Consider the following 66861-nt stretch of genomic DNA (forward strand, 5'->3'; position numbering starts at 1 on the left):
GTTTCTAAGTATTTACTGTTAAATTTGTTAGGAAATGTAGATAATATGTCTCCAGCAATATATTCAGTTGTTCCCCATAAAAGCCTGGACTTCAATATGATTACCGTGAAGGCCACACATATCAGCGTGTGTGACCATTAGGTCTGAAGTACCCGGCTTATCAGGATTTGCAGAATTAGAAGATAATGTCCGTAAAGGCCACACATATCAGCGTGTGTGACCATTAGGTCTGAAGTACCCGGCTTATCAGGATTTGCAGAATTAGAAGATAATGTGACTGAGAGGCTTTAACTTTTAATTGCTTGTGCAACTACATGTATAACCTTGATAACATATGCCACCAGATCAGGATCAGCAAACTAAATATAACCGCTATGAACCTTGATAACATATGCCACCAGCTCTCTTTATTTTCTATAAGGAAATTTGTGTTCGAACTATTCATTTCTTTGATGACTTGGTGATGATTTTGTACAATTGTGTGCAGTATACATATCTCCTTAATTTCAGTACTTCTGTATGCATACCTCTGTACTAATTTAAGGCTTTGCTTCTTGAGACTTATGTCTTTCTTCCATTTCCAAAAGATAATCTTGCAAAAAAGAAATACTCATCAATTTAAATATAAATGCAGAGTTTTTTTTTTTGGCTTCTGGTAATGAGAAATTTATCAGTGTTAGTGCATGTTGTGAAGCTATTAATCACTTCCGATTGTATACACACTGAAACCTTTTAATTTAAAGTCTGTTTTAAGCCCACAGAGAGGCTCCTCAGTCCTCATCCTCAGGCCAGAGGTGATCTAAATTTCCTCCCTTTGTACAATTTTCTCCATCTTTGCAGTATCAATGTCGCTAACTTGCATTAAAAAACAAACAAGAAGTTTGTTTATTTGGTCATCGTTGAATTTGTTAATTCCTGCCCCCCTCTTTCCAGAGTCCTACAGATTATTAGTCTATCAGATCTCTTGCACTCTTGAACACTTGAACTAGTTGGACAGGTTGTTTCAATACTAACTATATACCACCTTCTGTAGTACTATATGACAAGCACTAGTTAAATTTCCTAACTTTTGTGGTCGCAAAATAAAATCTCTGATGACTTTGATAATCAAAGCTCTTTCCCACAACAAAATTTCTAGACTACTTTTGTACCCATCTGCGAGGAATCACAAGGTGGGGTCGTGGCTAATCTCAAGTGAGTTTTGAACTTCTGATCTATTGAATTGTTAAACTGTTGAATCTCTTGAAAATGACCAACTCAATCTTCATTGTCATAAATCTCCCCTGCCTTATAAATATGAATGTCGTTATCTCTAAATCAGTGAACTCTTGCACTCTTGAACACTTGAACTTGGGGACAACTTGTTTCAATACTAACTATACACGTAATACCTTTCTGTAGTACTAAATTATACGCACTAGTCAAATGCTTATTCTGTCAACTTTAATAATCAAAGCCAGACATATCTCTTCCCACAACAAAATTTCTAGACTACTTTCGTAACCATCTGTGTAGGAATCACAGGGTGGGACCATGACCAATCTAAGTGAATTTTGAACTGCTGAATTGTTGAACTGTTTGGATTTTGTAAGAATCACCAACTCAATCCTCATAGTCATAGTCATGTACAAGAGCATGTTTGTCATTGTCCCGGCTTAAAGCTATTTCCAAACTTTAAACTGAAAAATGTCTGTTTGTGTAATAAGTCAGAAGCCGGCTTAAAGTCAGAAATAAGTGAGAAGCTGACTTAAAGTCAGAAGTTAGTTTGAAATACTTTTTTCAGTGACTTAATTTTTTTGAACTAATTTTTTATAAAAGCTACCCACAAGTCATAACTTACTCATCAAACACTTTTATTACTATTATTATATTTTTAATAACCCATAAGCCGTTAATAATTCAAAATTACTCAAACAGACATTGAGCCCGTTTGGCTTAACGTGACTTATGTGATAAGTTGAGAGTTCAAAATTATCTATTTAGGTAATTTTGACTTATTAATGACTTCTGGGTTATTAAAAATATAATAAAAAAATGATTTGTGAGTAATTTATGACTTAGGGTCATTTTTATCAAAAAAAAGTTCCAAAAAATTAAGCCACTGGAAAAAGTATCTCCAACTAACTTCTGGGTTTAAGTCAGTTTCAGGCTTATTTCTGATTTTGAGCCGACTTCTGACTTATTAATCAAACAGACATTTTTCAGCTTAAAATTGAAAACAGCTTTAAGCCGGGACAAACAGGCTCATTTTAAACTTCCAGCTTATCAAATATGTCATGTTAAGAATAAGTCACGTTAAGTCATAAGTCATAAACTTAGTCAATAGATTAGTTATTTAATGTTTAAGCTATAATTTTTTGAAATATAATAAAAAACACAACTCCAGTAGAATCTTAACATCCTCAAAAATTAACAATTCCTCATTGGATTCCCACCGTTTTTACATTCTTTCACATCCTATTTACCTTACTAATAAATTTAAAATTTAATATTTTAATAAAAATAGGGAACACCAAATAGGGATCTATTGGAGTTGCACATCACTATAATGTAATAACTTACAAAAAATTGAATTGTTTATAATAAATTGAGGGAACCCACGGGTATACTTAGGGATGAGCATAAACCGAATCGAGAACCGAAACCGAACCGAAAACCGCAAAAACCGCACGAAACCGCACCGAATAAAACCGCACCAAATAAAAACCGAACCGAATAAAAACCGCACCGATACTTTGGTTTTGGTTTTGGTTTTGAAATTTTTAAAACCGAATACAAACCGAACCGAACCGCAATAATATTTATATTTATTTAATTATTTATTTTATATATTTAAATATAATATATAAATTATATGTATAATATAATATATAATTAGCTATGTGAGTTTTGGTAAACTGATCTGTTCTTTTGATATAGTTATGTACTTTTTTATGCTTAAGTGGGTAATATTTGCATATCTAATATAGTTGCATTTAGTTTTATCAATACAGTTGCAGAATTCAAACAATTATGCAAAAGAACAGGTATGTCTAATGACCAAGCATTTGCCATTTTATGTATAAGACACTGAGCAGAGACCAGAGAGCTAGACCAGTGCATCCTAAAGTTTGCTTGTTGTAGTTAGTGTCACAGGAATTTGTAAATAACCATGTCATAAAATCTTCTTGTGATGCATGCTACTTTCTAACACAAACTAATATCTCTTGGTACAATATAAAAAGTTCACGATTTGAGAACCGAACCGCACCATATAAAACCGAAACCGCATATATTTAAAACCGAACCGCACCACTGATACTTGGTTTGGTTTCGGTTTTAAATTTTAGAAACCGCACTTATGTGGTTCCGGTTGCGGTTTTAGGTGCAAACCGCACCAAACCGCACCACGCACATCCCTAGGTATACTAATGGAGATGCTCTGAACTCCCCAGCCTTACAAATACGGATCCTCATTCATTCTTTAACTCAGTTCCTCTTCATTTCATTTCCGGTGAAAAGAAGTTATTTAAAGTTAATGAGATAAAAATCTATTTAAAATTCTCAATGTCATGAGAATGATTGAATGGTCTTGCAATTCTATCAATTAAAAACGTACTTCAAGAAAATATTAATTCCGATAATATCATCAACAATTTGTATCCTGAAATACTTTTAGAACTCATTTCTAATGAATTGCTAGATTGTTATTAAATCATAACTTATAAATTGTTTGTACTTTTTTTAATATTTGTGAGTAAATATTTGATGATTTTAAATATTTTCAAAAAAAAAATAAGATTTTCAATTTATTTTTTAGCCTAAGATCCCGAAAAGTTCAGGATCGGGCCTGATTCGTGCCCACCTCTTTCCAGAGTCCTACAGATTACTGGTGTATCAGATCTCTTGCACTCTTGAACACTTGAACTGGGTGGACAACTTGTTTCAATACTTACTATGCAACACCTTTCTGTACTACTATATGATACTCCCTCCGTCCCACCAGGTTCTTTACGTTACTTTTTGGCACGCATTTTAAGGCTCGTATAAAGTATACTTACATTATATATATATTTTTAAAAAAAATATTGAAAAAAAGTTTGATGTCTAAACTTTTATTCAGAAAAAAAATAATTTTAAAAAATATTATTGACCTATCATTTATAAGAGCCTCAAAATGCGTGCAAACAGTGAACGTAAACTACCTGCTGGGACGGAGGGAGTAAGAACTTGTCAAATGCTTCCTTATTTTTTTTTTTTAACTTTTGTAATAATTAAAGCCAGACATCTCTTCTTCGAGTAATGTTTCCCCACCTATGTAGGAATCACTAGGTGGGACCATGACCAATGTAAGTGAATCTTGAACTTCTGAACTGCTGGATTTTTTAAGAATGACCAACTCAATCTTCATTGTCATGTACAAATCTCCCCTGCTCTATAAATATGAGAGCATTCTCGTTCATTCGTTAACTCAGCTCCTCTTCATTTCATTTCCATACTTCTCTGATGCCTTCATTTTTGCCCCAATTCATATTGAGCTATTATACTCTAGTTCACAATGCATTCATCATCAGACCACCCCTGCAACCTCGAGTGTATGATGATACTCATTCTATACTTGCTAGAATTGGCGTAGCTGTTTCCGTCCTCATAGCTGCCTTGCAGCTCAAGTACCAATCAACCCGCGGCTCCCCATTTCAAGATCACCCGAAAACCATGGCTATCGCTATAGCAAGTTTTCTTGCTTCCTGCTTGGCATGCAAAATCTTCAACTCATGCACTAGTCTTTCATCAACTTTTAGAGCATTACTGCACCACTTTGTTCGACTAATGGGCTTAATTTCACTAGCATCTTTAAGTTCCGTTATATTCTCGACTTCCACAAGCTCAATCATGCCATCCCTAGTTGTTTATACGATGTTCTCCTTGAGTTATTTGACCATGTTGATGCTTCAGGGGATCCTAGGCCAAAATTTACCCAGAAACAGAGATTGTATTCCGGTCTACATTGTACCATCGACACATTACTCCTAGTACCTGCAATGTTGCACATGATTCACAGTTACGTAAGTTGCCATAAATTTGAAAGCAACAGATTTCATGTGTTCTTGTTGTACTGTACTCTAATTTCTGGCTACAAGTTTTGAATCCCCTGTTCTGGCTACAAGTTTTGAATCCCCTGTTTTACTCTGTTTTATTCAAATAAATGATATTTGAGATTATCTAAAAATGATAAATTGTGTATAAATTTTGACAATTAAATATATTATTTATGAATATATCAAAAAATTATGACTTTTACTTCCGAAATTCAACTAAAATGTGGACTCCATAAAACCTAACTCTGATTATGTTCGGCCAACGAGTCTCCTACGCTAAACAAATTAAAATCTGTAATATATTTGATTTATTCAGACTTGTTTTTATCTAATTCAAATATTCTCGGAATCAAACTTTCAAAGCACGGATCATATAACAGGGTCATGTTACTCCAAAAACTTTAACCCAAAAAATATCATGTTTATTTATTATATTTTGAAATTAATTTTAAACACATCATGATTTAAAAAACATATAGTTAGATTTAGATGATGAAAATCTATCTAAATTTTAAGGGTTTCTATTTTAAGGATGTCCACAATCAAATGAACTGATTCCCTCGATCCCATTTTACTACAGTATCCATCATAATTACAGGAATTCTTTTACGAGTGTGTATAAATGAACACGTAGTTAATAAAAATCCGATCTCTAAAGAAAGATCGTTAAAAATGATTATTAGTAGGAAAAAGTTTGGTATCCGAAATATTTTTCTAATATTTCCTCAAATTTCATGTGTCATCTTTCTATCAGAAAGATATGGAACCGTCAATATAATCATCCTAAAAATATATATTTATCGCTATATATATGATCACCCTATCTATGTTGCTTTAGATATTTCCAAATTATTTTGATAAATACTAGAGACAATTATAAAGTACTCGAAGTGGTTTCGTAGTAAAAAAAACAAACGGTTAATTTTTAATAAATGATTAAGTAAAGAGATATGAATAGAAATGTGGGTAAAATGATATATATTTGGTTTATAATAGCTTAAATGAGTCTTCGCTGATATGTGTGGGTCAAGTGAGATATTTTGATATAACCGGTGGCCAGTTTGATATAAAACCCATTTGTTTATTCTTTTGTCTTCCTGGAAAGTTTCAAGTTATTCCTCTGAAGTTGACAGTTGACAAAGGCCTTGCCCCTCCATAAACTCGTGAACTCTTGAACCGTTGAAAGCGTTTTGCATCGGTGAGGAGTGTTCATGCCAATTTGGTCAGTATTTTTTTTTTTTTTATCAAACTGGATCCGGTTGGTGTAATATTATATTATAAATTTGTTATTCATATATTTTTAATTTGTTGAAATTAAAATTGTTTTGTGTTCATTTGATTATTTAATTAATAAATAATAATATATAGTTAACTAATAATTAACTCGATCTATTTTTAAAATGAAACTTATAGTTTACTTCAAAAGAATATAAAAAAAAAGCTTATAGTAATTGGAACTTAAGTTTTTGTTTAATCAGCCAAAATTTTCATATTTTCTTTAAGATGAGCAAAATAATGTGGATAAATATTGTGGACAGTTATTGATGTTATTTTTAGATCCTTCCTTTCATTTTCATTTACTCGATTATTAGAAATTGATTTACTCTTAACAGCTATCTTAGAGAAGAAAAGCTGTTTTGAAAGTCTTCCGGCCCTCACTTTTTCGTTTTCCAAATCTTCATCTCTTTCAGATTAGATTTTGTTGAATACTTCGTTATGAAAGTTGTTAGTGTCTATCTTTTTGGGACGTTAGTGCTTTTATGTCTTGGTAAGTGCTTCGACTATATTTGCGAGAATCATTTATATAATATTTTAAGAGATCTATAAGACTCGCATCAAATTTGAGACCGTGACGTATATCAGAAATTTAATTGCAATGAAACTATGTACATTAGATTGCTTGATATGTCATTATAATACTTTTTAGATTAAAAAATTTGAATATTCTATATGCTAAGCGTTATGAAAATAAAATCACTATTTGTTTAGCTCGTTCTTTGTTTTATGATTATAGTTAACGTTTGTCCTAATTGAATTCCAATATTTATTTTGTTAAGCATTTTGTCTCAATAAAATCATTTACATGAAAAAAAAAACAATGAATTTTGCACTTGCGACCTGTTAAACTGTTAAACTGTTGGGTTGTCCAACTGCTGAACAGGTGAACTTCAAGAAAAAAGTACCAGGAAGCCTCGTTTTTTTTCTGTCGGGGCCTATAATTAAAGATGGAGCATGTGCATTCAAAGTCATCGGAGAGGCTTTAAGTAGTAAACAAACAAAAGCATCAAGTTTTGGATGTGTTAGTTCTAATGTTTTCCGGAAAAAGTCTCAAGGTTATTTGCTTGACTATGATGAATATGAAGCTAAGAGATGACAGATGACTTGTTGTCCATCGCTAAACTTGTGAACTCTTGAACTGTTGAATTTTTAGGAAGGAACACTTATTAACTTTTCATATTGGTGGGTGCCTTTCTAGAAAATCATGTCAATAATAATCACTTGTTTGAGATCCAAGTTATTATTGGAAAGACTAATTATAATCTGAGTTTTGCAGGAAAATGTTTATAAAAGAAAAAACTCAGGTTATTATCCGTGATCCATCAAACACAGCCTACAACTCTGCAAGCAATTCCTTTCTGTGATGCATGTTATGTGAGCGTTGTTGCATCACAGACTCGTCTTAGTGGACTTGAAAGCAATATTAAGAGGAAGTATCATTACATTAACAATGAATTTTGAACTGCTGAACTGTTGGACTGTGAACCGGTGAACTTTGTTAGAATATGATCCTATAATTAAGCCCTCCTCCCGACATCTTGAGGTTTTAGGAGAATCAATCACTTAACATGATATCACAACGAAGAAAATGTTAGAATATAATCCTCCTCCCAACACCTCTAGGTTTTAAAAGAATTGATCACTTTAAATGATATCAACACCGGAGGGAGGAATGATATCATCCTCGTAATCTCTCCTCCCAACACCTTAAAATTTTGAGAGAATTGGTCACTTAACAAACTTCATGATGTGCTAAAAATATGATTTTAAATCGCAAGCGCACGATCTCGTTTTAATATATTTAGATTCGAACCACAAGGACTAAAATTATTTTCGCGAAAACCTTAATTTCTAATTTAGGCGAATTAGACCAATTTGATTTTGAGATATTTTATTAATCTAACTTGATAACTAAAATCTGAAATCTAAATATCAACTAATATTAAAGTCTAACTGCAATAATTCATTTTTTAAAATAACAAAAAGAAAATAAAATAAACAAAGAAAACGAAAAAGAAAACAAAAGAAAAAGAAGAACTAAGCAGCAGTGGAGTGAAGTAACAGGAAAGAAGACGGTCGGCGTAAAAATTTGATTCCAGTATGAACGCAGATAAAAATGGAAAAGAAAAAGAAAAAGAAAAAGAAAATAATAAAAACAAGAAAAGAAATTGAGAAAAAAAGGTGTACAGGCGTGCGTGTGACTAAAAACTAAACAGAACTCGTACGCGTAATATTAAAAATATCATCTTCGTAGCGCAGCTCATCGGAAACAATGGAGATCTCCGGAATAGCTTAAATCTCGTCGGAAAATTGATTTGACCGGAAAATTAAACCATTCCAAATATGACAAATAAAAGCCCATTAACCTCTAAACCAAATTTAACACTAAATTCTACACTAAATAGCCCCTAAACTACCCATTTTTTTATCAAAACAAGATCCAAATCAAGCCAAAACAACTCCAAAATACACCAAACTTTAAATCTAGCCTATATAAAATATAACTAACCAAAACCCACTAACCTCAATTCAAAATCATAAATTAAAATTTACACCAAAAAGCCCCAAAATCAAGAACAAAGAGAAACACCAAAGCATACCAAACTAACTCCAAATCACACAAAACTTCAAAACTAGCTTATCTACCAAGTCTCTAACAAAACCCCATCAAACTACAAGCTAAAATCAAAATCTAGAATACTAAACCATTGAACCCACTAATAATATTGAGAATTAAAAGGGCTCAATCTAAATACTAAAAAATGCAAGCTTAAAACATATAATTAGGCTCCTTTTAATCCACAAGTAATTTTGAGTCTCATGTGGTTAGAGAAAGATTTCATAGCCTAGAAGTAAAAGTAAAGAGCAAGATTTAAGAACAAAAATGAATACTTGTATTGATATAATAAAAGTGTTTACAAATTTAGAGTGCTACCACTAGATCTACTACATAAAAGAGAGGCTACTAAAAATATGAACTCCTAGGTAGGTTAAAACATGATGGGGAGATGAGTATTTACAGGGGGAAATTAGGGTAGAGGGGGGTGTAGGTGTCCCATCTAGATGCTTCCTTGAGAATATTCCCCTATGATCCTTTTCTTCACATCTTTTTCTCCCTTTTGTTTTATTCTTTTATTTCTTCAAGCTTTTGCAATTTTCCTAAAAAAAAGACAAATAAACAAATAAATAAGTGAGAACAAACAATAATTAGGCATTTAAAATATACAAAAATATGCACTTATCACTTCAACAACAAGAAGCCTCATTTTTATTTGCCGGGGCCTATAAATAAGGAAGGAGCATGTGCATATGATATGTGTATATCACAGAGTCGCTCTCTCTTACTCCAACTCATCATAGTTACATTCGCACCACTGGTCGCGCTTCAACTTTTGGAACACTTCTGCACCACTTGGTCCGAATGACGGGCTTCATTTCGCTAGCATCTTTGACGTTGGTCATATTCTCCCCATCTACAGTTAAACCTCTTTAAAGTAATAATATTGGGACTAACGAAAAAAATTACTTTATCGAGTTTATTACTTTATTGAGAGTAAAAATACACTATTTACATTACGCTGGGACTAGAAAAAAAATTATTTTAATGAGGATATTATTTTATCGATTATTAATTAATCGAGGTTCAACTGTACAAGCTCAACAACTACGTTGTCGCTCATTGTCTATTTGATTTTCCCCTTGTTCTTTATTGCGAAACTGATGCTGCATTTCATGCAAAACACAGATTTAAATGGAAACAGAGATGGTCTCCCGGTGTACCTTAGAGGTTCTGCAAACGGCTTATAGTAATCTTGTATCAAATCCGTTAACACAAAAGCATGGGAGCCAGGGAACGTTATCATTAGATGTTGTTGCAAGTGTTTTCACTTATGTGCTTCACAGAGTTTGTTCATTATCGTATTTATCATCTTCTTTGCTTGTAGTCATATTTCAAAGTATTGAATCCCCTGTTTTCATTTGATTATTGTATCTCCGTACAGCATAAAGATTAGCCATATCCAAAGTCTCTGTTCAATTTAAATATTTCGTCCAAATTTTTGGCTGTCCTATCTTTTCCGAATAAAATAGAGAACTCTTTAAATGATACTCCCTCAGTCTTATTTTAGTTGTTACATTTCTATTTTTGTTGGTCAAATTGACTAACTTTTGACCAAAGATTATAAATCGCTCCTATAAGTCGCTCTTTCATTATTTTAAAATACTAAACATTACATCTTAAAGTAGATTAAAAGTTATTTCCGGTGATATGTTTTTTTTATTTTTTCAATTGATTAAATACTAATAAACTTCGGTCAACTTTGGTCAATTTAACCGGCACAAATCCAAAGGTGACGACTAAAATGGAATGGAGGGAGTAATATAACGATATTTTGTCATTTAGCTGCTCCAAGATGAATCTGGGCAATCAAAATTCAGTTTAAATTTATATGTTACTACATTCGGACAATTTTGTAAGATAATCCCAGCTCTAGGAATCTATAACATATCAAAAAAATAAGACTAATCCATCAACAACAATAAAATAACTCTGTATATTAATTACTTTATCAGTTTATCTTCGAATTTATTGCCTTAAATTCATCGACATCTATGGACTTTGTGTGATGCAAATAGGAGTCACATGTTTAAGAACAAGATCACAATTCACACCATATGCAAAAGTAAATGTCGTCCGCGGTGAACAAGAGTTGTGGTTCGCGTGGGCAGAAATTCGTGTTTGATAGTTAATAGCAGGGAAAAAAAAAAGATTATGCATATTTAGGTGTAATAAAAGTATCTACAAAATTACCCATATAGGTGGTGTTTGTTTAGAGCTTAAAAATCTGACTTCTGATTTATAAGTTATAAGCACTTAGTCGTACTATTTGTGTAAAAAGTCAAGAAGCACTTAGCTAGGAATACTTAGTTTTTGTTTGAGGACTTCTACTTCTTTCCCAAACACTTTAATCACTTATAAATCTTAACTTGCTTCTAACTTATACTCCACTTTTTTATTTTAAGCAAGAAACACTTATTTTAACCTCACACAAACGTCCCGTAATCATATGTTAGGTATAATATCTATGTCTATTATTATGAAAGATAACATGTAAAATATGGAGATGAAGGTAATAATTTTAGCGGTTGAGCTCTTGTACTGTTGAACCTTTGAACTTTTGAAATCTGGCCGACTAATTTGACCGTTGAATAAGAAAATGACGGTGATTTGATTAATACAGTATCTAGCTGTGGCTTGTGTCTTTGTATCATAATTCGTCAAAAGTCTCACTTTAGTGTCTTTTATTATCGCTGGGACGTGTGAATACGAAGTTCATGACAAGCAATAATCAACTCTTTTATACTCCCTCCATCCCAAATTAGATAATCTCGTGGACTTCGCGCACGCACTTTAAAGTTCATTGACCGTATAGTTACATTATTTATTTTTAAAATTTTATTTTTACAAATAAAAATTTAAATATGAAATTTTCGTTTACAAAAGAAAATTTTAAAAAATAAATTATGGAACTAGATGGTCAATGCATCTTAAGTTACGTGCCCAAAGTCAACTAACTCATCTAAATTGGGATGGAGCCATGGAGGGAGTAATTAAGGGGGAAAAAATTACTAATTTAAGGTAGAAACTGGATTGGTAGTCGAAGTGTTAACTAACTTGATACTTATAATTAATAATATTATTATTAAAATATTAAGATTGGATTTATAGTATGATTTGTAAAGTAAAACGGTTTAAGACTAATCGGACACGGGAACAGAAGGTTGACAAAATGAGTGCATAAGAGACGACACGGAGAAGAAAAAGAAGTGGAGGTAAATTGAGCAGAATGGGGGAAGAAATAGAGATTCGTAGAGATGTGGAGCTTGTCAATTCTCAGGGTTTGCGGCACTCTCTGGTTCTCTTCTGGAAGGCAAGCTGGAAGGAAGATCACTATGAGCTTACGATTGATGCCAACAGATCTCGTATGATTGGTTGTGATGAAGAAGATACAACAACACTATTACCTTACCAGACTCGCTTTGCCAAATCTGTTATTTCACTGTATGACGGTGAAGAAGAATACCCTAAGGGAGTAATTGAGCGCGTATACGAGAACGGGAGGCCAGAGATTAGTCCTGACATCAAATATTACTCTGAAGAAGAATACCCACACCGAGAGTTTGCTCTTTCTTGCGGCATTCGTGCTTCTTTCTGTTTCCCTCTCAATTTCGAACATGGGGTTATGGAAATAGTTTCCACTCGCAACCAGGACGTTGGAACACTCGAGACATTTTGTAAATCTTTAGAGGTCTCTCATTGAATCCATTTCCTCTCTTTTCATTCTCAACTTAATTTTGTTTATAACTTGCCCACTCAATTGTTTCTTTGCAGCATTTGAGCGGCTTCAGATATAACTTCAGAGACCACGAAGTAAGACTTGTACATGATATTCTTTTTTTTCCTTACAAAACATATTATTTGATTTTCTTATATATTCATATTTTTCTATCAGTTGTTGCAGGATTGTAGAAACTCGGTATTGGAGGTGGTGTTGGAGGCGGTGTGTCAAAGATTCGATTTACCTCTTACTCAATACTGGTACGATGATGACGATGACTACAACTTGCTACGCCAATTCGGTGATGGCAATTCTGAAGTCTTAGCATCTTGGTTTCAGTTCAAAGATGTTTATTTGCACATGCGCTTTCATTGCCTACTTGGCTACTCAAATGAATCAGCCAGAGCCTTTTTCTGCAACAATATATCAGCTTTAAGCATTACTGATTACCCCTTGGCACATTATGCACGAAATTGTGGGTCAATTGCTTGTTTTACAATCAACTTGTTTAGTTTACTAGAAAAAGAAGAGATAAAAGAAGAAGAAGAAGAAGGAGAAGAAAAAGAAATAGAAGGAGAAGAAAAAGAAATAGAAGAAAAGGAAATAGAAGAAGAAATAGAAGAAGAAATAGAAGCATATGCACTCCAATTCTTTCTGCCTTCTCAGGAAATGGACAATGAGTACCCTCAAAACTTGTTGAATCCCATATGGACTATAGTTAAGGAATCTCTTGCAAATTTTAAGCTTGATGCAAGAGAAAGAGAAAATCTAGAAAAAGTGCTATCAGTCAAGGTTATCAACTCTTCTTCTACCCAAACTGAACCCGCTTCATTTGAACTTGGTCAACCCCAAAGCTCTCTTCCTCACTGTGATGGCTCAGAGCTTACTCCCACTTTAAAAATGTTTGAGAAAGGTCCTGCTCAAAATAGCAATTCAAATTCTTATGAAGAGGCTGCGGTAGTGGAAACGTCAATATTAAATGAAGCTTCCCAGCCCAGGAGATCTGAAGAATACTTCAAAACAAAAGGGAAGACCATGGCTCCTGAGAGAGGTAAGCATAACCATCTGTTTTAAGGGATACAATAGAAACTTGGATTATGTACTTCTCAAACAAATAAATATATGTGCATAATGTAAATTTCTTTTGCACTCGACTAAAATGGAAGCTAAGTTATGTTCCATGGCTTTACAGTAGATACTCATGTCGAAGTGTCACCTGATGAAGACGTTGAACCTGTGACCCCTGCATCAAAACGATTGAAGAAATCTAAAATACCTTGTACTCTAGAGAATATCAGTAAGCATTTTGGAAGACCAATAAAAGATGCAGCAGAGAGCTTCGGTTGTAAGTTTTATTTTACCTTGTTCTTAAACGAATATCTTCCGGCTTCTTATATTTATAAAAGATTTAATAACAGTTTAAATTTTATTGCACTGGTATGACTTAGTATCTTATTGAAGTTATCATTGTTTTAGTGAGTGTATCGACATTCAAGCGCAGATGTAGAGATGTTGGTATTGAATGGTGGGAGTCTAGAACGAATCACAAGACAGATGGTAAATCGGGGGTAAAAAACTGTTCATTAGACACGTCTAGTTTGCCAAATAGACGTGTTGTTATTCATTCAAGCCAAGACTTAAATATGATGTCCGTAAAGATCACGCATGAAGCTAATACCATAAGGTTTGAACTACCTAGTTCATTTGAAGAGTTGGAGAATATTGTGATTAAGAAGCTGCACTTGGATAGAAAAAGTTTCAGTCTCAAGTATCAAGACGACGAGGATGACTGGGTTGACATGACTTGCGATGAGGACGTACGGGAATGTGTGAAAGTTTGGGGATCATTTAAGAAACCAACAATCAAAATGAAGCTTGGTCCCCCTATTAACAGCTATCCAGGTTGAAGAAAGAATGTGCTACTCGTTTGTTTTTCTTTGCTACTCTGTTGTTTGTTTTTCTTTTTAGGCAAAAACATTTTAGTACTAATCAACTATGATCAATTGATGGGTGAAATATATAATTATTTCGTAATCGGTATTATAACTAATAATATGCAAAGAATTATAAGCGATAATGATATGTAATGAATACACTCTTTCCGAAGCCTCAAAATCTTGAAAACCAGTTTAGAATGCAAGAAAATGAATTCATGTAATGACAAGATTATGAAACGATCATATTTCGCGAGGCTCAGGTCATTAGAGTCGCTCTTCATGGATGCCTCTAGTGAAAGATACACACATAGCTTAGTTCATAGAAGCCAACACACGAGAAGACTTATTAAAAGAAGCAGATATTGCTATTCATACAAAAGCAAAAACTCGAATAAGTATGAAGCTATAGATTGTGATGTAGAATGCCTATCGTAAAATCAACTAATGGGCGTTAAAAAGAAATTTCTGCTACAACTATACTTGGTACAAACTAAGGAATTGATGTATTATACCAAAAAGACGCTAAGGTGTAAATGTGTAGGTGTGGTGTGTATGGTTCCTTCCAATTCAAAATATGGGAAGAATGTGTACAAAAGACTACTGATTATCTGTATGAAACTACAGAAGTTGGCATTACGTTGGCTGTGTGCTCCCTTTTTCTGGAGGAACACAATCTGTCAATTCACGTCCACTGGTTTCAAATGGGAAAAGCAACACACATACCCCGGAAAGAAATATAACAGCTTCAAATAGAAGTATGGCTGAAGTTTGATGACAGCCATGTATCAATCCTACCGCCACAAGAGGGCACAACATTCCTCCAATTCTTCCTACCGAGCTAGCCACACCAACCCCTGTTGTTCTAACTGCCGTAGGATATATCTATCATATATAAAAACATAAACAAAAATTATCAGTTATCAATGAAGTTTTGGTGATTAAGATTGGGCTTGCATATCTTATGAGAACTAGTACAATTTTGTCATGACTTACCTCTGGAGCATATATATAGACCACTGTAAAGGTTGCCGTGATGCATATACGAGCTCCAAAGAGAAGACCTGTTGTAATGCCTTGCGGTTGATTGAATACCAATGGTAGCAGAAAGGTGCAACAGAGAAAGAACATTGCCGACATTGAGAACTTACGACCCATTCTGTCGACTGTAGCTGCTGCTACAAGAAGGCCCGGGAACTCTTGAAGCAAAAAGCAAATCATGGGTAAATGGTCAGCCAACAAAGTAAAATAGTTCATGCAAGTCTGTAAAGAAAACAAATGCTTTTAATCAAAAGAATATAATACCTGCAAAACTAGTGATAAATACATCTCTGTAGTTAACATCCTGCGAATCATTTGATTTTAACTGAGTTTGTTTACAAGTGCTATGTTCACTATGTAACTCTGTTGTCAGCAAGACTAGTCCATAATACGAGAATGCATTACCAAAAAAGACAACCCATAAGAGCAAGGTCGACCTAAGTAACTCAGGTGAAAGGAGAGTAAGTACAGATGATTCAGTTTTTTTTTCCATTTTACTGCTTTCATCGTTCGATGCACTTTCCATAGTTTTTGGTGTGAGCAGGTGCTTGTCTTCTGCTTCAGAAGAGGTTTCTTGTAGCTCGATTTGTTGGTCCAAAACAAGTATACCCGGAGGAAGCTTTGTCTGGTTAAGTTTGGCTATTTTCTTCAAAATAACAAGTGCTTCGTCTCTTCTTCCTTGTAAGCATAAATATCTTGGTGATTCTGGAGTCAGTACATAAAACACAAGAAGCAATGATGTAGGAAGAGAAGACAGTGCAAGAAGCCATCTCCACCCTAAAGATGGCATTACAAACTGCAAAAGAAATAATGAGAATTACCGAAAATTATCTCACTTGTGATGGATTAAACTCTTTCGGGCAAATTATGTACACTTAAAATATAGAAGGAAAAATTCATCAATACCAGACAATGTTATACGGAGCTTGTGACCCCATGACAATAGCAAATTTACATCAACGATATACCATGCAAAAAAAAAAAATCAGGCCCCTGAGTCACTTATTATTGGAAAGAAAAAGAGGTACATGTGTACTTCTTTCTGGAATAAATGTCATTTCTACAGATCAGAAATACTAAACACCCTCTAAATACTTGATTCTTAAAATTAGAATGTACATAAGAAATTTTTTCTCGAATTAAGTCATTATTTCGGCTAGATAAGTCTAGCCAAATAGGGGTGAATTCATACGAAGAGCATCAAAAGAAAAGCCAGAGTGTGGAACATATGTTGTCAATATGATCAGATACTGTCATACTAATGTTACCAGAAGAGAATAACACATTGGCTCAACACAAGGGACATATAACATAATTTCTTTCTGACATGAATTTGAAACAAAAAGTCAGAAACAACAAACATCAATTAAGGTCAGAATCTCTAGAAAGGGAGATTATATTTAACAACAAACCAAAAAAAAAAAAAAACATAGAAACGCTTTTTGTCAAAAGAGGGAATAAGTTGGCAATGCAGCTAGGCACCTATGGAGAGAGCTCTTCTTCCAGTGAACTAGGTACTTAAGGGGTTGGAAAAAAGTCCTAAATATCTAGCATTCTAATAATATCAGTTAACAAACAGCATTTGATATTGGTATTACTCATTCACTTGTCTTGCACATTATATAAGAATAATGCATAAAAATGTAGACGACAACTTGAGAGCATGCTATTATGACGTACCCATGCAAGTGATGCCTCAAGAATTGTACCCAATGTCCAGAATGTTGAAAATACAACCATCCAAGTGCCTCTAGTTGAAGAAGGGATAAACTCTAAAAACCAAGATGATAGTACAGGACCACCTCCCAAACCAAGACCAACCAGACAACGGAGACTGATCAGGCAAATATAGTTTGGAGCAAAAGCACTTAGGAAACCCGCTCCAGCAGTAACCATTGCCGTAATGAGGAACCCTTTCCTGCAGGATGATAAAAAAAAATTAATTGCAGAAGCTAGTATAGAATAAAAAGTAATTCCTTGATGCTTCTAGAAGTTGAGACTGTAAGCAATCAAGACCAGAAAGTAATTATCATTCACCATTTCATAGTTGGGTACTAATTATGTCTCTCTCTGCCATCATCATTTATCTACTCGTACAAAGCCTCCAAAAATTAAACAACTTCAATTGTAAATCATTAACATGCAAAAAGTTGTTGCCATAGTTCATAAACAATAAACTTCTAAGAGAGACACAAGTTCATATAACTATAGAAGCATATTTTCTCTCATGTTCACTATAGCTAAATGCACAACAGATTTTTCCAAACTATAATATAGCTCATGAATGACAGAAGACAACTTTTGCCCCATTAATATATACTGAACATTACATATGTAGGATGGGTTCTCCTTAGGGTTTGATAGTGCATTAGCAATTGATCCCCATATTGCAATTGCATGTGGTAAAACTTATTCTCTTATCAAAGGCTTTATTGCTGGATCGTCAAAGTTTCAATTTCAGTTCACATGGAGAATTTTCTAGAGTACCATCATATGAAGAGAATGTAGTGTCTAAAAACACATGCATAACCCGATCAGTCTCATTGTTTGATTGTGCAAAGGCAATAGACTTGGCTTTTATACATAGGTCAGAAACGGAAGTCTATTTTACTCTACCAAGATGCAGGTCTAGGACCAGGAATTCCAGTCTTTTTAAAATATTTATCTATTTATCTCTCAGAATAATCCATCTTGCATCATGTAATCTAACCAAAACACCAAGCCAGTTTCAAATCATTAGTCCTGTGAATAAACCATAACAATCACCGTATATTTTAAATGCACATATACCGTGCTTATAAAATGCAAGCATGTATGGTCGCCGAAGGAATGGCTGTACACCAAGCACTTGATTCCAATAAGTAATTAATCACCAAAATTGCTTGAAGACTTTAAGCCTTAAGCTATTGGCCTCTGATATATCACACTATAATTAAGGGCTTTTAGTTTCATAAATATATAACAGTAGTAGCTTACACAAATCATACAATCTTGCAGCATTGTCTCTTTTAAATTACGGGCAGTACTAAAAAACATGGAGAAATAATTATAAATTGGAGGAAAAGGGAAGAATTTTTTTGCCTTCTTCCGTGCTTATCTGAAACAATACCCCATGTGTAAGCTCCAACAAGCATGCCAGCGAAGACCACACTGGTTATGTAACTCTCCTTGCGAGGAGAAAGACCCCAAGCAGACTGAACTGCTGGACCCACAAAAGAGAGCAGCATCATTTCCATGGCTTCTGCAATCAAGCCCATCCCAGCATAACCAAGAACAAATATTTGGAATTTTCCAAAACCAACAGTCTCAAGTGCCTCATCCAAAGTGTATGTCTGGCCCTGTTCGCCCATCTTTAAGATAGTAATAAAAGATAAAAGATAAGATATAGATTCTTTAGTTAATAACCTTTTCATGACTGAAATTACATGAAACTCTATATAAAGTTCCTCTTTCAAAAATTCACACAAAAAATTAGACATTGTGGTTATAACCTTGTAATCATATGCCAATCGTTAAATTAGCCTAGGATCATGCTAGTATATGTCACAACACTTGCATAAGAAGATGAACAAGGTGACCACATTAATGTCCTGCACCTTGTGAATGTATCAGGTTAAAAAGGTACCAGTCACTTTGAATCAAGATTAGGGTGAATTATAATTGAAAACTTTGAGTGCATGATGCAACTAGGACTATATCTTTATACTATCTATACTAGTATTAATCTATTTTAACGTCCATCAAAAAAATTAATCCCGACTCACATCATATTAAACTACTAATTAAGGTGCAAGAATAAGGACACACAAGAGATCTTTACTATTTAAATATTGTATCATACTATTATATGCTATATTACATATTAGAGTGTGAACCATAGGCCAGCATCATATTCAAGAATGAGCATACAAGATGAAGCAAGGGTTTAGTAAGTTAGTATCAGAGTAAGGGTACTTGGGATATATTAGTTTGGTGACGGTTGTCAATAAATCAGATTTTCTTCACAAACCAACCTATCTTGTCTCATATAAATTCAGCCATATTCAAAGTTTTTTCATTCTGGTGGCACTAAGAGACCGTTCATGTTACCAAGATCGGATAGACATTGTTAAGATACATTATATGTTCGTGCAAAGTCATTCTCCTAACACCTTGAGATTTTCGGAGAACAAGCAACTTAAAATGTAACATGGTACCATAGTTCCAGGTTGGGAGATGTCTATATGCTATCAAATTGGGGGGAGTGTTAAGATATACTATACGATCCTGCTGTCAACCCCTTGAGCTTTTAAGACGAACCGCTAACTTGACACACTAATATCTGAAATGCAGTCTTTGGAAAGCTGCACTCGACAGAAAGCTAGTCAACTAGAAACCTTCTTCTACTTCTTTCGAATACAATAACATAAAAGAGTAATGCACAGCACAAGTATGTAAAGAAGCAATGCCTAAAATGATACTTTCTGAGAACAAACCACACTCCCATTTCAGGAATTGCTCACTCTTTAAGGCCATAAACACAACTTAAAGCCAAAGACCAAAACCCCAAATCAGGTAACCCAAGTAAACTGCACATACATACATACATTGCAATTCCACAACATTCTAAAGCTATTTGCAGAAGAAAATAACCAATGTATACATAACAAGTTTAATTATCAGAAACCCATCGGCCCAGATCTAACAAAACAGCAAAATCAAAGGAAAGAGTCATAAAACACACAGAAAAGAACCATAAATATTCAAACTTTAGACCACCCAGAATCAAAAAATTGAAATTTTGTTGATATAGTCAATGTTTCAAGAAATTTCAAGAAAATTCAAACCTGGTAGGAATATTCCAGAGAAATAAAAAGGGTGCTGGAATCAAAGTTGAGCAAGCTGGATCTTGAGCATCATGTTTGCATTGTAAAAGAAGCTGAATAAATTTGAAAAGATTTGATCTTGTTTGAATGAAGAAGCCTGAAAGAAGAAGAAATTTACTATTTTTACGAAATGAGATCATTTTCTTGGCTTTTATTTTGTTTGCTTGTATTTTGGTCAACTAAAGCCTGTCATTTTTTAATTGTTTATGCCCAGACACGCCTACTGATTTGGTCATTTTACTCCTTTTTATAAATGTTTTTGATTCACTAAGAATTTAAGAAATCCCCATTTAAAATTCCTGGAAAAGAAAAAATCAATATACAAGTTGTCGGTTTATAGATATATAAATTAAGGTGCGTATTTAATTAAGATCTTAAGAATATTTTTCATATATAAAATCGGTGAGGAATCTTGAATATTCAATTCAGATCTTAAATTATAGTATAAAATATATCGGTATTCAATCATGATTTTAAAAATTATGCTTACATGTTTTATAGATAATCAATTAGGATTGTTTAAAATCCATTAGATAGTATTCAAATGTGGATGTAATTTTTTTGATTTTATAAAATGATGAATTTTGTGAAAATTCTTAGTATATTTTAAGTTTTTCAAAATCTCATCAAAATATATGACATTTTGAGACAATGTACTTAAATCCAAAATATATGATATTTTGAGACAATGTGCTTAAATTTTTATATGAGCTCTTTAATATTTTATTAAGATTCCGAATAAAACCAAAATCACATCTAATCCACTAAAATATGTAAATTAAATCTCAATCAAATGCACTCCTCTCAAATTTGACATATATGATTTATGTTTGATCCCACCAGTTTTCTTACGTTAATTTTTGACGCTTATTTTAAGATTCTTATAAAATATAGTCTCATAATGTTTTTATTAAAAAAAATTCTGAAAAAAATTTTGGCGTTTAAACTTCTATTTAAAAAAATTAATTAGAAAAATGTTATTAAATTATATTTTATAAGAGTCTCAATCAGGCAAAGAGAGTATATATATTCATGGTCAGTCCAAAAGGATATTTTGCTCCTTTTACGAGGCGAAAAAAGAAAATAAGAACCAGAAAAACAACTTCACTGCAGATCAGGAGGTTAATATTGGGCCTCATTTGAAAGCCCAAAAGCTCCGGCCCAGGAAAGAAGGCAAGTGCACTGCACGACACATGGGCTTTCATCTAAAACCAGAAGACAACTCCTTTATTACAAAGTTGGAAATATTGTGCCAGTTGGTTGGAAGCTTCTGCTTCTTTTAACCCGTTTGTGTAAAAAACCATAAGCATTTTTAGGAAGCTGAGAATGCTAACTTCTCTCTCACAACTTCTACTTTTTATTTATTTATTTATTTACTTCTCACTTCTAATCCACTTCGTTATTTTAAGTAAGCATTTTTAGGAAGCTGAGAATGCTAACTTCTCTTTCACAACTTCTACTTTTTTTTTATTTATTTATTTACTTCTCACTTCTAATCCATTTCGTTATTTTAAGTAAGGAATCACTTTTTTTAAATTTACCCAAACGGCCTCATTACCCCTTTATACATGAGTACTTGCAAACTACATATGGAAGTTGACCATTAACTACTCTGCCAAGACTGGATCAGACAGTGATAACCAATCAATCAATTTTTCATTCTATTTTCCGAAAGGAATCTCCCTTTTGTGGTCCTTGTAAAATACTCCCTCCGTCCCTTTTTACATGTCCCTTTTGAAAATTTTTTTTGTCCCAAATTACTTGTCCACTTCTCTTTTCAAAGCAACTTTTTGTATGTTTTTTCAAAATGTAACAACTTCCAATGTTTGACTAGCATATATATATACACAACTCTATCTAATTCATTACATTTATTAGGGATATGTATGAAAACAAGATATCCACCTAACATTTTCTTAAGATGCGTTATTTTTTCAAAAGGGACAAGTAAAAAGGGACGGAGGGAGTACAGTAGTTTTCTATCTAGTGGTATTAGCAACAACGAAGCATGATTCAACACTTTTCCCTCTGCACACTTTAGATTATTCCAACTCTTCACTTGAAGCCTTTTTCCAAGTCAACTTATAGATAACAATGTCCTAGTTGTGTGCATCCTCATATCCCCTCCACCAGGATGACCTTCCCCTCTACATGATTTCATGCATATGTATGTAGTGGAGTATATTTTAACTATTTTTAATTGCCAATCAACAACCCCTTCGACACCAAGAATCAGCTTGAAAGATAACACTATGGTGATAAAGGTCTATCCTTGTCGATCTAGATTTTGAGAGAGTGATCATCTCACTTGAAAATTATGCGCCTGTTTGGCAACCAGAAGCAATTTGTGATTCCGGCTTCTACTTTTCTTGACCCGTTTGTGTAAAGAAGTAGAAGCATTTTTAAAAAGCTGAGAATGCTAACTTCTCTCCCACAGCTTCTACTTCTTTTCCAAACACTTTATTAACTTATTTACTTCTCACTTCTCCCCCGCTTTTTTGCTTTAAGCAAGAAGTCACTTTCTTTAAACTTAGCCAAGCGGCCCATATGTCATGATGATACTATTTTAGTGATAACTCGTCACTTATGTGCCATCCCATCCTTGATCACGGTTTTCAAATAGATTCTGAGATGATATCTCAAAATCTACCCAAAATTAAGAACGGCATACGAGAGAACAGTTATCAATTAACTTATAAGTTTTACCAAAAAATACACTAGTTGCTCAAAAGCTATTTTGTAATTGTAATCACAAGATTAATGGATTCATGGTCATGAACTCATATATGTATATGTGTGTTTTTTATTCAACTTGTGCATGAATTTTTGGGGTAACATGGTCAACTTGAGTGTTCTTTGAAGCGATGATTGATGAAAGAAGTGTTGTACCAACTGCAAAAAGGGCCAAAATTCCTGAACCAATATATACACCATCTTTTACAATGTAGCACTCCCCATCCAACCATCCTTCACCAAACGCTTGTGATTGGCTCATACTTGTGGCTGCACTTACTAGAATGGCGCAGATCACAAAGCTGATCCTGCATAATTTAAAACTGCATTTACAGAGTAATCTCGTAGTTTGGTTTATTTATTTTTAGTAGTGATACATTTATTGGGTACAATGATGTAATTTTATAACTATCTTAATACAGCTGAATCCCAGGACAAATTGTCAGAACCAAGGCCTGTCTAGTTTTCTACATTAGAAGCTTTAACTTGGTTTACCAGGTTACTCGCGACAGTTTACTCCGTCCCTTTTATTTTTTATTTTATTTTATTTTATTTTTGCTAAGTTTTATTTTTTATTTTTAATTTTGAATAACTAAAATTAACTATTTTTAATCAAAAATTAAGAATATTTTTTTTATTATTTTAAAGAAAAATTAAAATTGCATTCTAAAATAGATTACATATACTTCATCCTAAAATAATTTCTTGATATTTTCTCATTATATATATATATATATATATATATATATATATATATAAGTTCCAGTCAAATTTTAATAACTGTTAAAACTCAAAACTGGATAATTAAAAAGGGACGCTGAGAGTTTGATGTACTATCTCCGTCTCCTATTACATGTTCTTTTTAAAATATTTATCCATCTTAAAAAAAGGTTAGTTCAGCGTTTTGCTTTCTTATATAATTTTAATGAATTAAATTGATTATATATATACATATTAGTCAAATATCAAAAATAATTTATTTAGAGGATATTTAAAAGGGGACCAGAGAGTTCGATTTTGTTCATTTTAGCTAAATAGATAAGAACAATGCAATTCATTGTGTTGCATACTATTATTATAGAAAGGTCAAAAAAGGAAGGCCAACTTGAAACTTGACAAACATGTTTATGTAATTTTTCCACTTTCCTACAAGTGCTTCACGAATACCATGTAACATTATCCTTTTATGACCAATTTATATTATTATTTCATTTCCACTAATAATATTTTTTTTCTACATTATCATTTTTTCAGTTTTTAAATGCGAGTCAAAACAGAAATATTTGTATCTTAAACTAAATTAAAGTCCAAATAACCCCCCTGACAGAAAAAAAAAAAAGAAGTCCAAATAACCCCTAAAAAGACTAAACTCCTAATTAAAAAAAATTCTGAATTAAAGGGACATTTAATCTGCCTTTAATATGAAAGGAACTTACCATGAAACAGAGAGTAAAAGAATGGAAATTCCAGAAAATCTGGGCTCACAGTTGCTGCTGCTGCAACTTCTATTCCTTCCAAACCATAACTTTCTGGAAACAAAGAGATTGCTCATAATCTGGGCTGCAAATAAACAAACCAAAGCTGCAATCCCCAGCCCATATGATTCACTCTTTGGTATGTAACAGAACTTCCCATCCAACTTTATCTCTTTCTTCTACACAAACAACAATAGAAAAAACTGTTTAAGAACACGATTGGATAGCCCAAGTCATGAGTTTATCCTATGTTGTCCGAGATAATTGGGTTCGACTCTGACTCGCCCCGAGAAGTATTTGTCCCGGGGATACCCAGTTCGACTCTGACTCATCCCGAGAAGTATTAGAGCTAATTTGAATTCGTGTAAATATAACTGTTTATAAACTGAATTGTGGTACCTTAGATTTCTTGAATTCTGCAGCAATACAGAGAGCGCAGGAGAGGAGGGCAATAAGAATGACAAGAGTTAAAATCAGTGCTATATCTAATTTGTTCCTTTCCATGAGAAACTGAGAACTTGGGTGCTTATTTTGATCTTTTCGTGTCAGAAATTTGGTAAGAATCTAGAGATATATATTATATGGTATGTTTGTCCATATCGTATAATATTTAGAAAAGGAGAAGAAATAGAGAGAAGGCTTGGAAGGTACTCAAAGGTGGATGCTGAGCAAAGGTGGTTTTGGTGATGCTCTGGTAGGAGTCAGGAGGTTAGCAAGGCTGCTGAGTTTTGAAATCTTATGTAAACAAAACATGTAAAATACTCCTTCCGTCTCAATTTATAGGTCCCTTTTGGAAAAAAAAATTGTCCCAAAATACTTGTCCATCTCTTCTTTCAATACAAATTTATCTACATATTAATTGTGATTTTTTTGAAACTCAACATTATTCTCATTTCTCAATGCACTAAATCCCTATATTTATTGTGATTTTTTTGAAACTCAACTATATTCTCACTTATCAATGCACTAATTAATGAAACATGAGATAAGATTCTATCTGACCAACTTTTTTCTTAATATGTGTTTATTCCAAAATGGACCTATAAATTGAGACGGAGGGAGTATATTTATATTTTAGTCAGCTAACCTGTTAAGGACATCTCGGCCGTTTTGGCTAAATTATATTATATTCGGACGGTATTGACATGATTGACAATATTTTAAAAATAATATATTATTAATATTTAAAATTATTATAAATATAATATACAATTTTAATATTATAATAAATGAAATGATTTTTTTTGAAAATTTATTATGTAGAGATTTGACGAATATAGACAACATCAGAGGTCGGATATATATATATATATATATTGAAAACCTAAATGTATCATTCGAGTTGAGTTTTTTTTACATGCTTTTATATTTTTTATCTATAATATACATTTAGACAAGGGTTATTCATGATTAGAAATGTTGTACTCCCTCCGTTTCAAAATACATATTAAATCATTAACTGAATATAACATGTGAATTATAGTTGATTCTAGAAATATAAATTAAAAATATGTGAACGAGAGTTGATTTTAAAGTTATAAGTTTCGTTAAAAATTGAAGTGAATAAATATTTTAAAATAATTTTTTTCTCTAAAATAAATATGTATTTTTGAAACGGGTAACAAAAAATCAAAATATTTAAGAGAGTGTTTCGTAACCCAAAGTAAAACATACACAATTATATATGAAGTCTAATGTTACCGGAAAAAGGCAGCAGAGAATTAAGTATGGAACTATGGAGTGAAGTACCCGTTAACCAGGGAGTAAACTTCAACAAACACTTTATACGGATAAAAAAAAAAACAACTTACTTATGGTGTACTCCCCATGTCCTTATCATTTTCATAATGCTCGACACGCATTTTAAGATATCTATAAAATATAGTTCTATAATTTATTTTTAAAATTTTTCTTTTTTTATAAAAATTTGAACATGAATTTTTATTTAGAAGAAAAAAAATAATTTAAAATAATTTATCGAACTATGCTTTACGAGAGCATTAGAATGCGTACTGAGTCCCGTCCGTATTTAGTCAGCATGCACCTTAGTTTATTCAATGAAAGTGTGCTCTGCTCTTTGTGCTTTGTAGCCTCTTCTAAAGTCCATGGTATTTCACTCGTCTGTCTAAGGTTTCTTCAGATCTCTTTGGCGGAAAAGTGACAGCCCAAGGTTCACTGCAATTGATAGGTGATTCTTCTGCAGTTCAATCTCTACTGAAGCAACCAAACAAGGAGCAGCCATATAAAGAACAGAGGAATATAGTGAAATGTTGAGCAATACATGTAGGTAAAAAGAATCTCTGAGACATTATTGGAGTTTCGTTTCGATGATTTCCTAAAGGCGGTTTCTTACTCTGTATCAAAGGTTGTCACCCTTTTGATATCCAAAACATTGTTGAAATATAGAATAAGATCCATTTGGGGCATTCCTCTAGCACCTTAAGGTTTTAGATGGACTGATTTTCAACATGGTATCAGAGCTTTGGTTTGGCGGAAGTCTCAAGTTCGACTCTGATGGGCGCCTCGGTAGAGATTGGTTCCATTAGCATAACACCCTCAGGCTCAGGTTGCCTAGAGGCCCTCGAATGATCCTAATCCCAATGGTAATAAGAGATTATGACTTTTTTGTTCCTGATACGCGACCAATGACTACTTTACCAACTGATACTCTTCACCTCCTTTTTTTAGCAGAAGCTTCAGATGAATCCTGTGAAAGTCCATCATCATCCAAAAGATTATCGTGTCATAGTATTTTCAGTCTCTTTCAATAGTCTGCTTGCTCTAAGGTTGTATTTGTTCGTGCATGATGCCTCATGATTTATTTAGTAAAAAAAGGATTTTCTGTGTTTTCATGGAGTTATAAGCTTCACTCATGATTCATAACGAGTCATCTTCAAGTCACACACGCTATGTGTGCCGGACTGATGGCCCGAGTTGCGTCGGTTCTCAAGCATGGGAGGCTTCACCACCTCCAGGAGTCGATCACTAAAAATGACCGGATTAATCGGTTCCTCAGACTTGAATAAAAGAGAAAAGTAGGAAGAGAACTCAATCTAGTGCTTACAAATTGAAGTTCTCTCTGTCTTATTCAATTTTATACTTCTTTTTTCACTTCTCGACATACTCGACACGCACTTTAATATTCCTATAAAATATAGTTTATAACTTGTTTTTTTAAAAAAATTTCCTGAAAAAAATTTAAAAACAAGTTATAGAATTATACTTCACAGGAGCATATGTATTGCATCTCCGTCTCCCTAATAGTATATACAACAACTCATGGAGACTGCGGGAATATTAGATTTAGCGAAAAGAAACAAAGAAAGTACGACACCTAGGCTACACATGAATTGATGGACAGAAGATTGTGTGACAAATATCACAGAGCACTACTATTAATTTCCTCGTTCTGCATTTTCGGCCGGGTCTTTACTGACACAAATTCTGAAACAGAAATCTTAGGAAAAGAATCGTACAGGTTGAAGAAACTTTCGGTAAATCTTGGCAATGTATTTAAGATTTCCTGTGTTGCTTTTAAGATTGCAGTATTTTTTCGCTGGATCTGATAAAGTTGTGACCAGAAACACACAAACAAAAATCTGGACCCAATTTTACATGAAGACATTTATTATGATGAGCTAGTTGGATGGCAACAACAACAACAACAGGAAAAGGAAAAAAAGAGGTGAATATATGCACTTTAAGATTATTGATAACAGAATAGTACTCTGTGTTGACCGAACAATTGGTAGATGGAACTTTTGGAACACCAACTTCCTGCAAAAATAATTAGAACAAATTGCTTTGAGGCGTGATACTATCACTTTCTTTAAGGATTTATTTCGCCCCAATTGTTTAACAATTTGCTAAGAGGTTACTAGCGAAATTATTCCTACAGGATACAACAAAGCATGAAGGATGACAACTAGCAATATTGGTATCCTTCCTAATTACTTAGGAACAAGATTTCATAATTGTGTATAGCATTTGTGTCGTGAGAAAATTCAGAAGCTTTTTCTTCTTGTATATCTCATACAAGATTTGCCTCTCTATTTATAATGTGTTCTCAATAAATATAACTCCCTCAGCTTTAATTATATTTATGACTATCTCAATAAATATAGTCATTCAATCTAGGAGTTTCATATCAATAAAACCAACACATTATCTGCAGCTTTTATTTCTCATCTACTTTAAATATAAAATATTTAAAGATATAAAAAGATTTCACAAATATCTTCTTATTTTATTGGTTCTATAAAACAAAAATCCAACAATCCCCCACTTTTGTTTATAGAAGCAATAATCTCAACACAATTAATCCACACATAGACAATATACATAATAAAGGTATCTTTCGATTTAAACCTCTACTTAGTACTAGCATCTCAAAGTTTATCAGAATTCTAGTTGCCTTAGCATTAAACTAGTCATCTATACAATAAACCGGAGAATGCTGAACATACATTGTCTTTAATGTTCCAAGTAGTAATTCTCACACGTTTTTGCACTATTATGGCCATGTGCTCATGCTCCTGTTCTCGTGAACTCTCTTGAGAGTAAATCCATAACTCCCGCAAGAAGCGGCACCACTTCTAAGTTCACATAGGTGAAATGTTTCACTGTGTTTCCGTTATTTTCAACACACTACCAATAAGGTCAAAACATTTCATTAAGAGTCTAACTCAACCTTTCTACATAACGGACGATATTGACACCACATGTCGGGACCAACTACGTCAATATCTACAATTATCTAGTAACTTGTTATTACCCATTAAACTTTTAAACTAATAACTTATTAGAGTAAAGGTTGGGTTACCACTACTAAATAATTTAATCAATGGATTTTAGTCCCATTTCCCAACTAGTTGTCTTCACTACCTCTCTCGATAGAGGTTTAGTAAACGGATCCGCAAGATTTTTACAAGATTTCACATAAACAATTGTCAATGTACCATTTTGTAACAATTGTTTCACATGTCCATGTCTCAAGCTTATGTGTCTAGACTGCCCATTATATGTATTTTTATAAGCATTAGACATGGTATTTTGACTATCACAATGTATTGAGATAGGAGGCATCGGACTAGGCCACAACTTAATGTCCAACAATAAGTTTCTAATCCATTCAGCCTCTCTCCCACATGCTGCAAGAGCAATAAATTCCGACTCCATAGTCGAATGAGATATGCATGTTTGTTTCTTGCTCGACCAAGAAACTGCACAACCTCCCATAGTAAATAACCAACCAGAAACAGATTGATTATCTCCCACATTATTAATCCAACTTGCATCGCTGTATCCCTCTAATACAGCCGGATAATCATTGAAAACTAAACCAAGATTTTTGTATTTTTTCAAATAACCAAAAATCCTAGTTACACATTTCCAATGCTCCACATTTGGATTACTAGTGTATCTACTCATTTTGCCTACGGCAAAAGTAATATCTGGTCTTGTGCAACGCATTGCATACATTAAAGAACCAATGGCACTGGCATACTCAAGTTGTGCAACAGCTCTTCCTTCATTTTTACACAACTTTACACTAGAATCAAATGGAGTATTTACCTCTGTAAATCCTAGATGATTAAATTTATTTAATATCTTCTCAATATAATGAGTTTGATTTAAAGAGTAACCTCCACTATGTTTTCTCACTTTAATTCCCAAAAAGGTATCCACTTCTCCAAGATCTTTCATTTTGAAATTCGAAGATAAATACTCTTTTACTTTATTTATGCCTGAAATATTGGTCCCAAAAAGTAACAAGTCATCAACATAAAGACAAACAATTACCCCATACTCATTTATGAATTTAGAATAAATGCATTTATCTGCACCATTATGCACAAAACCATCACGTAAAATAGTTGTATCAAATTTTTCATGCCAATCTTTGGGTGCCTGCTTTAAACCATAAAGAGATTTCACAAGCTTATATACTTTATTCTCATATCCTTTTAGAACAAATCCTTCAGGTTGCTCAACATAAATCTCTTCATTTAAATCACCATTTAAAAATGCTGTTTTAACATCCATCTGATGCACATGCAAATAATATATAGATGCTAATGCAAATAAAACTCTGATTGAAGTGATACGAGCCACTGGTGCATAGGTATCAAAATAATCCATTCCTTCTTTTTGTTTATAGCCTTTGACTACTAATCTAGCCTTAAAGGACTGCACCTTATGATTAGTATCATATTTTCTTCTAAACACCCATTTACATTCAATAGGCTTAGAGCCTTTGGGAAGATCCACTAAAACCCAAGTATTATTTCCAACTATGGAATCCATTTCATCATCAATAGCTTCTTTCCAAAAAGAACTATCTCTCGATGACATGGCTTCACTATAGGTTTTTGGATCATCATCAATGTTTAGAACTACTTTGTGCTTATTAACAACATTATTATGTTGATCCCCTTCCACTAAACACACTATAAATTCTGAAGAAATAAAATCAGGATGTAGTGATTTTTCTTTCCTTGGTCTAACACTTCTTCTTGGCTCCACCACATGAGAATCATCATTATTCTCTATAATTTTATTTGAACCTTCTGAAGTGCTAGAGCTAGGAATATTGGAATTATCTTCCCCCACTATTTCATTATTAAAATGAAATTTATTTTCGAAAAATACAACATCTCTTGATTCCACAATTGTATTAGTATTTACATCTAAAATTCTATATGCCTTACCAGTATACCCAATAAAGACCCCTTTCAAAGCTCTAGGTCCAAGTTTAGTTCTTTTAGGATCAGGCACTCTGTAATATGCCAAACACCCCCACACTTTAAGATATGAAAGATCTGGTTTTCTTTCCTTTATAATCTCGTAAGGTGACTTTTTTGTTTTCTTTGAGACAATTCTATTATGAATATAACACGCGGTAAGTAGTGCTTCACCCCACAAATTAAATGGTAATTTTGACTTATTAAGCATACAATTAACCATTTCACCAAGTGTTCTATTTTTCCTCTCAGCAAGTCCATTTTGTTGAGGAGTATATGGTGCACTACATTGATGAATAATTCCATGCTCCTCACAAAAAGTATTAAAATCATGCATAAAATATTCACCACCTCTATCTGATCTTAACACTTTAATATTTTTCCCAAATTGTTTTTCAACCTCAGCTTTATAAATTTTAAACATCTCAAAAGCTTCACTTTTTGTTCTCAGCAAATACACATGCAAGTATCTACTACAATCATCAATAAAAGTAATAAAATATCTTTTTCCTCCACGAGTAAGCATGCCGTTAAATTCACAAATATCAGAATGAATTAATTCTAAAATTTTAGAATCCTTTTTTACACTCGGAAAAGGTTTCTTCACCATTTTAGACTCTACACATGTCTCACATTTATCAAGTGCATCACTAAAATTTATTAATCCCAATTTCTTCATCAATTTCAATGAATTAAAATTTATATGTGCTAAACGATCATGCCACAAATAAGAGGACTCCACCATATAAACAGAAGAAGCATTTTCATTATTAAGAGAAAATTTAAACATACCAGTTGATCCATAGCCTTTTCCTACAAACATACCAGCTTTGGACAAGATAACCTTGTCACTCTCAAAAACAACTCGAAATCCTTTCTTACAAAGTAAATCAACCGAAACTAAATTCTTCCTCATATCAGGAACATACAAAACATTAAGAAGAGTCAACTTTTTGCCACTTGTGAAATCAAGCTCCACAATTCCTTGGCCGGCAACGTTAATGCATGCAGTATTACCCATTTGTACCTCTTTAACAAATGAGTTCGCGTCAAATGTTTTAAACAATGACCTATCCTTGCATACATGAACAGTTGCTCCAGAATCAAGCCACCAACCCGGATTCGTCGAAGTTAAATTAACCTCGGATATCATGGCAACCAGATTCTCTTCCTCAACAATATTTGCAGTAGCCTTTTTTATAGTTTTCCGAAAGCGACAATCTCTTGCAAAATGTCCAGGCTTACCACAAACAAAGCAATCTCCATTTTTCTTAACATTGTTACCCTTCTTTTTGAATTGTTCCTTGTTCTTTTTAGTTTGTAAGGAAAGATTTTTCGCTCTAAAATTATTTCCCTCAGTGATATTAACTTTGGAGTCAAATTGACTAGAAATTCCCACATCTCTGTTAAGAGATTCTTCTTCGATACGAAGAATTTTCTGCAATTGTTCCAAAGAAATATCTTCGCTTTTTCTAATCAGTTTCTTTCCGAATTCTTTCCATGATGGTGGTAATTTTGCAATAATAGCACCAACTTGAAAAGCCTCCGGAATTTCAATTTTGAGAGAAATAAGTTTAGACACAATCACTTGTAATTCATGTATTTGCAACAACAAAGGTTTCGAATCAACCATTTTAAAATTTAAATATTTAGCAATAAGAAATCTGTTTGTACCTTCTTCTTCAGCCTGATATTTAAATTGAAGGGCTGCCCAAATCTCCTTCGCCGTTTTCATCTGTTGGAAGTATTCATAGAGACGATCCGAGAGAGTATTGAGAATATGTCCACGACATAAAAGTTCATCTTCCTCCCTTTGCTTACGCTGCTTCCTCACCTCATCAACTTTGGTTTGATCTGGAAGAGTACCGTCTTCACTCGGTTTCGGCTCTTCGGGCATAGGCGACAAATTTGGGTCCAGGATATAAAAAATTTTCAAAGCCGTGAGAAGAAATTTCATCTTGTCTTGCCAACGCGAAAAATTGCTTCCATCAAACCTATCGAGTTTTACCATATCTTGATTCATCAATTTGAGAGACTCCATTTCCATCACTGGTAAAATAAATCCTTAAAATTGTTGACCGAACAATTGGTAGATGGAACTTTTGGAACACCAACTTCCTGCAAAAATAATTAGAACAAATTGCTTTGAGGCGTGATACTATCACTTTCTTTAAGGATTTATTTCGCCCCAATTGTTTAACAATTTGCTAAGAGGTTACTAGCGAAATTATTCCTACAGGATACAACAAAGCATGAAGGATGACAACTAGCAATATTGGTATCCTTCCTAATTACTTAGGAACAAGATTTCATAATTGTGTATAGCATTTGTGTCGTGAGAAAATTCAGAAGCTTTTTCTTCTTGTATATCTCATACAAGATTTGCCTCTCTATTTATAATGTGTTCTCAATAAATATAACTCCCTCAGCTTTAATTATATTTATGACTATCTCAATAAATATAGTCATTCAATCTAGGAGTTTCATATCAATAAAACCAACACATTATCTGCAGCTTTTATTTCTCATCTACTTTAAATATAAAATATTTAAAGATATAAAAAGATTTCACAAATATCTTCTTATTTTATTGGTTCTATAAAACAAAAATCCAACACTCTGTTCATCACACCCAAATGTTTATATTTGGGCTGAGTAAAGCAAGACCGAATAAGTAAGAATAGTGAGAATAGTGGTACTGTGGTAGGACCGGTGCTATAAAGTAAGTATAACAGAGAAAAATAATCGGAGTAGTTGATATTTATATTTATAAAATGTTATTATATTTGATAAATTTCGAAATGTAAAGAATTGGACGAAACATGTCAAAAACGAAAGTGTAAAGAAATGGTCAGAGAGAGAATACTAATTATAATATAAAATATATTTACAAGGGCTATAATAAGTAAGATTTGTGCATACACTTACTAGAGTCCAGAGCTGCCTATCTAACAATATTGGATACCTCATAATTAGTATGTATAATGTTGGTTGTATAAGTTAGTTGAATTCAGGGGTGGTACTGCTATTTATACAGACTCAAGCATGCTAAAGTGTTCTGCAACCAAGTGAGGCAGAGTCAATCTGAGTTATGGCTACTTCCTGTTTTGCCAGCTTTGGCTGTTTATTCTTATGTGTTTCTTTGGCTTTCGGAGTTCTCATCATGGCTAGTTTGAAGGCTGAGGCTCGTGCATTCTTTGTTTTCGGAGACTCATTAGTTGACAGTGGCAATAATAATTATTTAGCCACCACTGCCAGGGCTGATTCTCCGCCTTATGGGATTGATTATCCTACAGGCCAACCCACAGGGCGTTTCTCTAACGGCCTTAATATTCCTGACTTAATCAGTTGAGTAAATTATTTCATTTCAGTTCGTTTTGCTGATGCAATTTTTTCTCACCCTTGCTACATTCTTAATTTTATTTATTTATTTTGTTTACAGGTGAGCAAATCGGGTCTGAGTCAGCATTGCCTTACTTGAGTCCGGAACTGACAGGGGAGAAACTACTAATTGGTGCAAATTTTGCTTCTGCTGGGATTGGAATACTAAACGACACTGGAATCCAGTTTGTACGTTCTGAACATATGAATGAAATATTGTTGTTACCGGTTATCACATATGAACTACTAACTAGTTTGTGTTTATGATGTTTGCAGGCAAATATTTTACGAATGCCAAGACAACTAGAATACTTTGCAGAGTACAAGGAACGAGTAAGTTCATTAGTAGGAGCTGAGCAAATGGATCGACTGGTTAAGGGCGGGCTTGTGCTCATTGTTTTAGGGGGCAATGACTTCGTGAACAATTACTATCTTGTACCTTATTCTCTAAGGTCTCTCCGGTATTCACTTCCTGATTATGTTCGCCTTATCATCTCTGAGTACAAGAAAATTTTAATGGTAATCTGCCTCGGCTTCTCAATCTCCTCCTTTCCCCTTGTTATGCCTGGCAGACTGATAAGCCTTAAAATACGAAAATGGGCACATATAGCATACTATCTTCTTTAGTTTCTATTTGGCACTGGTACACAGACACACTGTGCCCTGTAACAAAATTATAATTAATATGTGGAAAATAACATGGCAGCAAATATATGATCTGGGAGGTCGGAGAGTTGTCGTGACAGGCGTTGGACCCTTAGGCTGTGTGCCTGCAGAATTAGGTCAGCGCCGCAACAATGGAAAGTGTTCAGCTGAGTTGGAAAGAGCAGCTGGTCTATACGAACCCCGATTCCAGCAAATGCTTAAGGAGCTCAATTCTGAAGTAGGAGCTGATATCTTCGTTGCTGCCAATACTAATCTCATGAACTCTGATTTTATCTCCAATCCACAAGCCTTTGGTAAGTTGCCTCAGCTTCACTCTAATTTTAACTTGAAAAACCTTGACTTAGAGCCCGTCTGGCTGAGTTTAAAATTGTGACTTATAATTTAACGTGATTTTGATAAGCTGACAGCTTAAAATGTCTGTCCGGGTAATTTTGATCTATTAGTGACTTATTACACAAACACGAACAGACATTTTTCAGGTTAAAGTCGGAAACAGTTTCTTAGTTTAGATGATTTACTGGTTTTTGTCAACATTGTTGTGATGATAAAACAGGATTTATTACTTCACAAGAAGCATGTTGTGGGCAAGGTCCAAACAACGGACTCGGGCTCTGCAATCGATTTTCTAACTTGTGCCCGGACAGAAGCTTGTATGCATTCTGGGATCCATTCCATCCAACTGAAAGGGCTTGTCGGTTCATCGTTCAACAAATGATGCTAGGTTCCAGCAAATACATGAGCCCAATGAATCTTAGTACCATAATGGCCTTGGATTCTAGAATCTAAACATTGTACTAATTTACCTTTTCCATCTTTTGTATCCGGTGAAAGCAGAATTTTTGTTATCTGTGAATAACAAAAAAAAGTGACAATAATAATATCATTCACAGATCAAATTATTTGAATATCAGTGTTGTCAAATTTATTCGATACTAGTTTCTTCAAGCTTGATATAGGTCATGAGAACTACTGGTGTGTCGATTCGGGAGAACTTATTCTCTTTTTTGTTTTCCAGAGACATTTGAAGATTTTTTAAATATTGGCTATAACTTTTTTTTTGACGGTTTAGACTTATATGCCTTACAAATGAGTATCTGTTTTAATACTTTTCGGATGAGCCAGAGTCGAACCCGAGTGTCCCGGGACAATAGAAGATAAACCCACCACTTGAGCTATCCAATCGTACTCAATTTTGCTTATAACTTATTTGAAATTAATTGTCTAGTTTCATGCATCTCTTGACAAAGGTAATTCTTGAGCAACTTTTCTTCTTTTTGTCAAAATCAACAAAGACTAATAGACAACACTTGTATAAAACACATTCACTGAAAATTTTCATACTCATACAACAAGACAATATATGTGTAAGAATTACAGTGGCCTTACAATATATGTGGTTCATCTCATTCCACCATATATATCAAATCTAATATTTATATTGTATCTGTCATTCAATCAACAAGTAGTACATAATATCATAGTCACTGATTACCCTGTTTTTTCTTCACCTAAATATCTCTACTTATGAAACAGGTCAAAACAATAATTAAATCAAGAATTAGTATTAGTTTCATGTACAATGAAACTGATTAGAGTTCCAGCAGTTAAACCCCCTGCAGTTCTGTTTGCAAAAGCATCGAATTTGAGTTCGAATGTGAGATGGGTTCATCAGAATCTTGGAAATTCTGTAGTCAAATTCAGGGTGGCTATGGGAACTAGCCCAACTCATAGCAGCAAGTTGTCTGCACCTGGTTCTTACCAGGCAGTTGTTTCGGATATCGGGTCTCATGAGTTTGAAAATTTTGATGGGAAAATGATTAAATTGGAAGAGGGTATAGAAAAGGTGGGAAATTTTGAGTTATGTTTGAATTGAAGGTATTAGGAGTTTGATTATGAATTTATAAATTTTTTATTTTGTAGGTTATATATGGATGCAGATTCCTGGCAATCCTTGCAGTTTGGGGGTCTTTAGTAGGATCTTTTTTGTGTTTCATCAAGGTTCGTGCTTCGTATCATGTTTGCCTAGCATTCTCTCTATCCTATATAGTCTTAATCTCATAAATTATGCATTTTCCTTTCTTATTTTGATTGAGGCTTTTCTGATGCGGCGCAATCTATAATATAGTATGCACGCTTAGAGCCGATACTGATATTTAATAATATCAGAAAGTGTTTATCTGTCTGGAGCCGATACTATTATAGCATATTCATATGCTATCCCCTAGTTTGGTAGCTGGTGTTCTTTGATTCTTATTAGGCTTAAGTTTCAGTTCAGTGCATCACATTGTAGTGGCACCAGCAGATCAGTTTATAATCAGTGGCTTGTAGATTTTGAGCAAGTTGGTTTTGTTGTGGCACTTTTTTTTTTATTAAATGGTCCTTCGAATGATGAGTGTATTGAACTTTAAAATTTTTAATATTTTGATGAATTTGGCATGCAGGGGTGTGCATATGTTGTAGCAGCTTTCGGAGAATACATGGTGAACCGGCCTAAGGTGATAGAACTTCTGGTTGAGGCCATAGGTGAGCTTTCGAATATGGTTGTGAAGAATTATATGTGAGGTTTCGAATATGGTTGCATATGTTTCCAGAAACCAGAGAATGTGTTTCCATAAATAAAAAAAAACAAATCCATATTCTCAAACAAGTGTTTGTTCAAATTCAGAATTTTAAATGAAATCATGGTTCCCAAACGGACCAGAGTATCAGTACTTTATGCTGTTGTTTTAAGAAATGTTAAGCTTGTGGTGGTATTTTTCAGAAAACCGGAAAAAGTGAAAAAGAAAGGACTTAAGTTTATGCTTAAATTTGCTCAAGACATTTGTCTAATTGTTTTAGCATCATATATGAAAGTAAAGATGGTAAGTAATATCATCTTTTTCCAGATATCTATCTTCTAGGAACAGTAATGTTAGTGTTTGGCATGGGCCTTTACGAGCTCTTCATCAGCAACCTCGATATGAAAAAATACATGTCAGATCAAAGATCTTCACACAGATCAAATCTTTTGGGGTTATTTACTCTTAAGGTAAAGTATTTAAGTTTAAGTTTATGTAGCTGCTGTTTAATGAGTTGCATCTGCTATCATTTTTTTTTTTTCCTTATTGTATTTTATTTTCACTAAATTTCAGGAAAGACCGCGATGGTTAGAAATAAAATCTGTGAATGAGCTGAAAACCAAACTTGGCCATGTAATTGTGATGCTGCTTCTGATAGGATTACTGGAGAAAAGTAAGAAAGCGCTTATTATATCATCGACAGATCTGCTTTGCTTCTCAGCTTCGATCCTTCTTTCTTCTGGTTGCTTGTTTCTGCTCTCGAGGCTCAATGGCTCAAAGTAGGTATCTTGTGGGAACAGATTTCTTTGAAGCAAGTTATCATTCCTCATGTTTTCTGGCTAGATCATAACTATATCAGAACATCTTGTACACGAATGCAATGTATACAAAGTTCATTTAAGTCTCTTCTGAGTAAATTTTTAACAGTGTATTGTAATCTACTTGCTAAGAATATATGATTCCCGTAAGTCATAACCTGACACCTTAAAATTTTAGAAAAATTAGTTGTTTAATACAACATCAGAGTTATGTTTGTGAAGGACTCGATGCATATATTCTCCACTTGATTATGAATTTGATATTTAATCATTTATAATTAGAAGTCAGGGTCGTGGGGAAGATCATGATTTGTCGGTGCAATTGATAATAGTACTTATGCTTGTAAACCGAACTAAAATCTCTACGCTCCTCGAAACTCCAAATCTGGAAATAAGCCGAAATACACTTACCCAACTGCAACAATTTGGATAATCCACAAGCCCACCACAAATCCCGAAAAGATGATGATTTGTTGATGCAATTGATAATAGTACTTATGCGTATAACCCACACTACTCGACGTGGGACTGGGATGTTGCATATAACTTTTGGAGTTCATGTATTTTTATTTATTTTCACAGTGAATCCCATTACTCAGAGTCTGAGACCTAGCATATATGCATAATGTCAACATTAGTGGAAGCTGGAAAGGGTACACAATTTGACCTTTCTACAGGTCAACAAGAGTAACATTCACAGAAATTCAACTATCTTCAAGCAAATGAAAGAAATTAAGTAATTAACAGGAGATATGCATCAGACAAGTTGGTTATTTCTTGGTGCATGTAGTTGACTAGATGCTACTCTGTTTTCATTACTTCAAATTAACATGATGTTAAAACACAGACTCAACTGAAATATGTTAGTGGGGCGTTGCATCACTCTTTCGTTTATTACACTTTCTTTCATTTACTTTTGCTGCTGTGTCCGACTGTCTATTAAATATTTTAGTCAAAATTATAATTTCGATTATTTTTAATATTCGACAACATACGATTGAAGATAGAATCCAATCAAAATTAGTGTAAATTTAGTCATTTTCCCCCTAGTAATGGCTAAACAATGGGGGTGTTTGGCTGGGCTTTTAAGCCCAGATTCTGAATTTATAAGTTAGAAATACTTATCTGTACTATTTGTGTAAAAAGTACAAAGTTAAGAAGCACTTGTAAAAAGTTAGGATTGTTAGTTCTTTTTCTCAACTTCTACTTATTTTTCAAACATTTTAATCACTTATAAGTCCTAACTTGTTTCTCATTTCTACTTCATTTCATTACTTTAAGCAAAAAATACTTATTTTAACCTCAGTCAAACGCCCCGATGTACCCCAACTAATGATATATGGGCCGGATTTAATTATTAAAAAAAAAATGCTTTCTACAATTGAACGTCTATTAATAAACGATAGAGATGGAATGAAATTGAATGCAAAAACATGGGTTGGGGGTTGGATAATTTGAGGGTGTGAGCATTTTTTAATTTGTATGTGACACATTTAAGTAGCTATATATTTTGACAACTGCTAGGTCCAGCTTACGAAGGTGTTCCATGTTTTAGATTTGGTCTTTAGTTTTAAGAAACAAACGGAGCCATGAAAGCTGCTGATTCATTGCTAGTGGAAAATGAATGTATATGAAGTGACTAGTTAGTTTATATACAATGGAGTATGTTTAAACAAAAGAAAAGAACCTAATGCCTTGCTTAGAATTAGGATATTGATATTTGGTAGGATACTACTACACAATATAGCCTACAAGCAAGTGGGATTACTGCAGATATACATTATACTGCATATAGTTTGGGGAAAACAATAAACTACTCCCTCTGTCCTATTTAATTCCACTTCAATGCTCTTATAAAACATAGTTCTACAACTTATTTTTAAAATTTTCTTTTTCTGAATAAAAATATAACATTCAAACTTTTATACAGAGAAGAAAAATCTTAAAAATAAGTTATAGAAGTATACTATATTGGAGCATTAAAGTCCGTGCCGCGTCCCCGTCCCCCAATGTATATAACTCAGGGGGACGGAGGGAGTATATGCTTTTGTAGTCACTATAATATATACATAAATCATGGAATCAAGTTCTAGACTACTTCTGGCTGAGATTGGTCGCATGATAAAGGAAGATCTTTTCTGGAGATATGAGAACTAGGGCATCATACTATATGAAGGTTTTTAAGGTTCTGAAATTCTTAAAAAGGAATAGTGTTAGACATGATATTGATTGCAAGTTTCTCCATGTGTGATGCCATTTTATACTCAAAAAGGTACCGACAAAGTATAGTAGGCTATAGCTTATTTCTCGTACTGGCTATAAAATATTTCAAGATACACCAGATGGCCGTTCATTCTCAGAGCCTGCCCAGAGAGATAGACCTTAATGTTCTTTAAATATTATTTTATATTAGTAAGAATGGTTGACTGCACAGTAAATTTCATATTTCCTGCTTTCCACCCAGATATTTATATTTAAATTGTTACTGAGGTTAAGAATATAGGTTTAATAAGAGTGAAAAGAAAAAGTGAAGATAGTGACATAATTGATTGATATTTAATGTATAAAGTAGATATATTGAAAAAAAATAGTAGAATAATTAATTTTATATTATATAATTATACTGTAAAGAAATTAGTGGGACATGAGCATTAATTTGAAGTCATATATCTTTTTTTTGATGGAATTGATGTCATACATCTTGAATGGCCTAAACACAATTTTTTTTGAATGTACAATAATTTCTATTAATTTCAAAAATAATCACTTTCAATAACATAAAAATTATTACGCTCAGTTTTTTTCCCATTATCTACATTTTATAATAATATAAACATTATTAAATACTCATTTCCTCTATGTATCAAACTTTTTCATCTAATTTTACTCATTTTTTAAAAAACATTTCGTAATATATAATGAGGTGGGACGGGGAGCAAGAGCTATGTTTATTTAGTGCCTATTTGGCTGCATAAATTAAGTGCTTATTTTTCTGAGAAGCTAACTTATGATTTTCTTGAGCTGTTTGTGTAAAAAGTTCAAATCACTCAAAAAAAAATTGAGAATGCAAACTTTTGTTTGAGCACTTCTAACAATTTAATCACTCATAAATCTTAACTTGTTTTTAAATTTTATTTCACTTTTATACTTTAAGTAAGAAGCACGCTCACCAGAATGGCCCATTATTCAGCCGTGGGGCTTGGGTTGATTAACCATGCAAGTTGTCTGGCTCCACGCTAATGATCACTAATAGATACACATGTTTATGAAGATCATGGTTAAATTACTGCGGCAAATCATCATCAACATCTGAGTGGAAGAAGCATCTTCCATATTGAATAGATATTTGTAAACCAATATGAATGTACCAGGCAATTAAGTCTAATCAAACCACTAAACAAATATTAATTAATTAAACAAAGCAAATTCAAGCTTGTGATGTCTAATCCAGTTCATGCGCTTTTCGTATTGAATGTTTAAGCATTTTAATGAGCGGCAGCTGCAAACTTTTTCCAAATTAGTACCAGGTCAAGAATTCTTAACTTTACTATAAATGGAAAAGATTCCTCTGCTTCCTCAGCTAATAGTTTATCACCTTAAAAACACATCTTAATAGCAATAAAAAAATACCAACATGCCCATGTATCTTTTGTGCCACTTTTTTGATAATCTTAAATACCACTCTTTGCTTACTACATTTCATCACTTCTAAGCTCCAACTTTGATAAATTGTTATGGTTTCTCGTTTTGGAGCCCTCCAAGTACTCACTCTTTTCATAACATGCTCTTTGGTTGTGCAACACTTTGTTGTTTTTGCAGCATCAAGGCCACTCAAAATATGTGCTCCACCAAAGGACCTCGACGAAAAGATGGCTAGCGGACAACACACTGCAAGAAAAACGGCTAATTCCGTCCTGAATCGTTACAAGAAATTGGAGGATGCTTTTAGGCCAACTTCACCGGGGCATAGCCCCGGAATAGGCCATCCTCCTTGACATAAAAATTTTGGTTTTGGTTTCATAGGTATGTTGGTAAGTGACCATAAGGTCATTTGTGTTTTTCCAAGTGATGGTTTTACATGGTGTGATGTAATTATGGAGAAACATGAGCTCTTTTTGGAGCTTGCACTCTGTATTTATGTGAGCTTGAGTTGAGACTACTGGAATAGCTAGAGTTGTCCAACTCTTTTCTTCTCTCTTAATTTTTGCTTTGGTTTCATGTAGATATAGATTGAGGATGATGGCAGTGCATGTGGTAGTAATGAATTTGTTTTCGATTCTAGTGATCAATAATTCCACTCCTATAGTTTTTATATATTAAATCTTAATATTTCATGCAGCTCAGCTCTTTTTTTTCCTCTCATTCAAATTTCTGCTTACTTTATTTTTGCAAAAAAACGAAAAATTATCTCTCTCTTAAAATAAAAATATACTTTTAGTAAAGATGATTATCATTATTAATGAAATTGGAATTAATAAAAATTTATCACAATAAGTTGTTAGTGTATGCTCTCTCATAATGCCAACCACTTCAAAACTTCTTTTAACACAAAAAATGATGTAAATAAGTAATTTCTAATACAGTTCTTAATTCATTAAAAAAATATTCACACATGCAAGTAATTAGTTCTTCCTCATTTTCGCATTTAGAAGTCGACCAAAATTACAGCTTTTATAAGTTATAATCGATGGTGACCTCCTCGGTCAGTTTTATTGATGTGATGCACTATAGAAAAAAACCAAACCAAACATACTCCGTACAGGGTCTGAAGAGGATAAGATGTACGCAGAGAGGCTGTTTTGGTGAAGACTCCGGTTTAGTGCACAATAAATAATACTCCCTCCATCTCATTTTAAGTGTTCACTTTGCCAAAAAAAAACTTCCCAATATATGTATCATACTCTTTAACCCATGTAAAATTTATAATATTTCCACTATAATATTAAATACAACCACCAAGCCCCTCATAAATATATTGAGGGGATTATGAATTTATAGTGTAATTGAAGTGAAGAAAGGTCCAACAAAGAGCAATTAATGAGGTGCATCACTAATATTTATGAAAACTGAGCTCATTAGTTGTGGGAATATAATGATCAAAACATTACATTAATTATTTTTTATTAATATGTGTGAAATTTGCAAAGTGGACACTTAAATTGGGATGGAGGGAGTATAGTGTGTGATGCCGTATCACCAGGATGCATCATTTTTTGTCTTCCAGGTGTGGGATCCACTCATTGCATTTCGTTTTCGTTAAGTTTAAAGTCTCGACTTGTCATTATTAATTGTAGACCATGGATTTAGCCCGTTTATTAAAAGGTTATTAAAATTGAGTTAAATGGGCTGGGATGAAATTTCATTATTTCAATCTAAACCAACTTCACGTACCAGTACTGGACTAGTTCCTGGACCAGAGTACTGGACTATATAACTCCAACAATAGCACTAAACAATGCAGATATCAATACATTTATTCACAAAGAAATAATTAAAAAAATAACATCTCTAGTTATGTGGTCAAAACATCTTAAAATATGTGTTAAAAAGTCAAAATGCAGATATTCGAAAATGGAGGGAGTAATATATAGTGCCAGTTTGGCTAGCAGAAGTTGGAGCTTCTTCTGGCTTCAAATTTTTTTTATCCGTTTGTCTAAATAACACTACGCCATAGATGGCTTTTCCCAACGTTTTAGCATGCTGTTGCCGATGCTAATTGTTGCCGTAGGTATGTTTATTCTTCTCTATTACAACAATATTCTAAAATGTTACCATAGATATTAAGAATTGTTGCCAAAAATTTATATTTATTATTTTATTTTATAATAGGATTTTTAAAGTAATAAAATTAAAATTTTCAAATAGGAATTTTAAATGCTATGAAAAGTAAAATTCTGAAAATCTAGAAACAAATCTACTTATACGAAAGTCTAGATTAAAATCCGGATAAACAAAAAAATTTAAAATTTATTTGGTATACTATCTTTATTTTAGTAATGTTAAAAAAGAAATAAGAATTTAAAATTTATTTAATGTATCTTTTATTTAATAATAAATTTATAATAAATAATAAATATGATAATTAAAATAAAAAACTTACAACTACATTATACAAGATAAAATGTTAAGCGGTCTTTTTCCCAAAATAAAGTTTTGGTTACTTTTAGTTTCCTTCTCAGACGAACACACACATATTGCTAGACTCGCTCTCTTTGTCGTCTCTCTCTCGAGCTCTCCGTCTCTCTCTCTATCTCTCTGGACCCTCTCTCTCTCGAGGTCTCACTCTCTCCACACTCTTTCTCGAACAAAACTCTATCACGAAGAACAAATCGAATAATTGGTATTCGATTTGAATACCCATTTTTGTGGCTTCAATTAAAAGGCTGTTATTGTTTATTTTATGATTTTGCAGGTGATTAGAGCTTCAGATTGTTGCTTCAACTCTTCTTCTTCGATTAATTGGTAAATCTATACACATTTACACTTCTGCGATTAATTTGGGCTTTGTCCTCTTAAAATATCTTTTATTTTGATTTTTCAGTGGTGATTAGGGCTTCAAATTTGGGGCTTCTATTGTAGAGCTATCATTAAGATAAATTGGGGTTTTTTCTGTCACTAATTCATATGTATAGTGCTATGATTAGTTATGGTAGGCTGCGACTCTGCTTAGTTCTTTTACTTTGGCGCACCTACTGCGATTCCAAAAGAAGAATTTTAGACAGGGCTCATATCTTAACTTACTAGGATTTAAGGAGACGCTCTATATCAGAACACTAGTACCTTGATGCGTTTCTAGATGTGTGTTGATTTACTATGTTATATTCTTTATAAACTTCTCACAATCTCTTGGCTTTCTGGTTGAGTAATATATGGTTTAAAAAGTTAAGATGTTATATGCTTCATTCTAAGTTTACCTATTTATTACAGAATAAATGCCCTGTTTTGCTAAGAAGCATCAAGAATATTGTGATGCTTAAGTTAATACAGGGGAGCACATCCTATACATTTCGAGACGACACATATCATGTTATTATATATTGATTTACGTAATATTGTTTGGTAAAGTTGCTTAAGGAGGTATAAGCTTATATTCATCATTATCTAGTAGGAAAGTCAGTGGTATCCATAAGTTTATATTTATCTTTCTATATTTTCTTCACTGAGCTAAAGATGATAATGTCTCCTAGTTTATGTTAAAACATATCATAGGTCAGAAGAACAATTTTGGTCCAAGTTGAGTGAGAACGATGATGAAACTTTAAATGAAGAGGGACAATCAAAGCATAGCACTCTCAATGGGATCAGCTTTTTTTTGTTTGTTTCCTTATCTATTCAGAACTTTAGGCACGCAAACATAAAACTGATCTAAGCATATTTATTGTGCTGAAGTGAAGGCCTTCGCTTTTGACGGTAGATTCACCTATATCTGCCGATTCTCTATATTTTATTTTAATTAGTAGATGAACTTTAATTCCACACATATATAAACTCTGTATTATATTTGTTTGTTCATTTATTAATGAAGGTTTATTAGCTATCAAATACCTCCAGGGGAGCTCAGTAGTGCATCTGATGGTGTCTAGCAGACTAGTAATCTGGTAGGAGAAATATGTTATATTTTGCACTTACGGCACCATTTTTATCTCTCTTGCAGGTTATGAAATATGTGCCTTAATGGAATAATGGATGCTCATCTCCGCTACTTTAAACAGGTATATATGTATATATGAATTGTTCTATCTTTCATGCTCTGCCTAGTTAGTAAATTATTATTTAATCTTCCCTTGTATATTGTCTCCACATATTCAATGTAACATAACATCTTTATTTTCTTATATTAATGATTTCTTACTTGATTTTGTAGAGAGACTGAATCCAGACCACTGGAGGCTTAGGGTGAGACGATGGCATGATGGAGAGGATGGAGCTGGAACTGTTACTCTTTATTTTTTAAATTTCAGTTAATTGTGATACTTTAACACTTGTTTTGCCGGTTGTGGATACACCATTGTGGGGTGTTTGGATTTTGAAATTGTTAAATTTGGTTACGAGGATTTTCTTGTTTAGCAACTATATGAATCATGTTTTATATTTATTATTAGCACGGTTGTGAGCCACAGTAGTGGGACCCACCAAACTGTGGACCTAATATATGGACCCACTGCTTGGTGGGTCCCACATTTTTTTTCAAAATTGTGCCTTTTTGGCAACAGAATTTTCGATGTTGCCTTTGGATATAAACTGTTGGCTTTGCAAGCTACGGCAACGCCAAAAATACTAACAGCCATAAACTGTTGCCATAGAAAATTTTCAGTCTGCTGCAACAGTTTTTGGGCTTTTGACAACATATTGATAATGTTGCTGAAGGCCATTTATGGCATAGTGTAAGTAGAAACATTTTTAAAAAACTGAGAATGCTAGTTTTTCTCTCAGAGTTTCTGTTTCTATTCCAAACACTTTATTCACTTATTTACTTCTCACTTTTACTCCCCTTGTCATTTCTTTTAAACTAACTCAAACGGCCTCATAATTTGTAGCAGAATCATGGTTTTTTTGTGATGTATTAAAATTAGTCAATTTATTCTCACACAATAATACATAATATAAAGTATTTCACTAACTTGTATTCATTTAACTTGAATCTATCTTTTTGTTACCTATATTAAACACATTCACAGAGATCACTTGCAATCAGATTCTACTATTTACGTAATCTCCTCATGCAGTAACTAAGTAGTAAACAAATTGCAACAAGAAAGGAACATCAAAAGCTAACCTATTAACTAAAAGAAACCCTACTACTTTAGTAGTCATATGTTTTTGGTTCTTTCCCACAATCGCATTAGATGTACCCAGATTTGTCCCATTTACACGTTTCGCTTGGCTGAAAGAAACCTAAATCTCAAAGATCCAGAGCGGATTAGTGAAAAGAAACAACATAATTATCTAAATGTGTCTTGTGATTTTAAGCTATTATTAGTGTTTTAACTTTAATGTCCACTATTGTCTTCTTTAACCAACTTGATCTTTTTTTGCCAATATAGGGACCGCATGGCCAAGCTTAAAAAAAGTGATTCCATTCTTAAAGTAAGGAAGTGGAGTAAAAGTCAGAAGTAAATAAGTTAATAAAGTGTTTGGAAAAGAAGCAGAAGCTGTGAGAGAAAAGCTAGCTTCTCAACTTCTTAAAAATGGTTCTATTTCTTTATACAAACAAGTCAAGAAAAGCAAAAGCCAGAAGCAGAAATTGCTTCCGGTTCCCAAATAGCCATAGTCAACTAAGCTCCCACCTTCTGAGATTGATGCAAGAAATTGCTTGCGACACGACATGTTCAAGTTAGAAATTGTGTGCATGTATCCATTCATTTTTCTTGTCTGTTTTTCAGCCAATAAGGTTCTAGCTTAACAACAAAGATAGATACAAGGCCGGTGTATAGATTTGGGTGTCTAAGAACATTTTTGAAAATGAGGCCTCTATTTTTCAAGATCGTAAAAAAAAAATTATAAACATTGATATCAATTTTTATGGACATAATCAAAAATATTATATTCAAATACATGTAAATATATGAGAGTAGTGCTACATGCACAAAATTGTGTACAGAATTTTGCACAAAATGATGTGTCAATTGAGGTGGTTGATACTATTAATGCATATACAGGGCCCATTTCAATCAAAAGTTGACACATACTCATTATCTGAATGTTTTTGTACCCAATTCTATGTTTCTAGCATTTTCCAATATATAAATGCGTAAATTTATCATCATATAGTACAGATGCGTAGGATAATGGTTTTCGTTTGTCTTGATCGCCTTACTCAGAGCCGGCCCGATAGATATAATGTGTGTGATAAATTCCTTGGTCGACACGAAATATAAGCAAATGTACCAAGGGATGATGTTATTTGAGAATCTTTTTCGTCCTGCACATGAACTCCATAACTTTACAAAAAGATAGCTTCATCTCTAAGTATGAGGACAACATTATTAGCCAAAAAGGAAAACTTTTATACATAGTTCCTCAAAGATTAGTATATTTGTTTACCATTAAATTAGCTATACTTGTAGCTAGGGAGAGTGAAAGCAAGGGCACTGTAACGTTACAAGATTGTGTACGATTTCTTTAGCTTTAGGAAAACAAGATACCAATACATTACTTACCAACAACACCTTACAAAACCCCTGAATTTTCACTATTAGTTTCGAAGTGAGCACAAAATCGAGCTTTTTACCTCTTCCTAATGTTTCTTTCCTCTTGCGAGAAAAATAAAAAAAAAAATAGCCGTTTTTCTTGTAGTGAGCCAGACCGTTCTTTGCTCCCATGCCCCAATCAGCCATCGGCCAAGAACGCCCCACGAACCCGTTTATCTGGGCCGCGGCCATAGTATGCGCGATCGTCACCTTAGTCATGATCATCATTGGCATTGTCGTGATAATAAGCTATTTCATTATCCATCCCAAAACGCCCTCGATCAGCGTCTCGTACGCCAATCTCGACAAACTTTATTATGACCAGACCGGGAACCTCCAAGTCCAGATCACCATAGTGATGAAGGCCAAAAACGACAATGCCAAGGCGCACGCGAGGTTCTACGACATCGGCTTCATTCTAGGCTTCAGCGGCATGGAAATTGCGAAGCTGCAAAATAAAGCGTTCGATGTCAATAAAAATCATTCGGTGGAATTCAGCTATTTGGTTAATTCGAGGGCGATTCCGTTGAAGAAATTGCAGGGGGATTTTATTCAGGCGTCGTTTAGGAAACAAGTGATCGAATTCGATTTGACGGGGAAGGCGAAGACGAAGTGGAGAGTGTGGGTGATTGGTTCGGTTAAGGTTTTGTTGAATTTGGATTGCAATTTGCAGTTCTTTGTGCCGAATGGGAGCGCTACGCCGTACTCGGAGTCGCATTATTGTAGCTCCAAATCTTCTTGATATGTGGAATGTTCTTGTTTTGTGAAGGCTATAATGCATGTATCATCTCGAAGATTTGTCGTTTCTATGGTATAATAATCATTTTGTAGTGCTCACTGTCCACAAAACATGCAACGGTTTGAATTTTAGGGATATTTATGAAACTGCCCGCACATTCGATTATTTTTCAAAATACGGTTAAAGTTGCCACTAAAATTATAATGGAGATGATTTTCACGTTGCTGGCGTTGCAAACGAGGTTATAAATGAGATTGTATCGAATAATTTTTATAACTGAGATATTTTGAAAAAATCTCTGAATTTTATCAATTTACCTGTCCAAGAGCAAGTTGTATGCAGTTAATCCATCTCAGGAAGACGTGGTATAGGGTGCGAAAATTAGGAAAAAATCTAATTTGGTGGAGAAATGTAAGAAAAGTGCGTAAAGTGGTGAAACAGTGAAAAAAGTAGGAGATAATTAAAATTTTATATTATAAAATTTTATTATTTTGATAAGATATACAATTGTGTGAGACGTATTAAAAGGAAAATTGAACGGAAAAAAAAGGGGGGAATTGATTAATGGAGCACGAGCTTTAATTGACAATGACCCATCATGTTATCATGTATGGGTTTGTTGCTACAAACTTCTTCAAGGCTTGTCCATTTGTATTTTCTGGGTAGGGTCGATCTCATCAACCTTTCAATTATTGGCCTGGCATGATAAGAGGGTTCACGAAGAAACTTAAATACTTGGCCCAATTTTGTAATGAGAAATGACTCTTCTTTAAATGTCGTCCTTAGTTTATCAATCTGTCGCACCATTTTCATCTGAAAGATTCAAAATTGGCCCTACTTTTATACGGGTCGAGATCGTTGCATATTTGATTGACCATTTTTTACTTGTATTTGTATTTTATAGGATAAACATCGTTCAGTTACCATCTTTCCGCAAGCCTATATTTTAGGTTTGCTTTAGTCACATTCAGATATTTTACGTAAGATGGGTTAGGTTTAATTGCATACTGGTTTAGTTCTCGTTTCATTGAGCATTTGGATTTGGTATGTCCATAAGCTTATTTATAAAAAAAGTGAACTTCTGCTTCTTTTTTTTTTGACTGTTTAGCTGATAAAAATATTTAAAATGGTGCTTGAAAAGTCAAAACTTTTTTTTTTTTTGATCTGGAGCATTCTTTGTAACTCATAAGTCACGAGTATCCAAACATTTTTTATAATTTATAAGTTTAAGTCAACTTTTCACTTATAATCCACTTTTTTATTTTAAGGAATAAGTCACTTTCTTTAAGCTTAGTCAGACAGTCTCAAAATGTTTTTTCTATAGAAACCTCACATATTAAAAATATAGCAATCATATTTTATAAAAAAAATTATGAGTTTACAACGACTGCAAGTTGATCAGTCTCCTGTCTCCCAAGTCCCCGGTGATGGTGAAAATAATTTACTCAACATTTTTTACCATAGCAAGGAGGGTTCCATATTGTGATGTGCAGTAACAAAAATTATACTAGTAACCACTGGAATGTGGTCGGTCCAATAACAAGAGTTAGCCACAGGCAGCACAATCACTGTATTCTGCTACTTTAGTTAGCTGTGTGAAAATGAGTGTCAGGTGGTGCTAACTGCTCCGTTTATATCACTATTAGTATGATTACTGTTTCCCACAAAGGGAAAGATATTATTGATTGGCCGAAAGTAGCAATTGCAGGCTCCAAGTGTCAGTTATTAATAATAACAGTACAAGCAGAGGACAGTATATTTTTTCATTTTATATTTGCATTATGTAATTTGTGTGTATAACTTTATACCGTATACAGCAATTTCTTCAGAAATAGTAGTTCTACTTCTCTTTAGCAAAGCAATTTTATACTTGAAATTTCTAACCTTGCTTTTGGGAAACATGTATTTTATTTTAAATTTTATATTTCAAATAACATAATTTTAAGATATGATTGTAAGTTTTCAACTTTATACTAAGTGTTTGAATGTGTATAAATTTCAAGTAAATTTTAAATTACAAACTTTATTATATATTAAAACATGTCATCCGATTAAATTTAGTGCCTGTTTGGCAACTGGAAAGAAGTGCTTCCTCCGTGATAAGCCAGCTTCCATTTTTCTTGACCCGTTTGTGTAAAAAGTCACGTTTGTGTAAAAAGTCGAGAATGACTTGTGAAAAGTTAGGAATGATAACTTTTTCCTCAGACCTTCTACTTTTTCCCAAACACTTTAAGTCTTAACTTGCTTATCACTTCTACTTCACCTTTTTTACTTTAAGTGAGAAGCACTTATTTTAATCTCACCCAAACAGCTGGTTAGAATTTCGAATAATTTCTCATAATTAAACACTTTCTTAAGATATCACAGCAATACCTTTGTTCTTTTTACCTTTGCAGGTAATGTAGGTTTGAACAAAAGACTTTTCATGGTTTCCAGCAACCTCTTAAACTTTTGTTACATGTCGTGCGGACAATTTGACAAGGAGATGATCACTCCATATTGAATAAAGTAGTTGTGCTTTTATTGAATTTGGCCCTCGGTGAGCTGCCTGACAGCATGCCACACCCACATCATTATCAATATTTGTTCAAGTTAAGCTGTCAGTTACGGTCGTTAATCGGATTTTAATTCACACAACCCCAAACACACACATATGGTTAATAGTATAACTTGTCTGCATTCTCTTCATCTGGAAAAGGTGACAATATTCCCTGACCGGTGCATTTTAGGTTAAAGTTTTCGCTCTACAAAATCATATATAAATGGATTTTCGGATCGTGAGTGAGAATGAGTTCGGAATATGAATGAATGTTATAAGAATGGGTATATCAAGAAAAATGTAAATAGTGATTTATCCTAATGAAATTGCGATTTTCATTACATTTCTCCGAATAACAAATGAGAAAACTATCAAATTGGTGACTCGTCCTGTTCAAATATATTAAAGGGTCGTTTGACTGAGTTTAATATCAATATAATTTATATTTTATATGTACTTTTTGTTAAAATTGTATAAATTTTATTGATTGGGCCCCATCATCAAATTTATTACATATAAAATTTGGTTCGCTTTGTTACAATATTGATACTATAATAAATGAATTTTTTGAGATTTAATAAACATAAAATACTATTTGTTTTATATGTAAGTGAATTTATATTTCATCTGTGTATCAAATATATTTTAATAATATTTTGAGTTGGCCTCATTGACATTTGAATAGTTAAATATATTAGAATATGTATTATTATTTTAAGTTTTTTAACAATAATTTAAAATCTTATCTTATACTACAAATTTTATTATTGATCTTTTCCTTAGGGTGCACGTAATATTAATTAGTTTTAGTCTAGATTTTCTCAAAGAAACAAAATCATCTCGTTTAGCCAGCACTAAAAATCTTTGCAGTGATAGGATGACAGTGTCGAATAGTCAAACTGACAAATGTATGGACAGCAAAATTATTCTTGGAAATGGACAGAAACTTTTGCCATTTGGAATGTATTCCAATGACAACATATTCTCTGGGTTCCCATATATGGCTTCTTTAAGGACAGGAGAAAACATTTAAGGGTAAAGAAACCACAACAATAATAGTGGAGAAAATGGTGTAGTGAAGTGGTCTATGTTGATTGTTGCAGTCTCACCAATCACCATATGTCAATAAACTTGCAAATGTTTATAATTTGAAATGTATTAGCGTGACTAGATATTTTGGTGGTGTTTTAGAATTTAGTAAGTTTTGTTTTAGTTTTAGAATAATTACCCAAAATATTATCCTTTTCTAAAGTATTTCTAAGAACATGATTATTTTTATCTCCAAAAAAAGGAATATGTTTATTTTGGAATTAGTTTTTAGAATTGCTGTTTTTTAAATTTTATTCAACATAATCTATAAGATTATCAAAATTTCAAACCAAACTTAATAAAAATCTCTGTAATCTACAAAATGTTCTATAAATTCCAAATTTGATAATATCACACAGATATCTGAAGCACTCCCTCCCTCCCTCTCATTTCTTTACAGTTCTTTTTCACTCCTCGACACACATTTTAAGACTTTCATAAAACATAGTTCTGTAACTTATTTTTGAAATTTTAATTTTGTGTATAAAAATTCAAATATCAAATTTTATTAAAAAATAAATTACGGAACTATGTTTTTTAGAGCATTAGAATGCGTGTCAAACTCTACGTAAACTACGGAGGGGCACAGAGGGGGTATATTATCAATGGTTTTTATATTGTGTGTCCATGACACACAATAAGCAAATTTTGATGGTTTTTCTATATTTTGATTGACTTAGAGCATCTCCAAGTCTAAGAGACTATTCATTGAGGCTCTTAACTTGAGATTTAAGGAGTATGAGGAAATAAGTTGCTCCAAGAGACTCTTAGTGGCTCCTTAAATCACTAAGAGCCGCTTATTTTTCTCTCCTCTCTCCTCAAAGTTAAGAGCCACCATATAGCTCTTAACTTAATTTTGCACAATAAAAAATTCTTTCGCTCCAATACACCTCCACCTTTCCCTCTCATTTTATTTTATAGAGGAGCCCAATATGAATAAAATATCAAATAGAGAAGAGATATAGAGAGTATTGCTGGAGTTTACACTCTTAAATTTGTACTAAATTACTAAGAGTCACATTGTTTATAGGATTTGTCTAGTGTGTGCCATGGGCACATGCTAAACACCAAATTCTATAAGTTTGATAAATTTTTATTGGTGTGGTTAGTGAATTTGCAGGGGGGTCCACCATTATAAAACATTATAAAAAAACAGGAGCCAATCAAAATCCACAAAAATATAGAATTTGGTGTTTAGTGTGTGCTGATGGGCACACACTAGAAAAACCGTTGTTTATATTATACTCTCTCCGTTTCAAAATACATGTCCACTTTGAAGAAAAAAATTTGTTTCAAAATACTTGTCCACTTCAACTTTCAATGTAAATTTATATTTCCAAAATCAACTCTCCTTCACATATTTCAAATTTATATTTCCAAGATCAACCATACACCACATATTAGGTTCAATTAATGACTTAACACACCTCTTTTTTCACAAAATCCACTTTTCTTAAACTATGTGATTCTTTGAAAGTGGACATGTAATTTGAAACGGAGGGAGTATTTAGGAACTAACTAAGAGACTCTTGGAAATGCTCTTTAAAAATGATGACCACTGTATTCACACCAACCACAATAATCAAAACACACCAAATTTATGAGTTTTTGTACAACTAAGACAAACCCTGTTATGAATGCAAAAATTTCCTACCAAAATCCTGCCATAAATATGGAGTTTCCAACAAGTAACGAGTACCAACCAAGTTCCCAACAACTAACCATTAAGCACACAGCATTATGTGACCGGCTCAACAGGCACGTGTGAGTTGCACCTTGCATCTCACCGCACTTATAAATACCTCCCCCTCCTCTCTCAATCTCCTCCTGTACTCTCTCTCGTTTCTTCTCTCCCCATCTCTCTCGTTCTCTCTCTCGCAGATCTATTGTTAGATACATCTCTTCTCGTTACGGCAGTTTCTAATTCGCTTGGTGCAGGTCGGGACCATCTCATATTATACACTCTGATTTCATTTTCAGATGAATTCTATGGTCCCGTCTTGCATCAATTGAATCGGATACTCCTGTGAATTACATGCCCGACTGATTTATAATTTTTTTGATTAATACTTCCGAGATGAATTTTATCGATTATGTTGTGTTTTCCAGATTTTCTGATTTAATTTAATTAATTTCAATTACTATGATAGATCGAGAAGTCTTTTTATTCGATTCTGTGTCTCATCCGTAGATTTTAACTAATTCGAGCTGCAAAGATATCTATTGTATCGTTCATTTAATTTGTTACTGTAATTTGTGGTGGAGAGGAATCGGATTTAATGATCCTGTTTCAACTGTATTTTAGTTTAAATATAGAGTAGTGCTAGCATTTTCCTTAAATATATCAATTTCGAGAAAAGGACTTGGATTGTCTGTATATCATATATCTGGTTGCAACTCTGGTTTAGATTTATTATTTACATCTTCCGTCTCTCTCAATTTTTTACGATTTTTTTACCTTGCTAGATACACATTTAAGGTACATAAGAAGATATATTTTGAAATAATTCGTGAAACTGTATTTTATAGGAGTCTTGAAATACATGTCAAACCTGACGGAAGATAAATTCCTTTTTCGAAGCTTGCATATACTAATATCTTACTATACTTGTGGAATCAAATGAAGTAGATATAGCTTGCTGGATATTAATCAATTTTTCAAACGTGCAAGGAAGATTGATTAAGGTTTTGTTTTCCGGAGGCGGCGAGACTGACAGTGTTTTATTTCTTATCTAGAGAAATTTGATCTTTTTTACCTAAACTGGCATCTTTGGGGGGTTTTGTTTGAGTTTCTATTTCTGGAGCGCTTTACATATTTCCCTTTGAAAACTTGCATAAATTTGGAATTTTTTCAGTTGCGTTTTTTGTGCTTATTGGGTAAGCACATGTTTATTGCCGCCTTTACAATGATTTCAGGTTTGGAATTGTTAGGTTAACAGTCAATGAGCTGAATTGCTGATATTTTTCACGGTTTTGTGATGTCTGCAGCTCGACAAACTCAGAGCTCACTGGAAGTATAACAATGCGGAAAAGGTATAAAGTGATAAATGCGGCAAGAGCATTAGGGGACTGCTCTCTGTGCTCTTCTTGGACTCTTGGTGACAGTTTCTTACTTTGTGCATAAGATTTGATTTTGGCAGCTATTCAGCTTGATGTGTTTCCATATTTGATTAGGGATTCAGAACACAAACTGAGAATGGAATAACACGAAACTTAATGTAGAATTTAAGAAATAGGCACATGAACTATTTTGGCTTTGATATTTGCTTGTAATGACTTGCTTTAATGTTTTCATTATAGTATATCAAACGTGAATTAAACCATATGATGGTGTTGGATTGATTTCAGAAGGTGAACAATTTTTGATGTATTCTTGCTCCGAGCTTGGTTATGCCTGACTATTGTTTTAGGCCACTGGAAGTTTCATTGCAACATATATTTTTAATACTAATACTTTCCGTCATTCCCCTCTACCCTTCCAATCTTTCCCTTTTTACCAGATTAAGCTGATAGAGTTATCACTTACGCAAGTCTGGTCCTTATCGTTCTTACATTTAGTAACAGCTGCGGAGCTTTTTAAGTGGAGGTGAGAATGCTTCTGTTCTTAGTTATTGTGTAGTTTCCCTGTTACAGTTTGATCAACATACTGTAAAAAGTGTTTCTAAATCTAGGCTAAACTCACATTATAGTTGAGGCTTCTGGTAAAGAAACGGTTTCTTATAGTGCAGAAGTCATCCAAAGTTGAGCTAAAGTATTGTTTCTGGACTTCTAGTAGTAGGCAAATGCATGTTATGAATTGTTTACAGAATCACCCTTGTATAGTTACTGTTACAATTTTTTTTATCAGAAGTTGCAAGAGAGTTTGTCCGAATGTTAGGATAGTCTGTAACTCCCAGTTTTCAGTTTATTCTGAGGACAACTAGAAACATATATATCATTATGATATTAGTGTAGTAAAAAGTTCTATAAGTACTTTATAGAGATTACTAATGAGCGACCCATATGTCCAGAAACATGTTCGGGATTATTGATTGAATAAATAAATATCATATAATATGGTTTGTGTAAACTATCGTGAAACATAAGCAAATATCAGTAGTTAATGTTGCTGGAGATACATGTGCTTTATTAGTACTACATATAAATCTTCTGGTCGTCTTCCTCTCCGTATTTAAGTGGTTGGGTTTTGGTTCTGATTATGATTATCATTTTTTACGCATAATTTTCTAGCTATTTTGCGTCTAAGTTTAGTTTTTGTATTGATTATATGTTTCGTTCTTGTTGGGATTGTAAAATCTAATTGATAACGACAATGTTGGTAAAAAAACTTAGTCTATTAGAGGAGGAGCAAAGAAAGGTAGATGAGGAAACTATGAACAGGACTCAAAAGGGCAGGATTTCTAATGCTTTGGAGTCGGCATATGCAGTGACAGAGGGTATACTCAAACAAGAGACAGTATTCAATATAATTTTATGGAGATTGTAAGTTCAAGATCAACTGCCTTTTTAAGCATGCTATGCAATTGAATTTTATGGTGGTGGACTAGGTAAATTGAGACTTTCTACTTCATTTGTTACAATATATGGGCTTCCCAAGGAATGGATCAAAGAGGTTAGTTCTATTCTTTCTTCTTTTAGATACCCTGTTTTGGTAAATAGTTGACCAACTAAGGAATTTAGTTTTCCCTGGAGCGAGGTTTCAAAGAAGGAGATCCACTATCTCCATTGTTATTTAAATTTTTATGCTAAAATTGCATAGAATGCTTAAAAAGGCAGTTGATCTTGAACTAGTTGAAAGTGTCAAACTGGTCAAGTAGGGTGTGAGCTAGGGAAATCCAACTTTACCTATCTTGGGGTCAAAATTGCCTACTGGAATTCGTTGAAAGAAATATTCGAAGATAAACTAAAAACATGGAAATCTAGATCAACATCTATGATGGGAAGAACAATCCAATTGAAGGTAGCATTGGCTAGCATCCCGGTTTATTGGTTTAGTCTCTTTCTTATGTTTTAGTTAGTAACAAATGAGCTTGAAAGTATGAAAAGAAATTTTGCTTGGGGTTCAAAAGAGAAAGAAGTTTCCAACTTAATAAAATGCAAAAGAGTTTGTTCTAATAAGAAGGATAAGGGAGGATTATGACTGTGCTCGATAAGACACAGAAACATTTCCCTTGTTCTAAAATGGTGGTGGAGATATTATTTAAAGAGAAATAACTTGTGGAACCAAATTTTGCAAGATAAAAATGGTGTAGAGTTAAAGACAGCCTTATCATTAGTCCCTCACAAACCCTGTTCCTGCTCTTCCTTGTTTTACTTTATAAAACAGCTACGTGTCTGTCCTACAGGTATCGTCAGTGGCTCTAATTTTTGGCTGACCTTGAATAATAGTTGAAGTGTGCTTGACCTTGAAGTATGGCCTGTTGTTAGAAGTAAATCATTGTGTAGTTTAACTCTTTATAAAAGTGAGGATTGAGTGAATTGGTATTCTGAGGATTGTAAATTCACAAGCAGGAAATGCTATGATATGTTGACAAATCAGGATCATAATATTCACTTCCAGTCAAATTTTTTAGAAAAGTAAAAGTTCCACCTTAAATACTTATATTCATGTGGAAAGTTGTTCAAAATATACTTCCCAGAAACCATCTTCTTCAAAGAAGGATATGAGAAGTCTTTTCTTCTGCAGTATGCCCCTGGTGTTGTCAAATGGAAGAATCAGTATCTCATATTTTTTAAATTACGAAGTTGCTAAGTGGAGCTGGAGATTCATCAAAGAATTGTTGGATTTAAAGAATATTATAAATGGATGGTCAAATTTTTCATTAAAAGAATGCTTCTCGGCTGTAAAAAAGCTATGGGCAAGAGAAGGTTGGCAGATAGTAGTTTCAGCAACTATCTGATAATTTGATTGACAAGAAATAAATTTGTGTCCTATGTGCAACCGGGATATTGAACATTTACTGCATGTGTTCTTTGATTGTTCATTTGCACGTTAGTGTTGGCAATATGCAGGTGGAACATTGATATGCAAACTGTAGAATTTGCTCCCGACTGTTTGCTCTGGCAAATAAATAATGCAAGTGATGATGAAGTCATCGGAATTGCAAAAGTGCTATGAGGAATTTGGTTCTTTCGAAGTAAAAAAGTCTGGGAAAACAAATCAGTGACTCATTTTGTGGGTAAGGACTGGAGCGTCAAGATGTTCTCAGACAGGGAGACTGCAAAGTAGAGCAGCATGCTTTCCTCATCTCCGACTTCCATGTCCCATACTCCTCACAGATGGAAACCTCCTGATGAAGGCGGTCTTATGCTTAATGTTGATGCTTCTTTTCGTGCTAGTGCTGATAGTTTCTTTGTTGGACTGGTTCTGCATGATCGCAAAGGAAGTTTCATAATAGGAAGAGTTGTTTGTTCTGCTCGAGCTTCTAGTGCACTGGAGGCTGAAGCAGCTGCTGTTTATGAAGGATTAAGCTGGCTAACCTCTCTGCCATACCAGAGGGTGTCTATCGAATCGGACTCCAAGCAATTCGCCGATGATAACTACCTTAAAGTGGGTCATATTTTGGAGAGCTGTTGCACATTGTTTGAATCTAACACAGGCTTCTCTATTTCTTTTGTTAATCTTAGATCACTTGTTATTATGTTAAGTATGATTTGTTGCAACATTATACTTCAGTATATTTCATTGGTGTTAATTATAATATTGATTACTGAATTGAATTATAATACAAATTAGAATGTTTTATTATGTTAAAATATAAGACATGTGTATCCTTAATATTATTTTGACCATCTCAATATCTTTTAGAATACATGTAACATTTTGTGGATTCAAGATTTTGATAAATTCTTCATGAAATATCACAAATATTTAGGAAATTATAAACTTATATAACTTCTGGTTTAGTATTGTTGGAATTTAAAAATCCAATATATATTACATTATCCAAATTAAATATGACAAAATGTTACAATTTTATTTTATTATATTCAATATATTATCTTGGTATGATTTTTTTAGAAATATGCAATACATTATATTTTAAATCAGGATTTTTGTTTTTCTTATTTGTTCATAAGCAATTGAGTAAAAGATTTATTTCTAACATTTTGATTAATATTTATTATTGAAAATTATAATAATAAAACAAAAAAATTATCAAATTATCGTAATCCAAATCCGGACACAGAGAAAGCAACAAAAACCAATGATTCTTTTTTTTTTTTGTCATAAGACGGTTGTATTATACCAAGATTGAAAATTACAACATCCGGATATACATAGTTTCCTTCACTCAAAAAGGTATACTCCCTCTGTCCCTTATATACGTTTGGTGTGAACACGGAGATCAAGAAAAAGTGTAAAAAATAGTAAAGTTAGATAAAAAGTGGATAAAATGGCGGGACCCATTTGTATTTAATTATAGATTTGTGATAGTGGAGGAAAGTAGTGGGAGTGATAGTGTATTATTATTATAAAATGAAGATAGTGGAAAAAAGTAGTTGGTGTAATAGTGTTTTACGTTTTTAAAAGTTGCTATTTTAGGATTGTATAGAAATGATGGGACATCCCAAAGAGAAAACTGTATATACATGACTGGGACGGAGGGAGTATCATCTAATCAAAAGTATGTAAATACTCCGGATGTTTAGATTACATAGCCTTTCAAGTCAGAAAAGATAACCCAAAAAAAAGGTCTCGTTAAAACCCCTCAAGAGTAAAATTCTGTAGGAAAAAAACTCAAGGGGGAAAAAGAGTGCCCTACAAAAATCACATCAATTGTCAAAATGAACTACAAGAAAGACGGTCTTTTCTACTATCAAAGAAGGTCGAAATGACCATTTTCGACCATTTTTGGTTAAATTTAACTTTTTTCGACCGAAAATGGACTGGTCGAATAAAACGGAGTTGAAAATAAAAAGACAGTCAAAATGAATAAATTCGACCAAACATTTTCAACCCTTAACCAAAAAATTTGGAACTTTAAATTGTCGCAAAACATTTCCCAAAAAATTGAATCTCACCTCGTTTTAAGAAATTATATTATTAGCATAACAGTAAATTGTTATGCATATATCACAACGCTTCTTCTCACTATTTTTCTTGTAAAATAATATACAATCATTTTTACAAGCACCAATCTTTTCATATCTCAAATTCAATACCTTTATCATATTTCACAGTAGATTTGGGGTAGTTTATGATTATCAGGCAAGACTGATCCAATAAGTTTAAGTAACTTATGAAAACCATTATTACTACAATTATATTTGTTCTGGAAATGAATCAACTCGTTCACGAACTCAAAGATTTTATAGTTCACATTGTTTGGATAAATTTGTTCAGAAGTGCATTATGCACCATTTCATAAAATTCTTTGGGAAATTCTCGATGGTACACTCGTAGAATTGTCTTTTCTCAATGGTACCATCGCATTTTTGACTTCTACTGATGGTACGCTCGTATTTTTAATTTACTCTTTATGGTACCTTCGTGTACTTTTAATTTACTCTCTATTGATTTCAAACTGTAAAACAAATTGTATATTTGAAATCCTTGCTAAAAGTTACATAAAATAGACTCTTAAATCATGTAAAACAGAGTCAAAATGAGTGAGATATTAATGACAAAGTTTGGTTATGAAGTTTGAATATATCTCACTCATTTTGACTCTGTTTTACATGATTTAAAAGTCTATTTTATGTAAGTTTTCGCAAGGATTTTAAATATACAATTTGTTTTACAGTCTGAAATAAATAGAGAGTAGATCAAAAGTAAACGAGTGTACCATAGAGAGTAAATTTAAAGTACGAGGTTCCCACTGGTAGAAGTCAATAATGCGATTGTACCATTAAGAAAAGCCAATTCTATGAGTGTACCATCAAGAATTTCCCAAATTCTTTTGTCACAAATTTCAGTTCATTCTCCAAATTCTCACAATACCTTTTCGCCTATCCAAAATTTCTTAACATATCATCAGTATTATAATACATATCATCAACATTTGTAATACCCGTTCTGACATTTTTTTTTCCCGGCATTTTCTCACCAATTTACAATTCATGTAGTATACCATTGCATCATAAAATATTGATATAAATCAAGTTTAATAGCAATAGGATTCTTGTAATGTTTATTTTTACAATTTTCACACAGACACGTAGTAAGCACACCATTTCTTCACGAAGACTCTCGATCACAAGCAAATTTAATGAAATCATCATCATTTGTTTATTCGTCCGTAAAATATCTTTACACATTATATCAGTTACGACTAATCCAACAACAATCAGATGCCATCTACAGTAAATACATGTTTTGAATTTAATTTAATACATTTCAACACAAATACACTAATTAAAATGTACTCCAACTATATGTAAATAGATCACAATTATAAAAACATGAAAAATTCATAAATATGTAATTAACAAACACAAACATATATAGATTATGAATGACTAAAAAAATATTTATGTTTTATGAAGATTTCATATGCTAATCATGAATTTGGGGGAGAAAAGAAAGAGGCAAAAAGAGAGAAAATGAAGGTAAGAGGAGGAATGGATATGAGAAAGAATGACAAAGAAAGGCGTTAAGGCGTCTGATTTTATGCCGCTATTATCGACTAAAAACCATCAAAAATGTATTTTCGACCAGAAACGATCGGATATATATATATATATATATATATATATATATATATATATATATATATATATTTGACCAAAACCAATCATATAACCGACTTGGCCTAGTCAAATATTTATTATCGATCGTCACCGGTCGAAAGTACATTTTCGATTTTCCGGTCGAAAATAGGAAATGGTCCAAAATTATCACGAAAATGCGGCAAAATTCCCGTCATGAAAATATTTTCGACCGGAAGTATTTTCGACCAAATCAGAAGGTGGAAAATTGGGGATAAATTCGACCTTTTTTTTCGAAATTCGACCGATTTTAATCGTTTTTAATTATTTTGACCGGCTAATTTCGATCATTTTTATTTTCAACCTTGAACATTGAACCCGGACGAAATTAGCGGTCGAATTTACCCCCATTTCTTGTAGCAAAACATTTCAAATGATTATATAAAAAATATTAACACCTCATCGTGATTGTGATATCCATAGATTCAAAATTTGTTGACAATGATTAAAAATCTATTTGATATATTTATTAGAGATATCGCAAAATTAAATCGAATTTGAAATTCAATATCTTTTAATTGGGGGACCCTCGGATTTGATATATATCTTTGTAATTTAAAGCTAAAACTTATATAATTTGTGATTGTCTCGTTATTTTATTATAATTTTGTATGGGATCGCAATTTTGGTCGATAACTCAAATGATAGCTCCATTGGAGTATGATGAAGAGGGTACCAGTATTTCAACAAAATACATAAAATAGGTACTTATATTTGTATATATATTATCTTCAAAATATCGTTTAAATGTCTCTTCACGAGAACAGGCGATAACAATTTACTGTCAATCATTGGTATAGATGTCGTATGGCCTTTTATTATTCGATTAACACCTTTGTTTTTCAAAAACAAAGAATGTATTTTTTGCTAAACTAAAGATATCATTGTGAAAAATCTAAATGCTAAAAGATATAATAAAATTTTACTACAACGTCAAATATTCAATGCAATCTAGGAATAAATATAAAAAAATATTCAAAATCCAAAAATAAATATTCAAAATGTAATCAGTATTGAATATTTGGTGAATGCAATTCACCAGTGCCACCACTATATATAATCAAGCCATCTATTGTCATATTCATCTCTCAAAATACATTTCAACCAAAACAACCATCATGATTCTTGATCACAATATCGCTCTTGGTGCAGAATCCCCCACCAATGAACAAACATGCACTGTAAATCTGAGAGTTTCACAGCTCCTCTGCACTAATTTGATTGATATTCTCGAAACAGATGATGGAAAACTTCAATTAAACTATGATGCAGAACAGAATCACCCTCCTTTGGTTCGAACCTTCTCCTTCTCCTTCAATGAGCTCCGACATTCCCCGTGGATGTGCACGAGATGGTTCCGCGATCAGCTCTCCCGAATAGTTGTCATGGACTCCGCCACTCGAAAGAAAGTAGGAGATGAAATTGTTGGACGTGCTGCACAATTGGCTTATTTCCGTGAGCGTGAGCAGACGTTAGATTCTGGGTACATGTTTGAGGCTACACTGGAACTGGTGCATTTCCATTTATCGTGTATCGAGAGAGGACGATACGAGGGAGGAGGAGACGGGGGAGAGGAGACGACGTGTTCGGTGTGCTTGGAAGGGCTGGAGGTGGGGAAGGAGTTCAGCAAGCTGCCGTGCTCTCATGTATTTCATGCCAGCTGTGTTGATTCTTGGTTGGAGAGGAATAATACTTGTCCGAATTGCAGAAATGAGCTGGGATACAGAGATGATACTGAGGAGATGCTGGTGAAGTATTTGAGACAGAATGCGGCTGCTGGGAGATTTCCAGGTGCATGAGGGAGAGCATACAGGTTGCAGATCGATCATGGGGTTAATTTCGAGATTTCGGTTTTGGAATTTTTATTTTTTTTTTTATGTTTTAAATCTGATTGGATATTCAGAACGATAAGGTAGGCCCGGTTTTGAATTCTAGACAACTGTGAATTATAAGCTGATGCCAGCGAGAGATTCACAATTTAATAGTTCAAATTTTATGGGTTTTTTTTTGGAAAGATATGGATGAATTGTGTGCGGATGTCGGTGAAAGATTTACAACTTTATAAGTTGAAAAATGATGTTTTTTATTTTGGAAAGATATGATGAATTATATGCTTATATGTATGCTTCTATTTTATTAAATCTATAGATGAATGGAATCAGGGGTAAATTTTTCTGTGGTGGATAACATTGATTTTTTTTAGTTTGATTCAATGTTCATGGTTTCATGCATAATCTTTTATTAGAAATTTTCTTCCATTATAAGCGCACTTGTCGAAATTAGAGTGACCAAATTGAAAAAAAGATGCTAGCAGACTATTTGAGACAGAATGCTCCTACCCGAAGAGTTCCAGGTGCATGACGAAGTATACAGGTTGCATATCGCTTATGGGGTTAATTCAATTAGAGATTTCAGTTTTTCGTATTATTTTTGAATGTTTTAAATTGATTGGATATTGAGAGGAATAAAGTAGGTCCCGTTTTTAATTATTGACAACTGTGAATTATATATATGTTGATGACAGTGGGAGATTCACAATTCAATAGCTACAATTGTGAGGTTTTTTTGATAGATATGTGTGACTTTGTAATCAAAATAATTTTATAAATTAAGACTTGTTCGAATTGAAAAACTAAGGTAAAACTTAATTAATCCTTACAAATTTAAACAAAAAAGCTTGGCAAAATAAACAAAAGCAACATCGATTACATTACCAACTTTTCTTTTCATTTTTGTCACAAGACTTTCACGTGGTAAATTGTATGGACATACAAAATCAAAGGGATCGGAAAGCTTATTTGAAAAACCATCCTATTAATACACTTATTTACATTATTGTTGTTTAGATGTAAAATTTTGTATGTAATAACATTTGATCCTATTTTGAGTATTATTTTTTAGAAAAAATAATTCTTAAATACATATTATAATCTGAATTATTTCAAAATGATATATTATATTTTAGTAAAATTATTATATTGTTTATGATTCATAAAGTGATAAAAAAATATACAGTAACAACAAATATAAATTGGATTATAAGATCTTTAATTTTTAATAAAATTTAATTTTTAAAATATATAATTATTTTAGTGTAAGAGTGACAATAATTCATTATCACGTAGTTCCTGTTTACATGAGAGTGTTAACACCACTTTATTTCATATTTATCGCAATTTTGTGGAGGATGAGTCTTGAATTATATTAATATGAATATTGTTAATAATATCACTATTTATTTATTTGAAAATTAAAGCATAATAAATTTTTTATATCATTATTCATAAATCAACTTATTTAAGTTTTAAATCGAATTTGAAATTCAATATCTTTTAATTGGGGGACCCTCGGATTTGATATATATCTTTGTAATTTAAAGCTAAAACTTATATAACTTGTGATTGTCTCGTTATTTTATTATAATTTTGTATGGGATCGCAATTTTGGTCGATAACTCAAATGATAGCTCCATTGGAGCATGATGAAGAGGATATCAGTATTTCAACAAAATACATAAAATGGTTACTTGTATTTGTATATACATTATCTTTAAAATATCGTTTAACTGTCTCTTCATGAGAATAGGCGATAACATATTACTGTCGATCATTGATATAGATGTCGTATGGTCTTTTATTATTAGATTAACACCTTTGTTTTTTAAAATACGAAGAGTGTATCTTTT

The 66861-nt window shown here is 33.1% G+C and overlaps 6 protein-coding genes and 1 long non-coding RNA gene across 10 annotated transcripts; 5 read left to right on the forward strand and 2 right to left on the reverse strand.

Moving 5' to 3' along the window:
* Positions 1–12026: 12026 nt before the first annotated feature.
* On the forward strand, positions 12027–14728 carry LOC108202886 (protein NLP3). Of its 4 annotated transcripts, none has more exons than XM_017371485.2 (5): positions 12027–12664; positions 12748–12786; positions 12869–13745; positions 13887–14039; positions 14171–14728. In XM_017371485.2, exons 1-5 carry the CDS (start codon positions 12203–12205, stop codon positions 14599–14601), a joined length of 1962 nt encoding a protein of 653 aa, XP_017226974.1. In that variant the 5' UTR covers positions 12027–12202; the 3' UTR covers positions 14602–14728. The 4 variants fall into 4 exon arrangements, with proteins under 4 accessions (XP_017226974.1, XP_017226975.1, XP_063940645.1 ...); XM_017371486.2 differs by having other exon boundaries at positions 12045–12664; positions 13890–14039; XM_064084575.1 differs by having other exon boundaries at positions 12045–12664; positions 12878–13745; positions 13890–14039.
* A 219-nt stretch (positions 14729–14947) lies between these two features.
* Positions 14948–20711, reverse strand: LOC108201694 (organic cation/carnitine transporter 7). The gene is made up of 6 exons (XM_017369979.2): positions 20496–20711; positions 18751–19019; positions 17350–17587; positions 15934–16465; positions 15625–15827; positions 14948–15513 (listed from the first exon to the last, which is right to left on the reverse strand). The coding sequence occupies exons 2-6, from the start codon at positions 19017–19019 to the stop codon at positions 15265–15267; spliced, it is 1491 nt and encodes a 496-aa protein (XP_017225468.2). The 5' UTR covers positions 20496–20711; the 3' UTR covers positions 14948–15264.
* Positions 20712–23267: 2556 nt separating this feature from the next.
* Positions 23268–25487, reverse strand: LOC108201883 (protein MODIFYING WALL LIGNIN-2). Its single transcript, XM_017370220.2, has 3 exons — positions 25142–25487; positions 24704–24921; positions 23268–23575 (listed from the first exon to the last, which is right to left on the reverse strand). The coding sequence occupies exons 1-3, from the start codon at positions 25244–25246 to the stop codon at positions 23338–23340; spliced, it is 561 nt and encodes a 186-aa protein (XP_017225709.1). The 5' UTR covers positions 25247–25487; the 3' UTR covers positions 23268–23337.
* Positions 25488–34473: 8986 nt separating this feature from the next.
* LOC108201924 (GDSL esterase/lipase At5g33370-like) lies at positions 34474–36437 on the forward strand. Its single transcript, XM_017370266.2, has 5 exons — positions 34474–34832; positions 34928–35055; positions 35143–35385; positions 35573–35825; positions 36086–36437. Exons 1-5 carry the CDS (start codon positions 34577–34579, stop codon positions 36316–36318), a joined length of 1113 nt encoding a protein of 370 aa, XP_017225755.1. The 5' UTR covers positions 34474–34576; the 3' UTR covers positions 36319–36437.
* Positions 36438–36875: 438 nt separating this feature from the next.
* Positions 36876–38994, forward strand: LOC108200760 (uncharacterized). Its single transcript, XM_017369007.2, has 5 exons — positions 36876–37375; positions 37453–37530; positions 37974–38055; positions 38418–38560; positions 38664–38994. Exons 1-5 carry the CDS (start codon positions 37112–37114, stop codon positions 38871–38873), a joined length of 777 nt encoding a protein of 258 aa, XP_017224496.1. The 5' UTR covers positions 36876–37111; the 3' UTR covers positions 38874–38994.
* Positions 38995–45069: 6075 nt separating this feature from the next.
* Positions 45070–47018, forward strand: LOC135149747 (uncharacterized). Its single transcript, XR_010287951.1, has 4 exons — positions 45070–45184; positions 45321–45370; positions 46563–46620; positions 46773–47018. It is a non-coding gene; the product is annotated as an uncharacterized LOC135149747 (long non-coding RNA).
* A 1849-nt stretch (positions 47019–48867) lies between these two features.
* On the forward strand, positions 48868–49933 carry LOC108202006 (uncharacterized). Its single transcript, XM_017370366.2, has one exon. The coding sequence runs from the start codon at positions 49229–49231 to the stop codon at positions 49838–49840; it is 612 nt and encodes a 203-aa protein (XP_017225855.1). The 5' UTR covers positions 48868–49228; the 3' UTR covers positions 49841–49933.
* Positions 49934–66861: the final 16928 nt, after the last annotated feature.

This window comes from Daucus carota, chromosome 9, assembly GCF_001625215.2.
Source record: "Daucus carota subsp. sativus chromosome 9, DH1 v3.0, whole genome shotgun sequence".
Taxonomy (NCBI): Eukaryota; Viridiplantae; Streptophyta; class Magnoliopsida; order Apiales; family Apiaceae; genus Daucus; species Daucus carota.

What these genes read in the sequence shown, in the direction of transcription:
- LOC108201924 (XM_017370266.2), top strand. Translation starts at nt 34,577, where the DNA reads ATGGCTACTTCCTGTTTTGCCAGCTTTGGCTGTTTATTCTTATGTGTT. An exon ending in ACGACACTGGAATCCAGTTT is followed by an intron (nt 35,056 to 35,142) that starts GTACGTTCTGAA and finishes TGATGTTTGCAG; the next exon opens with GCAAATATTTTACGAATGCC. An exon ending in AGTACAAGAAAATTTTAATG is followed by an intron (nt 35,386 to 35,572) that starts GTAATCTGCCTC and finishes ATAACATGGCAG; the next exon opens with CAAATATATGATCTGGGAGG.
- LOC108202886 (XM_017371485.2), top strand. Translation starts at nt 12,203, where the DNA reads ATGGGGGAAGAAATAGAGATTCGTAGAGATGTGGAGCTTGTCAATTCT. An exon ending in CATTTTGTAAATCTTTAGAG is followed by an intron (nt 12,665 to 12,747) that starts GTCTCTCATTGA and finishes GTTTCTTTGCAG; the next exon opens with CATTTGAGCGGCTTCAGATA. An exon ending in ATAACTTCAGAGACCACGAA is followed by an intron (nt 12,787 to 12,868) that starts GTAAGACTTGTA and finishes TTTTTCTATCAG; the next exon opens with TTGTTGCAGGATTGTAGAAA.
- LOC108200760 (XM_017369007.2), top strand. Translation starts at nt 37,112, where the DNA reads ATGAAACTGATTAGAGTTCCAGCAGTTAAACCCCCTGCAGTTCTGTTT. An exon ending in TGGAAGAGGGTATAGAAAAG is followed by an intron (nt 37,376 to 37,452) that starts GTGGGAAATTTT and finishes TTTATTTTGTAG; the next exon opens with GTTATATATGGATGCAGATT. An exon ending in TGGGGTTATTTACTCTTAAG is followed by an intron (nt 38,561 to 38,663) that starts GTAAAGTATTTA and finishes ACTAAATTTCAG; the next exon opens with GAAAGACCGCGATGGTTAGA.
- LOC108201883 (XM_017370220.2), bottom strand. Translation starts at nt 25,246, where the DNA reads ATGGAAAGGAACAAATTAGATATAGCACTGATTTTAACTCTTGTCATT. An exon ending in CAGAATTCAAGAAATCTAAG is followed by an intron (nt 24,922 to 25,141) that starts GTACCACAATTC and finishes TTGTTTGTGTAG; the next exon opens with AAGAAAGAGATAAAGTTGGA. An exon ending in CTTTTACTCTCTGTTTCATG is followed by an intron (nt 23,576 to 24,703) that starts GTAAGTTCCTTT and finishes TAAATTATGCAG; the next exon opens with GATCAGCTTTGTGATCTGCG.
- LOC108201694 (XM_017369979.2), bottom strand. Translation starts at nt 19,019, where the DNA reads ATGGGCGAACAGGGCCAGACATACACTTTGGATGAGGCACTTGAGACT. An exon ending in TCAGATAAGCACGGAAGAAG is followed by an intron (nt 17,588 to 18,750) that starts GCAAAAAAATTC and finishes ATCATCCTGCAG; the next exon opens with GAAAGGGTTCCTCATTACGG. An exon ending in ATTTATCACTAGTTTTGCAG is followed by an intron (nt 15,828 to 15,933) that starts GTATTATATTCT and finishes TTTTGCTTCAAG; the next exon opens with AGTTCCCGGGCCTTCTTGTA.
- LOC108202006 (XM_017370366.2), top strand. Translation starts at nt 49,229, where the DNA reads ATGCCCCAATCAGCCATCGGCCAAGAACGCCCCACGAACCCGTTTATC.